This window comes from Melopsittacus undulatus, chromosome 11, assembly GCF_012275295.1.
Source record: "Melopsittacus undulatus isolate bMelUnd1 chromosome 11, bMelUnd1.mat.Z, whole genome shotgun sequence".
Lineage (NCBI taxonomy): Eukaryota > Metazoa > Chordata > Aves > Psittaciformes > Psittaculidae > Melopsittacus > Melopsittacus undulatus.
In genome coordinates, this window is record NC_047537.1 from 22,722,645 (window position 1) to 22,794,733 (window position 72,089).

General features: G+C 45.1%; 2 protein-coding genes across 3 annotated transcripts in view; both read left to right on the top strand.

Moving 5' to 3' along the window:
- The window catches only part of KCNJ16 (potassium inwardly rectifying channel subfamily J member 16), a 20,439-nt gene extending 8,958 nt beyond the window's left edge, over window positions 1–11,481 (top strand). For both annotated transcript variants that reach the window (XM_031046383.2, XM_031046384.2), the window contains one exon: window positions 7,724–11,481. In XM_031046383.2, the coding sequence (XP_030902243.2) occupies window positions 7,802–9,091 (1,290 nt within the window). In that variant the 5' untranslated portion in view covers window positions 7,724–7,801 and the 3' untranslated portion in view covers window positions 9,092–11,481. The remainder of the gene's footprint in view (window positions 1–7,723) is intronic.
- A 13,202-nt stretch (window positions 11,482–24,683) lies between these two features.
- Window positions 24,684–32,227, top strand: KCNJ2 (potassium inwardly rectifying channel subfamily J member 2). Its single transcript, XM_005146124.4, has 2 exons — window positions 24,684–24,827; window positions 29,877–32,227. Exon 2 carries the CDS (start codon window positions 30,093–30,095, stop codon window positions 31,374–31,376), a length of 1,284 nt encoding a protein of 427 aa, XP_005146181.1. The 5' UTR covers window positions 24,684–24,827; window positions 29,877–30,092; the 3' UTR covers window positions 31,377–32,227.
- The last annotated feature ends 39,862 nt before the right edge of the window (window positions 32,228–72,089 follow it).

Genomic DNA, 72,089 nt, shown 5'->3' on the forward strand with positions numbered 1-72,089 from the left:
GGAGTAACTGGAGTCAGGCTACATCTTAGGGAACCTTCTACTAGGATTGGAGAAAAAACAATGAAAAAATCAGAGATCCTCAGACTTCCTACTCACATCTATCTCCTCTCATCTGTTGAACAGAGCTTACTCATGCTGTTAACTTGGGATTCTGCTTTATTCTGTTCCTCACATGAAATACAATAGCAAGGCATCTGATCCAAACTCCACTGACACCAGCACAAGGCTTTCCATTGTGAAAGCTGCAGCCTGTTGAATTGGCAGGATTAAAACTCGCACAGGCAATACAAGGCGTTCTCTGCTCTTCACATGACCCTTTGCTTAAAACCACATAACCTTGTCTTCTCTCAGTTGTTTTGCTGCACACAAAGAGCTGTGGGACCAGGGAACACTGAAGCACATAGGACTGCAGGAGGTAACTGTAGTGCCACGAGCCCTGGACCTGTATCTCTCTTGTTGTACAGATGTACCTGAATAAAGAGCACAGCTGGAGAGACAGTGGCTCCGTGTTCTCATGTCTCAGTGCCCTTCCCTGGATCCTTGGTTTACAATGTTCTCCAGAAAACAGGAAAAAAAAGGAGTACGCTCTCTGCCTCAGGAAGTGGTGTAGCACAAGGTGACGTCAAGGAAACGGGCCCTGAGGCTGGAAGAACCCTTTTAGTATATCAGCTCCTGCCTGCCCCCAAAACCCTGTTATTAATAACCTGTTGTGTTTTGAGAAGAGATATAACAGCACTGAGTCGTGGCAAATTACAGAGCTGAGGGTGTTGGCTCTGTTACATGAAAGTGGTCAACATTATCTAATCTGATTCCATCATTGTTCATGACCTGCCACTTACCTATTGTTGAATACATTATGATATGACATCATGTCTATTAAGAGCTGCAACAAACTGTTCTACAGCTCCTTGCCAACAAGATCTGGTGGAAAAGTTCCTCGAGGAATTTCTCTGTGCCTCTGTAGGCTGAATGTAATCCATAAGGTTCAGTGTGTGGAGAAATCATACTGCACACATCTGCAGAGCCATTGACATTAACCTTCACTGTGCATCAGCGCAGACATCAGCGTGTGAGGAGAGGAGGAAATGAGAATTAGTGCTAACTCTTGCATTCAATTGCTTCACACCTAACTTGCATTAAAGCCTGGGGGGTTCTGTCTGCTGAAGTGGGGAATGGGTTTGCTACTGATTTCCAAAGGAAGAAGACTGGCTATAAATTAGATCATTTCTGCTGTTCCATGTCTGCATGTCAGGTAGATTTTCAGCTCTAGGATGTGTACTGGCTATACCACTGAGGCTACAGGGGCTTGAACAGGAATAGAGATTGTTTCAGCTCAATATCAGAATGCAAATGACTCAAAGCTGGTGGGAAGAGAACCAGAAGGGGGATTTTGAGGCTGGAAGAGAAGACAGTGGATCCAGCTACCCCATTGCAGGTGTGGGCTGTGCTGGGTCACCTTTGAGCCCCAGGGATCCCAGTTCTGCTCTATGGCAGGCTGCGATGGGCATCGTGCTGCTGAGTGCACGCTGTGTCCGGTCACCTCAGTACAGGAGCTTCTGAGAGCTGAGGGTTAAAAAGAGGAAAAGAGTCCTGAGACTCAACAGTTTTAGGTTTCACCCCTGCCAAATTGTCTGGGACAAAGAATGGCAGTGAGGCCCGAAATCAGGAGTTTCAAGTTGCCAGCACTTTCCATTTCTTATGGTATTTCAGTGTTTCCACTGCTTGTTCCTGGCTAAAGCCAGGCAGTGTATACAGTGGGAATAAATTACAATAGACATTTTCAGCTTTCTGCAGATCTGGGGAGTTGCTCAGAGTGGTAAAGCAGGGGGCTGGTTTGTTCTTAACCTGTCCTGTGGTCCTGAAGCAGGCAACAGCCTTCATCTGGGAGCACCTTCCAGAGTCTGTCTTCTCAAAGGGTCACTCTTCTTTCCTTTCTTTACTTGTTTTAAGGAGATCTGGTTTCACTTAGATGAATTAAATGTCAATGTATCTGTTCCTGTGAGTTGTTCCAGTGTAGACTACAGCACTATTGCATGACTTGAAAATCTGTGCAGAGGTCTGTTGCTCTGTGCTATTTCTGTCTATCTTTTAAAATGTGTAATGATCAAATGTTTCTTTATCGATACTTTAGGTCTTGCCTCTGTACAGAGGAATTGAATAAGAAGTCTATGAAATATCCCTTTCCTCCAGCTTTGAGCTTAGTGCATTCAAAGTTGCCTTTTAACTCTGTATTTGCAATCTGCTGCTGTGGTAAGACCTAGATACACAAAAGGATGGAGAAGAGTGTTACTTGTTAGGTGATGCTTGCAGAACGATGTGTCATGGGAACCCCTCTCCTCCACCCTTGCCTCTTAGAGATCTGGTTCTGGGTTCAGTTTGCATTGCCCCTTCCCTTGTGGAGATGCCCTTTAGTCATTTATGGGGATCTGAGCTGAGATGGGGAACATTAAATACAAACACCCCCCCACACTTGTAACATAAAGCTGTGCTTATCAGGCTCTCAGGCATGACCTGTTAGAGATGAAGAATATCAGACCCTTTCTGAAGCTGTGAACATCATTGTGCTCTTTGTTTTGCCAGAGCAGACAAGTGAAAATGTTCACACCATAAAGATAAGTCTATCTTGTGAGGAAAATCAGACTCACAAGCCAAGCAGGCAATAGGTCTACAAGCAGAAGCCCTGAAGCATACCCTATCACACACCTCCTTGGGCAGTCGTGTGGTGCCATGGTATGAGATATACCAGCGATGAATCATGATGTGTGCCAGCCCTGCTCTGAGGATTAGGGATTACATACTGGAAGCAGAAAAAGACTGTCTGGAAGTATTAGAAGTGAGGTCCCTTTGCAAAGAGTGAAAGGAGGAAGGAAAGAAAGAAGGAAGGAAGAGTCTCACTGCTGTCTTACAATAGATTTATTTAGGTTTTGTGGGTGGTGGTGTGTTGGTTTTCTTTAAAGGAACAAGTATTTGAGTGAATTCCAAAGCAGTTCAAAAGGTTTCAACTTGTCACATTTCTGGTCTGGGAGCTGAAAGTCTTCCAGGGTTACACAACAATGACTAAAACTGGAAACCTTTCAGACCATTTCCAAAGTGAAGCAGGAAACGGAGGTGATTGCTAAACTGACGCTAGAAAGAGAGCTCCACTGCCATGTGTGTGGGGTTAGAGTGAGAGTACCCAGCTTCACTTGGAGGTTTCGAGTTGTTTTCTTTTTGATTTCATCTCAGGACACAATTATTCTGGAACCGAGACCTTCACATTGTTTTGCTTAATGTTTTACAAACAGGCTGTTGACTGAAGTTGTCACTGAACAAAAATTCACCCCTGCTTGTTTACATAATGGGAAAATATAGTCATAAAATGGGTGTAGCAACAACTTGGTAGGTATTAAGTTAAGGTGCAATATGGGGATTATCCTCATAAAACACTGAGCCCTAAACTCAAACTGTCAAGATTAACTTGACAGTTACATTTAGGAAGTCTTTAAAAGGCTCAACTTGATGCTTAAGGATTTTAAGTTGCTGTTGTTCTGAGCAAGTTGATGGAAGTCAAGAGTTCCAGGTCTGGAACTCTTCTGGAAGAGGTTGTTCATGTGGAACAACCAGATGAAAATGACAAATACAATAAAAAGCCTTTGTGGTAGCTCTTCACTGGGTATAAGTAGGTGCTAGGTTTGTTCCTCTTTCTGCCACTGCACTGCTTTATGACCTTTGAAATACAGGAGTTTACTTACTCTTCTTCCATATCTAATTGGGGTGAAGATTTCAAAGGTACCAGTTTGGGGGGGGTCACTGTGCAGACCACGTGAGCACAGGTCTCTAGAGCATCTCCCTGAGCATGTTTCAGTATCCAGCACGGTGAAATCCTAGCCTTGGCTTCTCTGATTAGAATATGTGCTGATTTTGTGAACTCTGATATAGATATGTGCTTTAGAAAAACATCTGAACCCTCTCTGCCATTTAATCAAATGAAATCTTTGAGATTGCTCTATTTTCCTTCTATCCTGCCTAGCTTCACTGCTCCACTTCTACCTCTAATCAGTTCTTATTTGGGAAGGGAAATACATTTCTATAGTTATAAGAATGATTAGCAAAAGCACTGCAAACTTCAGCACGCTTCCTCCTCTGAGCAACAGAACAGTGTGCAAGAGGAGGCACATGATGTGTACAAACATGCCCAGAAAGAAAGAGCTAAAAAGCCCATGGAAAGTAAAAGTGAGACGCAAAAGGGCAAGGGTTTGTGTGTTAGTGTTAGAGGAAGGTGAACACGCTTCCTGGCAACATCTGAGAGTCATTTGCAGCAACCGATCCATGAGCTGTAGTGAGTAGAGAATGTTTTTCAGTCCTCCCCCACCCCCTTTGTTAATCTTTACCAGGTAGTAAGCCCTTTAATGTAATTCGTATGGTGTTCAGAGGGATGGGTGAAATGTTTCCATTCGAAAAAGAAGAGGTTTGCAGTGGCTCCCAGGTTTAAGTTCAGAAGTCTGGTTGTAAGTCTGTGGTCTTCTCCCCTTTAAAAGTTGGTAATAATAATAGTATAATCATAATAACAGTACTCTTCAGGCTGTTCTGCAAAAGTCAGCATGTCTCAGTAGCGAGAGTGATGAACTTCATGGCCTCAGTACCTCTTGCTTGGGATAGCAAAATCCTATTCCTGTTTGAAAGTGTCCCCATGAATGAAGGACAGCTTGTAACACAGATTTGCATAATTCAGAAACACTGAATTATGGGGTTTTTAGACTTTAATGTTCTGAGCAACATCAGACAATGTAAAAGAGTTATTAATTATGATGTATGAGTATTATTGTACTTGAGAGACTTTCAGAGAGAGCCTGGAAAGGTTCAGAGCTGGCTTACTTACCTTTAAGCACACCCAAAATACTGGGCAGCCTTTTTAGGTGGTTTTGAGTGGCTGAGGAGACTATTTCCTAAGACTTTAAAGTACATTTGGGATTTTAGGTCATCTGGGGCACGTCTCCACTGTGCAATGCCAAATAACTCTGAGCAATCCCATTTTCAACATGATGGAGAACGATTAACTCAGATCCTGAGAGTGGTATATGGCTGTTAGAGCAATATATGGCTGTTAGTGTTGATCTTCATGAATTCTTTTTTGCTCCATCCAGCTGCAGGGCTAGGTTATTTGGTCCTGGTTTAGGAAGTTCTGCATCACATCCCTTCCTTATTACGGACATTCTGATTGTTCTGCAAGATCCAGTCTAGCATCTTACTACATGGCTTCATTTATACCAGTCCAAAACTCATCATGAGCATCTATATATTACTACAACCTGTACTTAGGAGGAGCCCTAAGTAGAGTCAGAGGTCCTAGTGCAAGATGCCTCACAATGGAAGTCGTCTCCTATGTGTGACAGACTACTGTAAAGTCAGAGTGGACTTTGCCACACGACTGTGTGTGTGGCAGCACATGATTCCTCCCAGCACCAACAAAACCTAAAGTTGGTGCCAGAAAAACACCCTTTTTGAAACACGATGATTTGCTGATGGCAACAGCAGAGAGTGGAAGCAGCTCAGTAGTCCTTGATTCATGAACTGTTTAGTCCCTTTTAGAGTCCCAGGACATTTGTGAGTATTTTCAAGGAACTCTAGTTTGAACCAGTCAATAAGAAAACCAGTCTAAGGCCAAGTATGGTTTTTATTTAAGCTTATATTGACTCCTGATTACAATTTGTTTCATTTTCACACCTCATATTATGAGGCTCTTAAAAAAAATAACCCAATAGTTTCCAGTTTTTGTTTGTTGTGAAATATGACTTATAAAATGTTAGGTCAGGAGTCTTCAGTAGACTAAGGCTACACTGTTTGTTTAAAGCCATGAGTGAAGCAAATCATATGAATGTTTCCAAAGAGTCTCTTCCAAGAAGTATTTTTGGAAACATTAATGTTGTGTTTTTTAATGAAGGCCACATTCTGAGGCTACGCCACCATATGTCACATTCATTTCTGCCCTGGAAAAAAAAGAGAAAAGAAGACCAAAAAAAAGAAAAGAAAAAAGAAATGGAAACTATGTTTGGCTTTTAAGTGTTTTTGGAATAGTGTCTATGCATGCTTGTCATTGTTCCTTGGATAAGAGGAGAGTTCTCGGTCTGTTAATCTAGTCCATCCAATATATATTACACTCTATGGGCCTGACTCTCCTCTGCCTTGAAGTGTGTGCAGTCATTTCAACTCAGGCAAAGTGAATGAAGAGCTGAGGAAAAAGACTACCACTAGGAAAGTTTTTTTTCTTTCTAAATTCATTTTCCATGAATCCGTTGGCTTCGCTGGAAACCTACATCTGAACTTTTGTCAGCTGAACCCAGCTAGAAAACGGGAAAAGTACTTGTCATTTTTCCATTGCAAACTTGCAGTTCTTGGAAGAATCCTGACGGTTTCACCTCAAGAAAAAGAAAAAAACCCAAGGAATTTAGCTTATTTTCTACAGAGGTGTCAGTTAGAAGCATGGTGTTTGCAAAGATGTTGGGTTGTCCTGGCTGTGTCCCCTATCACTTCTGACTTGTCAGTGTTCCGTGTGCTAGCGGTTGGGATATGGTGGAATGAGCTGAAGACCTTCAGGAAAAGGCATTTGCCTTTTTCAGTGCTGTATCCTAGAAGTAATTCATGAGCATCCTGTAACTGATTATTTCAGCTGAGTCTTCCTTTTTTATTGGATTGCTGTAGATGAGGTCTCAGTTTCGAACATAAGTTCTTGTTATTAGTCACTAAACCTATAGCCTAGCACTTTGTACTGCTGAAAGTTCATCTGGTTGCAATCTGCAAACACATCCCTTCTTTCTCTGTTCCGACAGAGGAATCTCCTCATTCCCATCACTTCCCAAATTTGTGTCATCCACAGATTTTAACACACTGCATGTTCGTTTCAAACCCATGAATAAAAGTGTAAATGCTTTTAGGCAGCTAAATGGTTTTTGTTTGTTTGCTTTAATGAATGACTTGAAAGGATTTGCAGGACCTCAGAGGTGTTTCTTTCTCATTTCAAATGTAAATACTTTGCTACAAATGGAACAAATATGTCTTGTTGCTGACCCAGGAAAGCTCAATTCCACGACCAGCTTTTTCTGGGCAATATTGAAGCACAACCAACGATGAATGATGGAGTGTTTGATACATTTTCTGGTTGAAAAACATCAGCACTGGATGTGCCAGCCATGCTACTGAAGTCTTACATCTAAATGAGGGTGTTCTACAAGTTGTGAATGCTCCATCCCTGGCAGTATTCAAAGCCAGGTTGAACAGAGCCTTGGGTGACCTGGTTTAGTGTGAGGTGTCCCTGCCTATGGCAGGGGGGTTGGAACTGGATGAGTTTAAGGTCCTTTCCAACCCTAACTATTCTATGATTCTATGATTTAGCTAAGTTTAATAGGGTTCGTGCCATTCCTGTGGCTGTTCATGAAAACCCACCCAAATTTGAATGCTCACCAGAACATCAAAAGAGATGCTCGCAGTGAGTTCACCACAAAGGGTTTGATTTCTGTTTTCATCTCCATACTAGATGTTAGGTTTGATAGGGACATTTCTAGTTAGTTGAGTTTCTAGCTGCCTCGTATTTCCAGCCCTATGTTTTTGAGCTGAGTTGCGTAATGAAAGTCAGAGCCTTCAGAAAATTGCCTGTGATGGCCACAGAGTGAATGTTTATTCAGATTTGGTGTTACACAGTTCTGGCATGGGGAATTCAAACAAAAATGAACTTTTTCTTCTATTTCAGAGATCTCCAATGGGCAAAGAAAACGAATAGCCCCTGGGACGACAAGGCTGTTCTGCAAACTGGTGCCACGAGGCAGAGATGAGAAAGATGACTGAACAGCACAGTTGCTATAGGCCTGTAAACACACAGGAAAATAAGATCAGTTACCAAGGCACTTATCAAGAAAGCCCAGAAAAGGGGATGAAAAGATTGCAGAAGCGGTTTCTCCACAAGGATGGCAGCTGCAATGTGTACTTCAAACACATCTTTGGAGAATGGGAGAGCTACGTAGTGGACATATTTACCACACTGGTGGACATCAAGTGGCGCCACATGTTTGTGATATTCTCGTTGTCATATGTTCTGTCATGGTTGTTCTTTGGACTGGTCTTCTGGCTGATAGCAGTCCAACATGGAGATTTATTCAATGATGAAGAAATAACTCCCTGTGTTGCAAATGTCCATAGCTTCACAGGGGCATTCCTGTTCTCCCTTGAAACCCAAACAACCATCGGGTACGGTTACCGCTGTGTTACAGAAGAGTGCTCTGTCGCAATCCTCATGGTTATCCTGCAGTCAGTATTAAGCTGCATTATTGACACCTTCATAATCGGAGCAGCCTTGGCTAAAATGGCCACAGCTCGAAAAAGAGCTCAAACCATTCGTTTCAGCTACTATGCTGTTGTTGGTCTGAGAGATGATAAGTTTTGCCTCATGTGGCGCATTGGTGATTTCCGACCAAACCACATGGTTGAGGGCTCTGTACGAGCTCAGCTCCTGCGCTACAAGGAAGACAAGGAGGGGAGGATGACAATGGAATACAAGGACTTGAAGTTGCTAAATGACCAGATCATACTTGTTACACCAGTGACAGTCGTACATGAAATTGATAGCGAGAGCCCCTTGTATGGTCTAGATCGGAAAGCTCTGGCCAAAGACAACTTTGAAATCTTGGTCACATTTGTCTACACAGGTGATTCAACAGGAACTTCACATCAGTCAAGAAGCTCGTATGTCCCCCGAGAGATTCTTTGGGGCCATAGGTTTAATGATGTCTTACACGTAAAGAAAAAATACTACAAGGTGGATTGCTTACAGTTTGAGGAAACCACAGAGGTTTATGCTCCCCACTGCAGTGCCATGCAGCTGGATCGGAAAGAGCAAGAATGGAACCGAATTGGGAAGACACGAGAAAAAGAAGCAGAGACATCAGCACTGGAGATCAAGCCATTCAGTACCGACCGAAAGTCATTTAGTGCAGTTGCCCTCATCACCAGCTGTGAAGATCCAGAAGACCCAGTGACAACTGTCAGTCAGCCTTCTGGAGAAGTTTCGTATCAGAAAGCAACTGTGACCTTAAATAGGCTATCAATAGAGTCCCAAATCTAGCTTTTCATTGCAAGTAAAAGCACATCCAACAAATTCTCCCATCATAGCTTTTAGAATGTAAACAGTGAACTCATCTGCACAAGTATTTCGATTACAAACCTCACTGACAGCGTGCCCATGTTGTAATACACTGCTGAGCTGCTAAAAGGAGCTTCGTGCTGGTTGGCGTGGGTATCAGCAACAGATTAGCATTGGCACAAAACAGCTTACATTTGGGTTGACTAGACAGCTACTGCACTTGAGCAAACTTAGTGTAAACTTTATTACCCTGCAGGGACCAATGTTGGATGTACCCAGAGGCAGATAATGATCTAGGCAGGGAACTAAAACAATGTAGTGTGCCCTCTAGGTCAGGTTTTCAAAGCTGCCTCGTTTATTTGGAAAGCAGATTCCCAGTCCCTCTATGAGGCTCTGGAACTCCTCACCATCACAACATTGCACCTCTCCAGCAGTTCAAACAAAGCCCTCATCCCAGGGTTACACTGGTGAATCTATGGGGGTGTTCTTTGTAGGAGGGAGGGAACTGAACCCAGTATTACTGGGTAGCTTTGGAGACCTGCTTACACCCTGCCTAGTCCTATGGGAGCTACAGCGGGATCCTGCAGAGCTCTTCTCATTTCCTATGGTGAGCCATTCCTAGAAGTGCCTCTCCCTGGGCAGCCTGAGGTAGGTGGTCTGTGAGCTGCCTTGGGGCTGCATGCACACTTTGCTACCTGCCAAACTCACCCGCAGTGTTCAGAAAGCAAAGCAAATTGACATTGGAATCAGCAGAATCAGGTTGAGCCTCAGAGCAGGTGCTGGGTTTAGAGTGAGCTGTGCAATATTTTAAATCAAGTCTTTCATTTGAGAATGTCAGCCTTTGCTTTCCTCTCTTAGTATATTGTGCTTCTTTAAAAGGACAACGATCAATCTGGAGACCAAAGAGTGTGATTGTGTCAGAAGGAAATACTTTTATTCACCTGAAATAACGCTGTTAAAATGATCCTTCACAGACAATTCAACATATTCAGCTGTCATCTCAATAAGGCAAAAAGGAGAATGTTAACGTTTGGGAGTTGTCTGTGACACGGAAGGGCCACGCTCTGCACATCTCTGTGCTTACTCAATAAGCAGTATCTCATCGTGCTTTTTTTCCCCTTGATGATTATGGTTCATTTGCATTGTATGTAATTACCATGCTAATGTAAAAGCAATTATCTCTGAATTCATGGTTACCTAAACTGGGTTTTATCTCACCTGACCTCAGCCATCAAGGAATCAAGTGTTTGCCTCTGTGCTTACTGGAATTCTTTTTCTGTCTTCACAGGGGACTTTATCCCATTTCACTTTGGCTTTTTAGGGAGCTGAAGGCAACAGGATGTATTCATCCATCTCCGTTTATTGTTGAAGGAGATGAGATGACTGTTGTGGCAACGCTGCCTAACTTTAGGCTGCTAAAATTAGGTGTGACGTGTCACTCACATCATTCTGACTAATTAAAAGGTTTTATGAGCTCATCACGGTTAATGAAGAAAAATAGCATGCTGAATCTTTCTCCGCCTGAAATTTACTCCATATAGTAGTGATGCTGCATTATTTTCATGTATTTTGCATTTCTCTTTTGCTAGCACTTGATAGAAATGATACCTTTAGGTAAAACGAAGCCCATTACCAACCCTGGGGGGAGGTGGTTATTCTAGAACTCATTAGTTAGCCAGTTTTATATGCTGAATCATCAGCACCATCCATCTATAACTACAGCAGAAAACATCTTTCTGTATCCTGGATTTGAGCATTGGCGAGCATTGGGGAAATAGTCTAAGAAATGGCAAGGAATATAGGAAAATGTATAAGGGTCTCAGTCCTCACATGGTGTTGGAAAAGACACCATCCGGATTGTATAAAATAGAATATAACCTTGAAGCCACGTGAAGGAATCCGTCCACTCTCCTCATCCATGAAAGATCTTGGCTGGGGTACTTTATTTGATGTTGGGCACCACGCTTTGGCAAAGACATGGAACAATTGGAAGACAATCCAGAGATCTAGAAGATGTGAGTGAGGAATTGGGGAAATAACTTCAGGTGTTTGAGTCCAAAAAGGGGTTAGGAAACAAAGAAACAGTTCTCAAACATAGAAATTGCTATTTAAAAGAGAGGGACAGTCGGTTATTGTATGTGGTGGGTAGGACAGGGCTTAAACTGAACCCAAAGACATTGAAGTAAACTGGGAGCCTGCTGGAGAAGATGCCTTGTAGGAGTGATACAGGATCAGCTCTTTCCTTGAATTTCCCAACCCTGTTTTTCTGTGATCCTGATTATCAGAAAAAGGGAATGTATAGCATGAAATCTGCTTCACTGCTCACTTCACATTTATACATGTGTGAGTATGTACTTAGTTATAGAATCATAGAATCCCAGACTGGTTTGGGTTGAAGGGACCTTAAAGCTCCTCCAGCTCCAACCCCTGCCACAGGCAGGGACCCCTTCCACTGGAGCAGCTGCTCCAAGCCCCTGTGTCCAACCTGGCCTTGAGCACTGCCAGGGATGGGGCAGCCACAGCTGCTCTGGGCACCCTGTGCCAGCGCCTCAGCACCCTCACAGGGAACAGCTTCTGCCTTAGAGCTCAGCTCAGTCTCCCCTCTCTTGGGCAGGTTAAAGCCATTCCCCTTGTCCTGTCCCTACAGGCCCTTGTCCCAAGCCCCTCTCCAGGTTTCTTGTATGTAAAGCTACTCAGAGATGAAACACTACTGAGCTGTGTAATCAAAACCCAACCAGTATCACCAAAAGGTGCCCGTTTCAGGTGCTGTTTGTAAAAGCAGTTTCCCTCAAGCTGTGCATCTCAGCTACTTTCCCCTCTCCATTATGTACAGTGTGAGCCTCTTGCGGTGAAAGGAATTCCTTCCTTGGAATGACTTCCCTGTGAGTAGAAGTACCAGGAATCTGATTGAGGGTTTTGTCACATGCTTCTTGGTCTAGATAGATAGATATAAACACGTGAGCATGTAGAGTAATGTATGTGCTGGCGTGTAAGCCAACCGCTAACTGATGAGGGTCAGGAAGAAACTTCTCTCCTGGGCATGTTAATTCGTAACAGGCTACTATACAGTTACTCCTACTTTTATCTCCAGCATCTGATACCAGCCAGTGCTGGAGACAGGATACTGGTTGAACCACTGGTCTCAACTTGTCTGGCTTTTGCTCTGTTTGATATCTTAATTTCATTTATCACAGCCTGTAGAATGATGTAGAGTGAAGCATGCATTGCATTTCTATGAATAAAGACTCAGAAATAAAGAACATGCCTCTACCACACACCTTGTGAGAGCACATTGTACTTCCCTTCAGTGCTTGATGCACTGAGAGGTCATGGAAAGACTGATAAGGTGCAGAGCAGCCTTTTGACTGTAAAAGATGCCAAATCACAAGCAAACCCACCAGGCTGTACATACATTTAGTGGAAGCTTAGCATGAACTATGGATGGATAAGGCAAACAAAGCCCTGCTCACTGACATACACACACCTCTGCATCCAGACCTTGTGTTTTTAGCCTGCATCCTCCTCACCTGATGGAGGATCTTTGATACATGGACCAGATAGGAGTGGATGAAGGCATAGGAGGGATGCAGCCTGCTTCCATAGCTATCATTTCAGTGGGGTCCAGCTGTGTTCAGCAGATGTAGTTCTTACATCCTCCTTGCCTAGGAAGGAAACATGGAATGGTTTGGGTTGGAAGGGACCTTAAAGACCCTTTGGTTCCAACCCCTTCAGCTGGAAGTTGCTCTCCCTGTTCCCGTCTTTTCCACAAAATTGGAACAACAAAGAGAAAACCCAAACCACTTCACATTGGACTCCTGCTTCCTGATTATAGCCGCATCTTGGTTATTTTCTCTTGGAAAGCAGCACTATTGTTCTGGGTCAGGATTAGTTTATGTCAAAGGGAATATAAGAAGAGATTATTATGTGATTTTATTTTTCCAGCTTTGCCTCCCACCGTTCATTAGGGCAGTTGGCATTTCCTTCCCCGTTATCATGTGTCATTTAGCGCATACTTTGTGTGAAGTTGCTTTTTAGATGTGGGATATAACATCTATCAGGGAATCAGGGAATGGTTTGGGTTGAAGGGACCTTAAAGCTCCTCCAGCTCCAACCCCTTCCACAGGAGCAGCTGCTCCAAGCCCCTGTGTCCAACCTGGCCTTGAGCACTGCCAGGGATGGGGCAGCCACAGCTCCTCTGGGCACCCTGTGCCAGCGCCTCAGCACCCTCACAGTATCTAATCCAAATCCCTTTGTTTATCCCCTGCTCCTTACACCCTGTGCAGGACGCCTGCCTTCAGCTGCCTGCCTACCCTGCAGCATTATGGTGGCACAGTCACATTCCCATCAGGAAATAACAGGTACCTTCTAGGCTATCCTAAGTGTTTATGTGGGAAGAGAGAATTGCTTGTAAGCTTTATTTAGCTCTTAAATCCTTGCTGGTTTTGAGCTGGGAACCTGCAAACACAAGGAGTGGGTGTCTGTGGTGGGCCTCAGAGGCCCGTTTAGGGAAGCATCTGACAACAAATTCGCTTCCAAGCAGACAAGAGGAAGTGTGGCAGAAGTGAAACAAGGATGAAGCAAGGAGCAGCTACGGTTTATGTCTGGGCTGAAAAGCATGGGTTGGTGGATCGATGGCTTCCTGGGGCTTAATGTCATAACACAGGAGCTCCTGGAGTTTAAAGCTTTTCTTGGGGTCACTCCCCGTGGCTGAGGAGGTGATGGGGAATCAGATCATCAGGCAAAACCTACGGGATGGACAATTCCCCGTCATACCTTGCCCAAGCTGGACTTTATGCAGCTGTGCTGATGCCACCTGTCCGTTGATGCTGCTCCACAGCACAGTCCCACCTGCCACTACCACAAAGCCCATAGGGTCCCTACCATGGGGTGTCCCGGAGCTCCGGGTGTCTCCGTGCCCGCATCCCCACTCCCCCCCTCGCCGCAGGCACCCCCGAGCTCCGGCCGCCGGGAGCAGGCGCTACCGCAGCTCCGCAGGGCTCGCACTTGGGCGCCACCTGGCGGCGTCCGGTGGAGCAGCAGAGCCGCTGGGCTTGGGGGGGGCTGCCCGAGGGCACCGCGGAACGGGAGAGAGCCGTGAGCCGCAGGAGCTGCGTGTGCGCAGCCCTGGTCTGCTCCTCTGTCCCCTCCTCTGTTCCTCTGTGTCCCCCTCTGTTCCTCTGTCCCCTCTGTTCCTCTGTCCCCTCCTCTGTTCCTCTGTCCCCTCTGTTCCTCTGTCCCCTCCTCTGTTCCTCTGTCCCCTCCTCTGTTCCTCTGTCCCCTCTGTTCCTCTGTCCCCTCTGTTCCTCTTTCCCTCGCACTCCTCCAAGGGTCCCCTTTGCCACATCCAAATCCTACCGGTTTGGGAGGCTGCTTCCCCGATGGGTTCCCAGCCCATCCTACATGGCACGTCAGACAGCGGTGTTATAACCACAGCATGAACCCAGAACCCGTTACCAGCACATTCCCGGTGTTGCCTGACCATCCTCACAAACATGGCACCAGAGGTTAGGGCTTCCTATAGCTGCCTCCTCAAGCTTCAGGCTCAGAAAGATTTGGATCTGACATGCGCTGCCTCCACCTGATTTATTCTATATCATTCCTCTTTATATATAGAAGCAAAAGCTGAGAGGTTGCTTGATTTGCCAGCTTAGGTATATATAGCCAGTCAAAACTGGCCACGCTCCACTAGGAACCTTTCAAATAGGGCAATGATCTATTTGTGGCCAAAGATAGTTACTTCAGGCGGTATCAGTGACAAGAAGCAACAAGCTGCTTGTTTGTTTGGACCAGGGAACATGTGTGCGTGTGCAAAAGGCAACCCTCATGTTTATTATGTAAAACTACACACAGAAGGGCTCCAAAATAGAAATGCCTTAATAATTATCTCCTATTCAGTGCCATGTCCACTCCTGAATGCACATTTTCCATTGAGCAGCTTCGTGCGTTCTCTCACGCACGGGAGGAGCTCCAATGAAACATCTGCTGAACCATCTATAGCATCATCCCTCCTCACATCCTTTCTCCAGGCTCCCCTTCCCAGCGGCGTGTGTAGGAAGCTCCACAACTGTCAGGCAGCTGCTCTGCATTGACTACTGGGCATTGTATTCCTCGTGTTTCCCCATCTTTGATCACAGGGTGTCTCTCAGGCTTGCCTGACAGGGGAGGGACTATTCTGGGGCTGGTGTTCATTCGGCACGATCCCTGCTTGCTCCAGGTGCCAAAATGAGCTGATGGCCTCGATGTGACTGTAGCAGCAGAGAGGAGACTGTCCCAGAGCCTCCCCAGCACCACTGCTGCTGGGTGACAGGTCTCTATTGGGTGTCTCCAGCACTGATTTTGATTGATAAATGCTTTGCTATGGTAGCCATGCACTAAAAGGGGCATTAAAGATAGGAATTAGGCATCAATGGGTAGGTCTCTTTTCAGATGTCCAAGTGGGACTCAAACAAGACCCTTGGTGAGTACCCAATGGGAAACCTTCCTCACCCACCCAGCTCAAGGGCCTTACTCATGCGGAGTAAATGTGACCCCACCAATTTCAATGGGAGGGTTTGCAGAGTGACCTCAAGTAGGATGTGAGTCGGGAAACAGAATCTGGTGAGTCCTGTACTGCAGTTGTTGGGGTTACTCCCTGTATATGCTGATAAGAACCTCTTCTCTTCAGCAATTGCTTTTCCCATAGGCAAAACCTCCACCTTTCTTCAGTTCATTTGGAAGGGTACAGCAGGATGCTGCGCCTGAGCTGGCAACCACCCTGTTAGAGGACCTGTGATGGGTCTCTGGGCCTCCTTTCTCTTTCCTTCCCCTTTATCCTTCCTTTTGGAAGGAATAAAGAAAGGTAAACCCATCAAACCTAGTTCTTAGTCCCACAGAACACCAATCCCCCACCCTTCACACACCACCACACATCACCCATTCCCCAGCACCCTCCATCAAACCTATGGCTGCTACAGCAAACCAAACCCCACAGACCTCATTTGGTACCTTCTGTACCACAGAAACAACAGGATAACTTGGCAAACCTTACCCTGGCCTTAGCAATCCCTAAGGAGTAGGGTGCAAAGCTTTAGCAGGGAGATCACAGTGGAGTGGAAGCCTCCTATGTGTGTGTCTGCATGTGTGGAGGTGGGACTGAAATAGCTCCCATCACTTCCCTTACATTAGCGTTAATAGAAGGGGATGGATGGTGCCTGCCAATTCCAGCTCACGTTTCATCCCTCTGAAATATGTGCACTTTCACCAGCTGTATATTCAGCACAGGGTAATTACTATAGTGCTAATTTTACCTGGGATGATGAAAGCGCTGGAACAGCCGAACCATATAAAGGGAGGAGATGCATCCATCTGACCCAGTGTTCTGGGGCCTTTTTTGAGCAAAGGAAGTCATGCCTTTGACTTGTAGATTGGCTCCTGAGGGAGGCTTCTTCTTACCAGGGTTCACCGAAACACAGCTGAAGGCTGGGGAAGAATGAGGTCAAGGATATTTGTGCTCTGGAAAAATCAAAGCACTGAGCACTGAAGTGTTGCCTTCTAGTAAATTACCTTATAGAGATGAAATGACTCAAGCAAACAGATCTGCTTCTTCTCTTTCCTCTCCTGTGAGAGAAGCCACTTCCAGACACCAAAAGCACAAAGATGCTTTCTTTCTGGATCTTCCAAAAGGATTCAAAGTCAATTGACGTTTCTAATGAAGATTCAGAACAGACACTTACCCTTATCCAAACCAGTTCAGCTTGAAACCATTACAGTGAAGTATGGTCAGAGGAAAAGCAATTTGCCAGAGCTCAGAGAGTGTGAATAATGCAAAGCAAACAGCTCTCTGCAGCCTTCACTTGTGCTTTCAAGTGTGCTCACCTTAACTATGCCCCCATCCTAGCTTCACCCAGAGGTGCTGGGGACCAGTGTCACAGACTGGGGTTAATGGAAGAGGAGCTGTTGGTGATTTCTGACTTGTGTCAGCCTGAAGGATTGGTTTTGTTCTAACAGAAGACCCAGAAGTGATCGGCACCATCCATCAGGAAGGATTGAACAAAGCCAGCCTGTTGTGCTCTGCTCTGGTCTGTTCTGCAAAGGGGTTTTTAGGTCATCTTTGCTGTCACAGAGCACAAGCACCTTCCAGTCCTGCAGCAAGCAGCACACCAAGCCTCTGTTCATTCCCTTTATCTCTTTGTCTCTCGCTTGCTCTCACTCTTTACTCCTTGCCAGGTATGATCTCTGTCCTTTGTCAAACAGACCATGGGTGCTGCGTGTTCCCTCGCTGCAGCCTCAGTAGGCATTTGGCACCCAAGTGTGTACTTAAAGTGAAATATGTCCCAAAGCCCTGCTCTGGTTGCTGGTTCTCTGAGGAGGAACATGGACTTCTTATAACCAGTCTGTCTTCTTCATGAGCTATGGACCAGCAGCAAATCACTGCACAGCAACCACAGCATGCAGAGAACACTGACTGTGACCAGCCCAGCCTGCAGGACTGCCCTCTCCCACCAACCTGCTCCCTGTGTGTCCCTTCCAGCCCAAACCATTTCATGATCCTGGGATTTTATGACTTTCCATGCTGGTGTTTTAATACTTGATGGGAAATGGCTCAGTGGTTTCCCCTCCAGGCTCTGTCACAAGGTTGCTTAATAGGGCTTGGGCATTCACTCAAATATTATCAGAGGATCAAAGCCAACTTCTGAAGTATTAGGGAGATTACAAAGAAACTTGTGGCTTCTGAGGTGCAACATTCCTTAATGCAAAACAGGGAAAAGCCTCCTTCTGCAGCCATCCTTTCCCTCTATCCATGCATCTTGATTAGGCCAAAACAGAGCACAAGACGTGCAGTTTGGCCTGTACTTTAATGCAGGATGCCCAGGGTTGGGTGAGGAATCCATCTTCCCCTGTGCATCTGCATGAACGAAAGGCAGAATTCAGCCTGGAGGCACCAAGTGGCATCAGAGAAGCAAATAAGGAGCCCAAGATGGTGATAGCAGAAGAAAGGAAACTGTGGCATTTACTAGCTGAAGATTGTTTCCTCTCTGACGAAGCTTTCTCAAGTGACAGAGGTGTTTTGGTGCGTGGGCCTTGGAGGGCTGCTCCAAATAATCAGACCTACACAATCTCAGGAAGTGTAACCAACAGTTTGAACTGGGTTTGCTTGTACTCATCTGGTCAGTTTTAGTTCAGAGGCTAACACAGAAAGGTGCCAGCTAACGGCATTAGTCTGCCTCCTTCCCAGCCCACAGGGATTAGGAGCAGGGCTGGATGCCCTTTGTGCCAACCATCTCCTCCTCCCATTGCCTGGGCACCAGGGCTCTTGGCCTGGCTCTCTGTGCTCCAGCTTGGCTTCCTGGGAAGGGAAGTGCAGGCGTGGGGGAGAAGTGATGCAGTGATGGTTGTGAAAGGTCTTCCAGTCATGGGGGGGCTGCCCAACAGCAGCTCCATCAGCTCAGAGACCCTCTTTGGGTTGCAGACCTGGTGTGGGAGTCACTGTGGTCAATCCCTGATGACAGTGCAACACAAACACACGTCCCATCACCCAGTGTCCTACCAGGTCCACCAAGATAGGAGGTTACATCTGATGTGAATAAGCACAGTACTGGCTCCTCAGGAAACTTAAGGCTGTTTTCTACCATTGCTCCTCCTCCTGCAGTGGCCAATGATTTAAGTCTGGTTTTAGCAAAGTTGATTTGCTTTCCAGGAGAGAAAATAAACTCTGATATTGTCACTTATGCTGTGGCCACAGATTCCAGGCAGATCCTTAGGTTCTGGTGCAAACTGATGGAAAACACTGAGGACATTTGCATCTAAGCACATACACTAAAATAAGGAGTGTGAGAAAGTAAGAGCAGAGTAGTTTATGTGTTGTTAACACGAATCAGATGCTTTTGAGTTTATTAATGCTGTTTCCACTGGAGTGGATGCACTTGTAGGTGATAAGATGCAGTGATAACAAACGATCATCATCAGAAACGCAATAAGCACATTGCAAAGCAGGAAAACCACATAAGGTTTTAACAGAGGTTCCCTGAGTCACTTCTGGGTATGGTGTCGTGCTGTTGGAAGCAGGTTTCTCTGTGTAGCCACACAGTTCACATCATCTTTCCCTCAGGAGCTACCAAATGTCAGGTGAGAAAGTGAAGCTGCTCAGCTTGAATCACTTTGGGGTAACACAAACGGGTCAGGGGGAGAGCTGCAGAAAAGGCTTGTGCTTTGCATTGCTTTGGCTTAGAAAAGAAGAGAGGTTTCTAGCTCTTTCTATTGCAGCTGCCTTTTTATTCCTTCTCGCCATTCCCTTTCCCATTGGAAATTGCCCACGTTTCCACCTATGGTGCCACACACACCAAAGCACCCTCACACCTTGGCTAAGCACCATTTAGAAGGATCAAATCATCAACCCCCCCCCGAGGAAAGAGGCTGCGGTTTTGTTCCTGCCCAACCACTGCAGATGGGAGTCTGAAAGGTGGCTGAGCACCACAAGGGCTTTGAGCAAGTCAGATTTAGGGTGCCCTACCATAACCTGCTCCCTTGAGAGCCTTCCTGCTGACACACAGCATTGTACCCAACCTTGCAAGCCAGACAAACACAGATATACTCTTACCCTGCTCTGTTCAGCTGAGCGTGAGCCTATCCTGGCTTTGGAAGGCTGGTAACACTGCCAGCTGAAGCTGTGAGCAACAGAATGAAAGTGCAGTCACACCGTTTTGTATGGGGTAAGCTGCTGGCTCTTAACCCTTTTCCTTCCAGGAATTGTCAGGTTCCCCTGTCAGCTCCATAGGCATGTTCTCACCACTCTGGCAAGTTCTATTAACCATTAACTCCCTTTCCCTTGAGATATCTGAAGCATGGGAACCAGGGAAGATCATTAGATAACTTTGAGACTAATAGGAAAACATTAGCCTTATTAATAGGTAATTGCTTGATCGTTTTGTCACTTACACTAATGTCCTCCTCATTCATCTGAGCATAAGTTCCCCATTGCTGCCTTTGAGGACAAGTTGCCACTGCTGATTGATGGCCTGTGACCCCACATGGCCCAAGGATGTGCTGAGAGCTGAGATCACTTCTTACCAACAGATATCGATTGTATTGTGTTGGGTGTGAAAGTTAATGACCCTTTAAATGGGGCATCTTAATGTATTGAGAACGGAGCAACATGGAATACAGGGTTGGGAACAAGTTTTCTTTGGCACAGCTCCTTGGGTTGCTGTTGAATTGCAGGTTATGCACCATCGCTCTTTGCTATGGCTTATTGTTTGTAATGCATTATTTCAAGGGTTCTTCACCTTGCTTCCCACATCCACCATCTGCAGCAGCAAATACTGAAAGTGTATAGTTCTCTTCACCCCAAATACAGTCACTGGCTGCTGGTTTCACTTAGAATGAGCCTAAATAAGCCTGAAATCTGAAGCAAAGATTTTGGACACAAAGTACCTGGGAAAGAAAGAGAGAAAAAACCCCATGATTTGTGTGTGAGTTCCGCTCTCAGATACAGAAACCAATTTCCTATGTCATATTTCACCCCTTCTATCAACAAACACCTTATTATCCACTGTAACTGTGTCCCTGGCTGCACATCTGTGTATCCTATTAGCTTGCAACGTACAAAATAGATTTATTTGCTCTCTCACATCTTATCAAACCTGCAACCACTTCTCTGTGGGATTTTCATTGGATTTACCCAGTCCTCTATTACCAATGTGGCTTCAGTTCTCCTTGGAGATCCCAGCATTAGGCCTATAAAGACCCAGTTAATATCCAGACCCCAGGGATTTAGTGTGAATGGGGAAACCACCTTTTCCTGATGAATTTTTTCCAGTTGACTTAATGGCTAGAGAAGAAAGGCTGACTTATGCCAGTTTACATGCATGGAAATGGTGAGGCCGAAGTCAAAAGCCCAATGTGTTATTTATGGTGTTTCTTCCCATCTTGTGGAAACTGGCTGCTTTGATTCCACCAGACCGTGTTTTCTTTGCAAGTACAATACAATTAAGCTATTTTCAGCTGGCAATAAAATCCTTGAGAACCAAAGCAGATTTGGCCACTTTAAGAGATGAAGACTAATGCAATCGGATAATTAGGTCATTTCACCGCCAAGACTGGAAAAGCAATTCAATAACAGCTCCCATGCTGTAAGACAGGGGCTAAAGCCTCTGGTCCCAGCTGGCAAGGGCTGTGCCTGCAATACAGCTCTCAAATGGGCTCCCATAGGTATCTGCAGATCCCAGCAAGGCTGAGGGACAGGGTGGCCATGGTGAGGATTGAGAAATGGAAAACAGGATCATAGAATAGTTAGGGGTGGAAAGGACCTTAAGATCATTCAGTTCCAACCCCCTGCCATGGGCAGGGACACCTCACACTAAACTATGGCACCCAAGGCTTCATCCAACCTGGCCTTGAACACTGCCAGGGATGGAGCATTCACAACCTCCCTGGGCAGCCCATTCCAGTACCTCAGCACCCTTATGGTAAAGAATTTCTTCCTTATATCCAATCCAAACCTCCCCTGTTTCAGTTTTAACCCATTACCCCTTGTCCTATCACTACAGTCCCTAACGAAGAGTCCCTCCTTAGCATCCTTATAGGTCCCCTAAGGGACATAAAGCCCCTTCTTTCACTGGCAGGGCCTGGCTGATATTTGTCCAAGGAAAGCATCGTGCTTTGAGGCCAGCTCTTCTTACCTCCTACACTGGTGTGAAAGATGCTGTGAAAGATGGAGGCTTTGCCTTCCCAAAGCCCTGCTTATCCCTTGATGCTGTTTCTACTGCAGGCAGTGGATCTTGTTGGGAAAACTCAGCCTGCCCCCTTTTCACACGGCACCTCTAATGTTTCAGCTGGGAGGCTCTGTAGTGAGGCAGTGTGAGACGTATGGAGCTCAATGGGAAACCCATTCATGGGGAGAAGGAAAACCAACCCTCGCTGGCTCTCGAGGGTTAAGTTTTCAGCTGCCTCTCACCCTCTTTGTCCTGGATTGTTGCAACAGGAAAGGGTTTTTTAGAAACCTCTCTTGTAACTTCAACTTCCCTGTTTGGGGGCTTAGGAAGAACCTGCGGACGAGAGGCGGCTTTGTTAAGCTCTCGTGATCTGGGTAATAGATTAGAATCGATATTTCATTCTAAGAAGAGCTTTCTGGGCAGAGCTGGCCCAGGTTTGAGCAAGCTGTGAAACAGTCCTCATGTTTATGCTCTACCCTTCCTCACTGTGAAACGCTGCATGGCTTGAGCCCGGCTTTGTGCTGCTGTGAGTAAGTCTTACTCATATCTGCAGATCTGGGTCTTTGGGTCTAGTAGGTCTGTGGTTCTTCAGCTTCTTTTCTGCATGAGTAAAGGCTGAGTAAGAGTACAAGGTCGGGCTGTAATCTGTGACATCTTGTGGGTGCTGTGTTGAACCCACTCCCCAGCAAACTGTGTGCATTGTCAGTGCACCACCTCATAGCCATAGTGGATCACAGCTTTGTTTCACTTACATATGGGTGAGCTTCTCCGAGGTGGATCAAACTGCTGCTATTTTAGCAGTTCATAGGAAGCACAGAGACACTCAGAGGAACAAGGGATGTTTTTCTCTGACCCAGGTACATGAGCTGTGCAGCATTTGTGCCTACGGCTTTCAAATCCTCTGGGTTTAATGATCTTCATCTTACTCAATGAATAAAGTAATTGCATTCATTCCTTCCTATCGACTTTTCCCCAGCTTTGTCATTCATAAGGAACTTACCTGCATTAGCTGGTGCTTCTCACACTTTAAACCAAACAGAATCAACCCAGAGTAATTCATAAACAATGAAGTTGCCCAACATTGAGCCAGATTGCTCAATACAAACAGGCACTTGTCTTTCCTTCCCCTCTCCCCATCCTGCACTCATAACACTGGGGACTTCTGAAACCAGCTGCATTTGGCCATTGTATTTGTTGCTGCAACCGTGCAGTGCTTCCTCATTTGGAGTACAGGGAACTCGGCAAATTCTGCCAGTGACTGTAGTTGGTGGGAATTGTTCAACAGTGATATGAGGAGATCATCAAAGCCTCTTCTTTGGGAGAAAGCATCTGGCAAAACGTTGTCACTGGGTATTTAAAGACAGGAAAGGTCAGAGTTGTAAACTCATGAAGCAAAGGAGAAGGAGGATAGTTTAAGTAACTGCAAGTGATTTGAGGCACTGGCCTTGCTGTGGGGAGCAGAGAATCATATTTAGAGCTTGTTCTAGACATTATAAGGAGCTCCCCTTAGCTCAGCTCCACTTAGGAGCCTGCCCAACCCACTTGGACCAGTGCATCCCCCAGCAGCTCAGGGCAAAAGACCTGGTTACTGATGAACACCCTCATCTCCCAGTAGCATCCCTGCTTTCTGGGTGTCACAGAGGCTCCCTGAGTGCAGCTTCAGGAGCTCACACCCATTGCCAGAGCCTTGTGTGCTCTGCAGCCCTTACACTCAGCATCACCTTGGCCCTGGATCCCCCAGCCCATCACACAGGGCTCCTGATGCATTTCAGCTGTTAGCACTTGGGAACGTGGCTCTCTGCGGCAGTGGACACCTGCCTCGGAAACCAACACCCCTGCACTGTCCATCAGAGCCCGGCCTTGGCAAACCTCAGAGCGTGCTTACAAGGCCGGTTTTGTTCCTGCAAGGCTCCCAGCCAGGCATTTCATCCGTGTTTTCTTTGTTTTAGGCCACGTCCAACGCAGGGCGGACGAGCTGTTAAAACCCACTGTGATTTCGGCAGATCTCAGCAATGGCCAGGAGCCTGCTGATGGAGCTGCTACAGGTGAAACAAAGGACTGGATCCGATGTACTGCACACAGGCAAACGCTTCTCTCGCTCACAGCCTCGCTCCAAAAGGTCTTAGTGCAGGGATCAAAGCTCTTGTTTTGGAAGGTACGTTGGGTTTCGGTTCAAGAGAAGGATGTGAAGTATAGGAGCTGTGCTGCAGCTTGTGGGCTTGCTTTAGTGCGTGTTAGGGTCAGGCGTTTGTGCTGAGATGCTGCATCTTAGCACTTCACCGCAATGATGGAACAAAAGGAACAAAACTGTTCTCTCTCTGGTGTTTTCCCTTACTACACAGGGTCTCGGACATTAGCCTGGGACGCAGCTGCTGTGAGCAGACACCACAACCACACGGGACCTTCACAACTTCCCTTTGGAGTCCTGCACAAGCCTTTAATGGGGGACGGCTGAGGGAGGGGGGGAGACAAATACCCACGGCAGGTGCCTGGTGCCCACAGGCTCTGTTCTGTGACCTTTGGGGCTGCAACATCCCCCGGGGACCCCCTCCGGGACCCTACAACGCGGGGTCCCCCCAGGTTTTGGAGCCGCAGCCCCCGGAACCCTCTTTTACGGGGTCCGTTCACCCCGAGGACCCTCCGCTCCGGGGACCTGCTGCCGGGACCCGCAGCCCCAGGGACCCTCCGCTCCGGGGTCCGTCCGCTCCGGGGTCCGACCACCCCTGTGCCCCGCAGGGTCCCTCCTCCCATCCCCATCCCCGGCTCGGCCCGGCCTCCCTCCTGCCATTGGAGCGGGGCAGCCGGGGGGGCGGAGACGTCGGGGCCGCTATTAAACATCACATGGCAGCCGCAAAACCGGGCAGCGGCTTGCGCGGTGGCTCAGTTGTGAGCGGTGCGGCCGACGGGCACCGGGGCCGGGCTTGCGTGTCCCAAACCCCCCCCTCCATCCACACCCTTCCCCAGTCCAACCAGCGGCTGGAGCTTTACAACGCGTTCACTGCCTGCGCCTCCCTTACGGCCACCGGCAGGTAAGGAGCGCCTCGGGATGCGCTTTGCTCCCGGGAATGTTGGGGATGCGCCGGGAGCCGGCTCGGGGCTCGCTCCGTGCGGTGCAGATCCCGGGATGAAGCTTTCCTTGCCCGTGGTTGGTGTTGCACGCTCGGGTCTAACCGCTCGGAGGGGGAACTCCTGCGTTGCTCATGCACCGTCCACCAGCTATTCTCAGCGCCTAAAATAATTAGATAGGTATGTCGGGAGCACTCGAGCATCTGCTTGCAGCATCTGTTTGTGTTCATAACTTTCCATGCACCAGCTGCTTCCCACTCCCCCCCCGCCTCTCCCGAGATATTTTATCCTGGGGAAGGGTTGGAAGTTCGCATGACAGCAGGAGCAGCTCCGCTCCATCCCTTCCCATTCTTCTCGCCTGTTGTTTCCTGTACAAGTGAGAGGTCAGAAGTCTCAAGCTTTGGAGAGGAGATGCGTGTTTTTGAAAGGAGTGTCCGAAATGGTTGAGAGGGTTGGGAAATGAACCTGCACCTTCATTCATTGGCGTTGTGGGAACGGGAAGGGGGAATTTCTTTATTTTTAATGCTCCTGACAAATCAAGATAGGAAGAAATTAAACCCCTGCAGCTGGGGAGCCGGTGAGGAGGCTCTAGGTATTGTTTCCACTTTGTTCATGACAGCGAAAGGAAAAAATACTGATAAGGAACGGCAGATTTATTCGCTGGGGTTCAGTGACTGCTGTGTCATCTTCCGGGGGACGGGGCAAAGGGGATCCCCCCGGTGCTTGTGTCGGGACCTAGGTCCGTGTTCGGCACCCCTCGCTGCTTGTGCCAGGCTTCATCCCGGTGCGTGTGCGGGGTCCGGGTCTGAGCCGTTCCTCATCCCGGTGCGTGTGTGGGGTCCGGGGCTGAGCCGGTTCCTCAGTGCGTGTGCGGGGTCCGGGGCTGAGCCGTTCCCCATCCCGGTGCGTGTGTGGGATGCCCTCGGTGCTTGTGGCCGGTGCGGATCGGGTCCCTGTGCTCGGTCGGCCCCGGCTGCTTTCGCCTCCCCGCTCCGCCGGCAGCCGCACTTGTTCCGTGTTCCAGCCTTACCTTGACACTTGTTTGCTCTCCAGCCCGCAGCCGGTGCATCGCGCACCCCCCCTGGTGCCGGCTGCCGCCTCCGAGCTGTTGTCCCCAGCCACAAACACCCCCGAACGCAGATGCAAACGCGCTCGCCCGTTCCTCTCCCCTATTTCCTTGCACCCGTTTTCCTTCATTATCCGTTTGAGGGGGGGTTGATTTATTCCCCCCCCTCCCCCGATCCTTCTCCTGAAGGTATCTCACTGCTTTGTGTAACTTGAATCCTACCCGACCCCGTGGAGAAGCCCTTGGGAACGACTTTTAAGTAACGTGGGGGTCTGGAGAAGGGTTACAGGGAGCGGGGAATGTAAGAACGGGCTTTGCTGGGGCGAGGAGCTCCTTTGTTCCTTTGCAGAGGGGAAGGCGCTGGGCCAAGGTAGTGCTGGTGCTCCCTTAGCAACATGTGCCCCGTCGCTCCGCAGGGCTGAGACCGGCAGCCTGGGAATAACCGCTCCAAACCCTCATTAGTGCTTCTCTTTCTATCCCCGCGGCTCGTTTTGCACTTCGGAGGTTTTGCTCTTTATTAAACCCTCTGCACAAATTCCCTTCGAGCTGTTTGTTGCGGAGTTGGGATGTGGGATGTGTGCGGCTTTCCTGGGGGCAGGTCTTGAGGGGGATGCTTCCTAAGGGGAAAGTGAGGGTTCAGGCTCCTCCTCATCACTGCCACCAGCGCTGGTTCAGAAATGCTGTAGATGCAGCATGGTCCCATTTCTCTCTGCTCTCCTGAGCATCCCCTTGCAGTAGAGCAAGCCCAGGGCTCTCCCATCCCATCTCATCCCATCCTGGTAATGCTGCGTCAGTGCCTGTGCTCGTAATCCCAAGCTCTGGTCTTATATCCTCTTTCAGGAGGAAAGGTAGCCTGGATTAACAACAATAACAACACACCTCGTGATGACTAAACTTACAGCTGTGTGTGTGTGCGTGTCTGGCTGCGGTGCTGAGGGACAAATTGCACCAACATGTGGGTTGGTTGGTGGGTATGGGGTTGGCTTCGTTCTGGTGAGGATGCAGGGCTGGTCCTCTATTAACTTGGCATCTTGGGCGCCACCAACAGCTGATAACGGGTGGGAGGGGGGGCAGCAAACTTGTTTTGCCTTTGAGCTGCAGGTGGATTAGCAGAAGCACCATTAGATTTCCACACTGGTTTGCTTGTTTCTGGGGTTTTGAGGGGGGAACCTCTAACCAAAACCAATTGGGGAGGTCATGGTGAGCATTACAAGGTGTGAGCAAGAGCCAGTGGGGTTTACACAGCCTGTGGTGCTACAAGCAGGAGCATGGCCAGAGCTGGTCCCTGTACGCAGTGCTGGTTGTGCTCCCATCCTGGTATCCTCCCCACTCCAAGCACGCACAAGGAAAACAGGGGATTTGTGCTGTACAAGAAGACAACCACACTGCGGTGGAGCATGCCAGAGCTTTGTTGTATAATCCTCCAGCAGTCTGTAATGGTAACACCGGCTGCCCCAGGCACACCCCAGGTTATGCATTTATGGATGGGGAAAGCCAAATCAGTGCAGGTCTGCTCCCAGGGCAGTGAGGGAGGAGAAATGCTGGGCCAGGTACAAGAGGCAGAAGGTGCTCAGCCATTCACAGTAAGCATACAACAATGTACAGCACCTAATTTGGGCTCCAAACTCCAAAATGCAGGCAGCTCCGTGCAGGAAACTGCCGTTAGGATGTGTGGAATTCAAACAAATGTCCTCAGGTCAAGACTTGTGTGGGGGAAGCTGCATATTCAAACACTTGAGACTTTACAGCTTATCTTGCCCTCCACCACAAGTGTTCCTCTAACATCCAAGAGGGGAAAAACAACGATTTAAACTGCTTCCTATGCTGCATGTTTCCATCAGCTGGGAATCAAACAGACTTTGCAAGTGGAAGTTGAGCATGACTGTGATTATAGGATGTGGCTTATAAAAGTGATCGATTTGCAGACCAATGCAATGGGATTTCAAGAAGGTTTTCTGTGTGCAGTGTGTTAACAGTAATTTCACTTCCCCCCATGTTCAGGTTAAAGTATTTTTCAGCCAAAATAAATAATTTAAATGAACATTAAAAGAGTTCTTTTGTAATGTTGAGAACGATATCCTGATGGGAATGGGAAACATCCCGATCAGGAAGGTGCAAGGGGTGGACAAGTGAATCCTTAGTGGTGTAGGCAGGACAGTCAGACAGGTTTTAGGCAGCCCTGCTGGGAGCCTGCATGGCTGGGAGCTGCTCTCAGACCTGGCATTACCAAACCCACCAAAAGCTGCCAAAATGTCTTGTGTGGTGCTGAAGTCACAGATGACTAATGTGGGCACGTAGGCGTGGGGATGCATTCCTGTGCAGCATACAGAGAGAGGGGAAAGGAGAAGGTAAATGTAATCCTGAAGGAGATTCCAGAGGGAACAGCAGCCTGCATGCAACTGGGAGCGCGATGGTGTTTGTGTGTGTCACCTGCTCCTTTCCTAACAAGTGTCTGCTGAGCTAAAGCCCTTGTAATGTGGTTGGAGGCTGTGGGAGGGCTGAGGAGCTGTTGGAAATCCCTCAAGGTTTTGGAACACATCTGCAGAGCTGCCTTTGGGAAAGGAGATAAACTCTTATCTACCGCTGGTGTTAGATATGGATCCAAGGAATAGCCGCAGTGTCCTGCAACTGTTCTGTGGGCAGGGGTTGAGTGGCTGCAGTTTTGTTGGGTTTTGGACAAACTCATGGGTTTTGATGATTCTGATTTGTGAAGAACACTGTGATTTAATCCCCCTCTGCTGTACATGACATTGAATTCTTCCATAACAAACATTCCTCATCACTGGTTTCCTCATGGGGCGCATGCGTGGACGGAGCAGTTGCATTAAGGCATCTCTTCTCCTCTGCAGTATTTCAATTACATTTCCTGATATACAGTACATGACTTAATGGATGACGCACTTCTTAAAAGCTAAACCTGGGTCTAAGCCAGACCTCCCTGAAACAAGTTTGGTGGCTTCTACCCTCAGGAGGAAGATTTTGTAGCCTCTCTGTTCAGTCCTAATTGCTGATATTTAAGACCCACAGGACACTCAGCATCATTACCCATTGGAGATGGACCTGGCTGCCCCAGGCTCCTGATGGGAAGATGCTGTTACTCACTAACCAAAGGTGTTAGGAACACACTTGGCCAGTTGTCCTCCGTTGTGGCCTTTTGCTAGTTGTGTTAGCAGGAGCAGATGAGGGCTGTTAGGAGATTTAGTTTACTTTGTACAACTTAAGCCTAATGTAAGTGTAAAAAACATGCAATTCTTGACCATTTTCTGCAGTTAAAGAGGAACTAATGCCTTTTGCAGAGAGCACACAGCTCCTTTGGTTCTGCTTAACCAAAAAGCTAAGTTATGTGCAGTGTAATTTCATGGAGATCACTGACATCTGTGTTGTCCAAGTTTATTGCTTTACTCAGTACGCGGCACCTTCCCTTTTACATGGTCCCTTGTTTGCCATAGTTAAAACAGTCCAGGAGACACACTGTATGTCACTAAAACCTGCTCTGGTGTTTGTATTTGAACAGATGGATGTTGATGCTGATTGTTTGTTTCAAAATAAACAGAAAGTTGTAAATAGGAGGTAGGTTATTTGCATGTCCAGCTTTAAAGTGCACATTGCTCAGAGGCTTGTGACATGATTGAGCATCCTGGTCTAGTGCAAGGTGTCCCTACCCACAGCAGGGGGTTAGAACTGGATGAGCTTCAAGGTCCCTTCCAACCCAAACAAAGCTATGATTCTATGATCACTTCAGTGCTTTCATGTGGGAAGAGTGATGCCTTCTTTGTTGTAATGAAGTCACTCCTGTCAATACACTACCATGAATATGACATGTTCTAGAAAGTGCCGTCATTAAGAATAAGGAAACTTCCTGCAGGGCCACGGGAGTGATTTGAATTGTTTCTTTCAGGTTTGATTCCTTATCCTTTCTAACACAGCATTTCTCTCTCTCTTGCAGACCATGCCATCTCTATGACGGTTGCTTGTTAAGCAAACCCTGCATGCCAGAAGACTGTCCCTGGTGGATCCAAGGGCTTTTGGGGACTCCAGCCTCTCCCCAGTTTTTCCGTGTGTGTGTGTTCCTCTAGAACTTTCAAAACTGTTTCTCCAAAGGGTTCTGCAGAAACTTAGACTGTTTTCTAAAGCAGAAGCACCCGAGTCCACAGCAGTAGTGATGGGCAGCGTGCGAACCAACCGCTACAGCATCGTGTCTTCGGAGGAGGACGGCATGAAGCTGGCAACCATGGCCGTTGCCAACGGCTTTGGGAATGGCAAGAGTAAGGTACACACCAGACAGCAGTGCAGGAGCCGCTTTGTCAAGAAAGATGGGCACTGCAACGTCCAGTTCATTAACGTGGGGGAGAAGGGACAGCGATACCTGGCAGATATCTTCACCACTTGTGTGGACATCCGCTGGAGGTGGATGTTAGTTATCTTCTGCCTGACTTTCATCCTCTCCTGGCTTTTTTTTGGCTGTGTGTTTTGGTTGATTGCACTGTTGCATGGGGATCTGGAGAATCAAGAGAACAGCAAACCTTGCGTCTCTCAAGTGAGCAGCTTCACCGCAGCCTTTCTATTCTCCATTGAGACCCAGACCACGATTGGCTATGGCTTCAGGTGTGTCACAGACGAGTGCCCCATCGCAGTGTTCATGGTGGTTTTCCAGTCTATAGTAGGCTGCATCATTGATGCCTTCATCATTGGTGCTGTCATGGCAAAGATGGCTAAGCCAAAAAAGAGAAACGAAACTCTAGTCTTCAGCCACAATGCCGTGGTGGCCATGAGAGATGGGAAGCTGTGCCTGATGTGGCGTGTTGGAAACCTGAGGAAAAGCCACTTGGTGGAGGCACACGTGCGAGCACAGCTCCTCAAATCCAGGATCACATCAGAAGGGGAGTATATCCCCTTGGATCAAATAGACATCAATGTAGGCTTTGACAGCGGGATAGACCGCATATTCCTGGTCTCCCCGATTACAATAGTGCATGAAATAGATGAAGACAGTCCTTTGTATGACTTGAGCAAACAAGACATGGACAATGCTGACTTTGAAATTGTAGTAATATTAGAGGGCATGGTGGAAGCTACTGCCATGACTACCCAGTGCCGTAGCTCGTACCTGGCAAACGAAATCCTCTGGGGCCACCGCTACGAGCCCGTACTCTTTGAAGAGAAAAACTACTACAAAGTGGACTACTCGAGGTTCCACAAAACATACGAAGTGCCCAACACACCCATCTGCAGTGCCAGAGACTTAGCAGAAAAGAAGTACATCCTCTCTAACGCAAACTCCTTTTGCTACGAGAACGAAGTGGCCCTCACCAGCAAAGAGGAGGACGAGATTGACACTGGGGTGCCTGAGAGCATGAGCACAGACACCCACCCGGACATGGACCACCACAACCAAGCCGGGGTGCCTCTAGAGCCACGGCCGCTACGGCGAGAGTCGGAAATATGACTGATGGACTCTTCCTCTCTCTTTCGGTTGAAAGGAAAACCAATACACCTACCGGTCAAAGGCACGTTGACCTGAGAAGTTGGCCCAGAACAGTTTGCAGACAACGGTACTGTTGAAGAGCGGTGTGAAGGCAAGCAGACCTGAGAAACCCGGGCTGGTTTTAGGGCTGTCCTCAGAGGAGGGACGACGGGAGATGAACTCTAAACACAAAGCACTAAACATGTCTAAGTATGAACAGAAGGCACATATGTTGTAGAATAAATTATGTATATATTTTTTTACAAAACTTGAACTTGCAGGCAAGCTTTGGTTGGGTTATTATTATTATTTTTGTTTTCAACTTTTTCCAGAATGCTTCTCTCTAGGGAACAAGAATGTTTTTAATGGCATAACAAAGGCAAGAATCTGCCTTATTATTATTATTATAATTATTTTTAACGAGCTGCTGCTAACTACATGAACACAAATGGTTACTTTTTGTTGCAGTGTAGTTTTTTATTTCTCTTTTCTCTTGTGTAACTTAAAAACTCAAACCAGAATAAGTCAGTGTTGAACTTTTGGGGTTGAGAAGCTTCAGAGAGGCCGATGTTGCCAGAAAGTCTAAACTCCTTTTGAGGCCAGTAGGTTGAGAGCTCGAATCAATTTCTCTCTTTCCAATTACATAAGGGGCATTATGTAGTGTCAGGCCAATCAGTTGCCTCCAGCAAAATTGTGATTTTGGGGGGGGGAGAATTTAATTCTCTGTCTAAAGGAAATAAAATATATATATATACACATAGACAAAGTACTATGTTAAAACTACCTAAATGGATACCAAAGAAAATGCAGAGTTTTGCACAGTGGAGTTTATTTTACAAAAGAAAAAAAGAAAAAAAAAAAGGAAAAAAAAAGAAAAAAGAGGCTGCTTAAAAAAATAAATCAAACCTCAGTCACTTTTTTTTGTTTTATTTTTTTTCTCTTTTCTTTTATGACCTTTATTTTGCACCTTATTCAAAAGCTTAGGACTCGGATCTGAAGTGAGCTAGGACTCCTCCCCTTCCCCCCCTGCTCTTCTAGGGGGAAAGAATCCCTAAGGCAAAATGCAGTTGGGGGAAAGCAGACAAGAAGCCAGGTCTCCTCTTGAGCAGAAGGGCAAGTGTCCCAAACCAGTGCTGGACCTCAGCCTCCCCAAAACTGAGCCACCCTCTGCAGGCATCTGCCCTGAGCCCCTGGCTCCATTGTGTTACTGCTCAAACCATGCCAGGACCATGCAAAGCTGAGGTCCAGGCTTGAGGCACAGATGAGCTGTGTAGGGAAATCACCCCATGAAGAGGTTTCTGAAGAGGGTAATGGAAAGGAAAAGAGAAAACAACTTTTATAACACAGCACATGGGAATGGCACAGGGATCCTAGTTGTGTTCTGCAATAAATGCTTCTCTTCAGCAGGGCAGGGGTGTAAGAGGAAGGGTATTTTCCATCTCATTGAGAGAGGAAGGGAGATTTGGGTTGGATATAAGGAAGAAATTCTTTACTGTGAGGGTGGTGAGGCACTGGAACAGGCTGCCCAAGGAAGCTGTGAATGCCCCATCCCTGGCAGTGTTCAAGGCCGGGTTGAACGGAGCTTGGAGCAGCTGCTCTAGTGGAAAGTGTCCCTGCCCATGCTAGGGAACTGAATGAGCTTTAAGGTCCTTTCCAACCCAAACCATTCCATGATTTGGAGAGGATGAGACTACAAAGCAAGGTCCACCTCCTGCCCCCTCTCCCTAGTAAACAATGAGTGGTCAGTGGACAAGATACATCACCAAGCTCTGAGCACATGGTGTGACTTTGATTGAAGCTCTGGCTCTAGCTGTATTTTGGCTCCTTCACCCAGAAGGCTTTAAATTCTCTGTGCCTCTAAGATCAAGGAGATGTTGAACCTGTGCTTCATGCCGGCTCCCCATGGAGCGGATGGAGAGGGGTGGCGGTGGGGACGATAATCCTAGTCAACTCTTGCAGTATTGGATCACTGTATGCCATTAAAAAACAGCTTGTTCTAGGTCTAATGTCTTCTGCACATGGATATCTGTGAAGGCCTCTGGCCCCTTCCAGCCCTGCCTGAAAGAAATGCCTGCAATGAAATGGTTTCTGATGAGATGGTCTCTGCAGTTGGGTGGGTTCGAAACTGTGGAAATGCAACGTTATAAACATGGATTTGGCTACTAGAGAGGGCAGATGATTAAATGCAAGTACTAAGGCTGTTACTGGGGTGGGGGAATGTGAAAGGAGGGAAAAGCTGAATATATAAAGGTGATTGGATTGCAGTTTCTGGGTCAACAGTAGTGAAGACAACTGAGTGCTGCTAGTGCTGCTATTGTGATATTCTTGTAAAACCTAAACCAAAGAGTATTCAGTGACACAGAGAGTGCATGGAAACGCAATGGGGAAGGGATGGAAAAGGGAGGCTGACCAGGAGAAAAGGGTCCTATTCTCCAGATCAGCATCCCTTAGGTGCACAATACTCCCACTATATGATACTTGAGATATTGGAGGGATGGGAAATGCAGGATCCAACACGGTTCTTTAAAGCAAAAGAAATTCAGAGGAAAAAAAGGGAGTGAAAATCCCCTCCTCTTCCCGTTTGTGGGGCAGAGGTTTGGGGCTTGGGGGGGTTTTCTTCATTTTGTTTCGTTTTTTCAAGTCAGTTTTTCAGAACTATTTTTAAAATGTACATTTTATAAAGTTTATCAAGTATTTTCATATTTAAAGCCAAATGTAAATAGAAGTCTGTAAAGGAGGACAAGGAGAAGAAGAAAAAGAAGAGGCCACACAAAGTATAAATCCTGCTCGGCAGTCTCGGCTAGCTAGTACCTAGATGCTACCGGTTAGCATGAGTCTTAGCAAATACTTGCAAGCCTTATAGGATTCCTAATGCTATGGACTTCTCTTTATTTATTTTTTAAGCATGGACTTCATTTGAAAACCTGTTACTGGCATTTTTCAAGAGTTACCAGCTTTCCGAGTGCTCCACTTGTCAAGGGTGTGCATTGAGGTCAATCCACTGCACTCTCTGCCACCTTCTTTTTCTTCTCTTTCATAACCCTTTGTCTTTGCTGGTTGAATCTTAACATTGCAGAATTGCACTCAGCCTCTGGCTCCGGGAAGCTGCTAGAAAGAGACCTGCAATGTACACTCCATGGTACCCTTTCCCCTTTGTCCATCGGTTCTGTATTTCCCAACACCGGTAAGCCCGGTGTAGGACAGACTGTTGTAGCACAGTTCCACAGCAGCAAATTGGGTTAGTCCTTTAAAAGTACTGTTATTTGTAAGGACTACACAGTGACTGACAGCGTTTCTTCAGTTCCTGGGGAGCCTGGGCCAAGCTGATGCTTCATTAGGGGCCCTTCAAATGGACTGAACTCTACCCACAGACTCCAACCCGCATTGGTTCAGCCTCTTTATCAAGGATAAAGCTGGCTCAAGCGGCTCGCACAGAAGGTTTATGCTGTATTTCGCTTAGGGGCTGGGGGGAATATGTTATTTCTGCCCTTCCCTGAAAATACTTGAATGAGACACATTGTCTAAACCAAAATCCTGCATGCACTGCAGTGACAAAAGCATTTCCGAGGCAGGTGGGGATGGATCTCCTCCTTCCTCTGTCCCTTCCGTGCGAGGTGTCCTTGGTTAAGCAGCAAGGGTAGAAAGCATCACTTACTCACTGTGGTTAAGGATATTCTCTCCCAGCCATGATAAACTTCTGTGTTGTTAGCTCAGCACTCACTCTTCTCGGAAAAGACAAAGGGTCTGGATACTTCATTTGTTCTCTTAGGTCTTCTTTTTCATGATGGATTACAAGGTAAAACTGAGAAGTACTGTAATGTCTTTAAATTATGGCTGCTCACGACCATTGTACAGCAGAAGGGTGCTGCGTAGTTGCCATCCCACAGCCAATGAGAAACTGGTTTTTGTAATGACTTTTGGCCTGCAGCTATTGTAAGGTGAACAATCTAGGCATCTGACAGTTGTCCATTACTATTTTCCTGTTTGCAGCCTTTTTGTATCAAAGTCTTCCTAATGTACTGCACAAATTGTGGATTGTACAGATTTTTATATATTATGTCTTATTTTATTATTTCTAAATAAATAAAAAAAATGAGAATGAATTGATGTGTGCAGCCTGTGTGTAAATGAGGCAGGAGGAGGGTCTGGAGGTTGTTATACATTATAAAGCTGTGTTTATGGCTGGCTGATCACAGGCATTGTCCAACGTGCTTTGGGAACAGCCAGGTCCTTCTCTCCCTTGACAAAAGGCAGGAGGAAAGGTGATACCACCATTATACCACCATTATTCCCCAGATGGGAACACAAACCTAGTGCAGCATAAGGCAACTTGCAGAGAGGCAGAGGGGCTTTGTCAAGGTCCTACCTGGAGCTGCAGAGCTCAGATCATGAATTGCAAATTGTATGAAATGGGAAAACTCCAAGTCTGCATAAACTACAAAGAAGGGGAACGGAGGGGATGAAAGCACAGGGTATAAGCAAGTGCATTGAAATCCCTGTGTTTTATGTCTGCCTGGAACATCCCCTTATGGAAACGGTGCTCCTCAGCTCAGCTCAATTCCGAACACACTGGAGGTAATCTCCATACATGCCTCATCCATCTGGAGTCCTGAGCCTCATGTGGCAGCCGTGGAGCTGGGGTTTGTATGATGGGATGGGGAAGCACAACAGGGCCTGGAGTAACCAAGAAGGGCCTCAATGGCCTCATTTGGTGTGTTGGGAGGCTCCTTTCCCGTGTGTTTGTGTGTGGCCTTTAGGGCAGATACTGAGGTTGCCCAACCATGACTCAGCTTGAAACTGCTGATCTCACTGGAATGCAGCACCCTGCAGAGGCTGAGGATGACCAATAGAGCATTTCAGCGCAGCTGTGACCCTCTGATGAGTTCCCAAACCTTTAACCAGCCTGCAATGCTGTTAAATGATGCCTCGGATGGAGCCCTGACCCTCTCGTGAATGACTCCATTTATAAATCCAAATTTACTTTTCACATCTAATGGTCTCTTGGAAAAGCTTATCATAATAATAATAATTACAGGGCTGGATTTAGAGATACAGATTAGCTGTCACAGCCTGGATCTGCTTATTCTCCCTACTGCAAAGCACCCTCTGTGAGAGCCACTCACTGCTCCAAGCCTGGCTTTTGATGTTTGCTGCTAGGTCTCTGCATAGTGTGCCTGGCTCGCTCCGCTTGCCTAAATCATTAGCACCCTCTCCTGTCAGTGCCTTTCCCTTCTCTTGCTGGCCACTGGTCCGGTCAGGTGGAGTCAGCATAAATACAGCAACAAAACACAGACAGTATCCTCTGGTAACCAGCAAGGTAAAAGCTGAGACATCTTCCTTCCCACACTAGCTGATGCATCTAGCAAGCATCAAGCAAAGCCCCTCTGCCCTCCATCCCACTACAGCTGCAATGGCTTTCAATGGGAATTAGAGGATGAGTAAAAGCAGCTGAGTGGTTGTAGAGTCTGAGTTGAAAAGCCAAAGTTTCAGGGGAGGGAACAGGAATCAGTCTTTGTGATGGAGCAGCTCTATGGGAGCAATGCCTGCTGAGAGCAACAGCACTTTGCAACTGCTCACAGCTAACCCTGTATTTCTTCTATAGGAGAAAAATACTGTGGTTCTTCCAGGAGAAGGGGAAGGAATACTTCCCCAGGAGCACACACTGCTATGTGAGCACCAGCAACATCACAGGGACCATTCATCTCACAGCCAGCACAACCATCAGAGGTAGGAACAGCATCACCATCACACCGGGATGTGCAGCAGGTTGCCCTTGCTTCTGGCACTTCTCCAGGCGGCTCTGAAACCCATAGCTGAATCCTGCCATTCATCTTATGCCTTGGGTAGGCTTTATTTTATAAGCAGTTAACATTATTTCATAACCCTCTCTTTTCAGCTTGATGCATTGCCTCTGTTTTGTCCTCTCCTGCAGGTCACAGAGATGTTCTTGCTGGACTGCTGATGTCTGGGGACAGGATGGTAAAGTGAAAGCAATGAAAGCTATAGAAAGGTCAAGAATATAAAAATGAAATATGAGTCTTGAACAGAACATAGTTGGGTTTTTTTTCTCCTTCTAAAGTTTTCTCCGAAATACAGTCTTTAATCTGTAACATTTGCAGCTTGTTTGAATGTGCAAATCCAGGTGGTTACATGCAAAACAAGGTTTGGGTGGGCAGGATAGAAAGGGGCTACAAACACACCTGCTTCAGCAATATGTGCATTTGATAATATCCTTTATAATCTTCCCCAAACTTTTCCTTCCTTACTGCTTGAATTTCAGCCCACAGACACTGGAAACAGATTATGTTTAAGGAATCATCTACATTGAGTCTCATTTAGATGGCATGTGTGTTCAAATGTGAGATACCTGCAGAACAGAACCACCCTTGGAAGCTGTGCGAAAGGGAGTCATGAGCTGCAGCAGAGACTTCCTCTCCTTGTTGGATACCTTCCTTTTCCCACCTCCCAGTGGTAGCAGGTTCACTCCCATGTGAACCCTGCTTCCTCCTGATGCAAGAGGCACTCTGGCTCCCTGTGGAGACCTTCCCTATTGCCGCAGGCAGGAAACCAAAGGCTTTGCTTTCCAGCAGCATTTCACAAACTCCCTGTTTTCTTTTAAAGGCAAAATATCTGTGCATAAACTGGGTTTGATATGCAAATTAACTCATTAATGATTTTGCATTACATGGCATGCAAGGTGCCTTATGGCTATGCCTGTATTTCATCCAGGCTTGGAGCAGCAGAGCCATGGGGCTCGCTGTGCTGTCTGAGCCTCATCCAGCCTGCAGGTGCTGATGCTCAGTTGTCAGTGCAGAACAAACCAGAGCACTCAGGTAGTGACCTATGAAGTTTCTTCATTACTGGGCTTTGAGAGCAGTCTGGTTGCTGGTGTTGCTTGAGACTAATGAACTCCGAGGTGCTGTTTCCACTGAAATCATTACTGGAGTTCCATTTAATTGATGTATAATAGGCTGCTAAGAGGAAAGGATAGGTTCCTACAGTTTAATAGCACAGAACAGGGATGAATTTCACCCTGGGGCAAAGAGATTACCCAGAGAAATCACTGCTTTAGCTTGATTTTTGAAGTCTTGTAGTATTCTCGAGTGGTGCAGTGACTGTTAGCTCCCAGAAAGGTTGGAAATGATCATTTCCATCTTCACCCCTTTATTTCCATGTGAGTCCTTTGCATGCACACAGAGAATACAAGGCAAACACTTCTTTCTCTTTCCCATGTTGATACTTGCACTGGCTTCACTTGTGCTGGAAAGGCAGAAGCAGATCAAAAGTTGGTATTTTCTCTGTTTACACCTTAGGCAAGAGAGCTTTGGCTGTCTGGAGTTGACTCAGGATGTGTCTGTGATCTACAGATGGAAACAGGGAACTCCATTCTTTCTTCTCCAAGTGTCTGGCAAGAGATCTCTGGCCTCTAATAAGAAGCCCAGCAGCTAATTGAAGATGGGGGAAAAGTGCTTTAAAGGAAGAATAAAGGTATGGAGCTGCTCAAATGCTCACACTGTGTTTCAAAGCAAATGGAGAGCAAACATGCTCCATCTGCTCTTTGTGGCACACTGGTCTCCTTCAGGTGGAGCGACTCCATCTGCAGGGTTTAGGGTGGCTGTGACAGCAGTATCTAGGAAAGGAAAGCAATGAATTCAGTGAAGGAAGGCATAATGTCACCTGCAGTGTCATCTGCATCCTGCTTTGCAAAGGCTGTGATGGTGGTGATGGTGCACTTACAGATCCTGGTGTCCTCAGTCTCCCTTCTCCCATCTGTACCTGGCCACCCTGCAAACCTGATTCCATATGGGAAATTGCTCTCGGAGCACTGGTGGGAAGGGAGGCTGCAGGGCTGCTTCATGGTCACTCCTGTATGCAAAGCCAAAGGGATTAAAAGCAATTAGGGAAGCCCTGATTTATCCTAATTACAGCCAGGGCTGGAGCTGTGTTAGAGGCATTATCTCAGGTTTTCCAGTCTATCTCCCAGTGGGCTCAGGAGTTTATTTCCTCCCTTCTCTCTATGTCCCCCTTCTTTTCTCTCTCATCCCAGTGACACTCATCATCAGCTTTGACCCCGAGGACCCTTGTGGGTTTGGTACTTACCTTTATAGCTGCCACATTTCAATGCAGTTGGAGTGTCTTGGTGTTCTCAATACTTATAGCTCATTAACTCCCATGATGAGATCCTTGTGCAGTTCCTTAGGCTCAGTGTTTAATGAGGAGGGGGTGCCAGAGTGGCTGCGCCTGGCCCTTGGCGTGTTATCTGTCAGCTTCGCTATTGAATTAACTTGAGGTATGCATTGACTAAACATCTTTAGAGCCATTGGACAAACAGACTCTGCAAGATTCATAAATTAATGCAAATCGGCTTCAAATCTGTCAGACCAGCTCCCCCAGGAATCCCTGGACCTCAGCGTGTTGTGACAGCTCTTGTTTAAGCAAATCGGGATCTTTCACTGCGAATAATGAGAGCGCTTTCATCCTGAGTGTATTACCAGGGAGACTAAAGTGCCATTCTCCTTCTTAAAACTGTGGTCTCATCACATATAAATTAAACCACTGGGAGAGCAGGGCAAGAAAATGTGAGTAGCATTTGCATGTATTGTCCCTCCTTTTCACCTGCTGCAGGAATCGCATCACACGATACTGCTGTTACAGTAAATGATTCAACAGCCACAGCCTTTCATATTCTGGGGTTTCAGACTTGGTCTTGTGACAACATGTAAATTATGTGCCTGTATTTGAGCTGTAATTCATGATGTATTGTTTGAAAACCTTGTTCACACACTTCAGCTCCTGCAGGTTTCCTTCCATGGGTGTTTCCATGTCCTTGGAAAGACTGCTTCAGACAATGGTCATTGCTGGTGGCTCTTCAGGAGGAAGCTTCCCAACACACTTACAGGTATCTTTACTCCAGAGGCTCATGGAGGTTTGCTGACACCCAGCTCATTACCCACAGGAGCACATAAACCATGGCTGAGGTCTGCCTTTTGCTGCTGATCTGCTCTTCTGGGGCATGCACCTTCTGCTGCCAGGCTACAGATATACCACTTACTATTGCCACTGGTACTATAAGAGTCCATCGTGTGGTTGCTACTCACAGCACTACACTGTATTACTTGCACTGACGAATGCAAGCATGACCACTCAAATATATTACTGCCCCTAACACGTCTTCCTAACTAAACACGTTCAGCCCATTCCAATGTGGTAGATTTTGCTTCAGATAGGAGATGACCACATTCCTTCCTTGAAGTGTCTCTCCTCCAAGTATCAACAAATGTTAACAAATAGGCATAATATATGCCCTGGGGAGCAGAGAATGCTGCTTTTCTTTTTCTTGGCTGGCTTAATTCATGCTGGAGTTGTGTGACTTTTCATCTCTGCAGTTGGAGGAAAAGGCTAACTCCCAGTGTAAAAGTAGCATGATAAATGGTGGAAAAACAACTTGTTGGCTTTCCTATGAAACTCTCCTCTCCAGCTCCTCCTCTCGCTGTACTCCATCCAGCACCCCAGAATTCATTGCATCAGTGCATGTTATGGCACCTTTGGGATGTGTTAGTCATAAGAATGAAGCTACTGGTGCTTTGCAGGCATATTTTAGCTTTGGCTCTCGCATGAGTGCTCTGACACATCTGTGCTGTCTGCACGTCTGGGTAGCGTTTGCTTGCGGGTGCCTCCTGAGATTCCAGGCAGCTCACAGAAAGGAAACATCTAATTTGTATTGGTGAAGGTATGCGTGAGGTCCTTCTGTTCTTCTTTGGTCGTGGTGAGGGCTTTGGGGTATGGGGTTAACATGGGATGAAGGCAGGAGGGATGCTTCAAATGGGAGCTGTAATGTCCAGCTCCTGTTCCATCCTTTCTCTTCTGAACATGGCAGGGTGGACAGGAAGAGGGGAGACTCTTGTTCAGCTGATCTTGCTCGTGTGCCCCTATGTGCTGTTTTCTGCACTGGGAATACTGAACAAGGGGCCAGCTGCATTGCCCTGGCCCCTTGGCATGGTGCTCACTGTGTGCGGCTCCTTGTGATGCTCCATCCCCTGTGACCAACACGCATCAGGGACTGAGGAAGTACAGCCTCTGGGTATCAGGAGGACCCATGCTCACTGCCTCTGCCAAGCTGCTGCCACCATGGATGAAATTGCCCGTGTAATTCTGCCCCTTGTGCAGCAGATGTGAAATGGGCTTGATCTGAGCCTGTTTTCCTCATTTGAATTCATTCAGATCGCAGAATTAATCTGCAATTGTGTATAATTAACTTCTGCCAGGTGCTTTTGAGATGACAGCTGATAAGTCAGTGTTGTGCATTGTATTATGGACATTTCCTTCTGGATATGCCCTGTCGTGTCCTCCTGCTCTCAAATGCTGTAGTCTGGACTCATTTCTGTGATTTTGGTTTATATGCACAAAGGTGAGCTCAAACCTGACTCTCTGGCTTTCTGCTTTTGTATACAAGTGTAGAATTCCCAGTTTACTCCTGAAGGCTTAATACCAGTCCTGGTTTGGGAAATTTCTCTTATACTTTTTAGGCCAAATCTAAAGTGTCTAGCAAGGACTGGGCAAATACCAAGGCAGCTTATCAAGTGGAGTGTTACCCACCAGCAAATATACCAAGGTCAGTAAGACTTAGAATACTGAGGTGTTTTAAATCAAAGTCCCCAGGTATTGCACATATATTCAGTCTGTTACATGTATTTTTGGTCCCTGTGTGCTCTGAGTCGTTTGCTTGAGTTTTGCACGTAACCACTATCATTTTATGGGGAAGAAGAACCAGGCTTGGTCTAAAGGAAGATTGTTCTGACCTGTCCACTTTAAATGTTCCTGTATTTAAGAGGCTGTAGCACAGAGAACAACCTTTTTCACCTTCTTCTGCCTCAAAATGAATGACCAGCACAAGCAGGAGGAACAGAAATACAGTGAAACAGCAGAGTATTGTGGTCAGCAAAGGTTTTGTGAAATGAAATGCTGGTTTTGTTCTTCTCCTTAGGGAACAAGAAGAAAACTTCTCTTTGTCCATATCTCTTTCTGAAACCAGCTCCGTGACCGGCTGCAACCTGTAATAAAAATGCCATATACAAGGGAATATATTTACTATGGGGAAAGCAGAGAGGAATGATATGATCTGTTTGGGCTTTGAAGGTAAATGTTTAGACATTTTTTTCCTTTAAAATAAGCTGTGGTAGATGCTGGTTAGCTGACTGGGAAATGAAATCACAGAGGATTTATGCTGTTAATGACAGGCTATGATGTCAAAGACATTTGGCCTGTAGCCATAACCTTTTGTGTGGCTCTGGCTCATTCTTATAAATAAACAGGACTGCTGCCTGGGTTGGAGTCCCCATCACTTGGGAACACTGAGAACTGGGCTAAGGAGAACACTTGGAAATGTGGAGCAATAAAACAGTACAAAGAGGTTTTTTTCCCTTTAGTTCTATGCAGCAGGGCTGTGTTAACGTTGAAAGAAGCACCAGATTACTGAAATAACACCAAAACCAATCTCGCTTTCTGAAGCTCCACTGGGTTGCAGTGATTTACTACTAGTCAAAAGCCCCAGACACACCGTCAGCAGTGTACATCACTGTGATTAGTGTTCCTCTTGTCCCATTTGTGGTATAAATAAGCAGACTGGGCTGGCTTTTATAGTTGTGTTTGTGTGGCACCTGAGGTTTGCATCAGGTGGAAGCAGTGGGAATGTTCATGCTGCCCAAGGAGGGTGCAGGGGCTTGTCCACAGCACCCAGATAGGAGAGGAGCAAAGCCCAGGACACCCATTGCAGTAATCCCTGAAAGCAAGCTGCAGCTCTGACTGCAGAGAGACAGGGCAGCCCTGAAGTATATATAACTTTCATATGTACCATATCTGTCCCCTTGAGGAACTTACAGGCATAATTTTAATCCTATTTTGCCAGGAAATGGACAGGATTTGCTTGCAGCCGTATAATGTTTGATACATGGGAGGGCTTCATTCTGCTGTTATTGGTGTCATTTTTCACATAGACTGATTTTCCTTTGGTATTGGGCCCTCTGGGGCTGTGTTGCTGATGGTTCACAGATACCAGACTATGGCGAGGTGATGCTGTGTGACTGCACTGATTGAATGGTACCCACTTAAACCCCATAAGGACCAGGTCCTCTCTCTAACCTAACTACCAGCACCACATGGGTAAGTGTTACAGAGGAGCTTTCAAAGTGAAGCAAGGTCTGTGTCCTGCAGATCTCTGGTTCCTAAACCTCCAGTGTCTTCAGCAGCCCCATCTGTGCCATGCAGCATCAATCCAGCCCCGAAATTTGGATAATAATAGCTTGTGTTAAAGAAAGGCAGAGGTTTATGAACAATATATGGCTTACAGCATAGGTCAAAGTTCCTCTCTTAACATATATTATAACTTTGCCCAGAAGACTTAATTCCTGAGGGAGGGAATGTTTCTGCTTATGGGGTTTGAAAGTAAAGAGCAAAGTGTGTTCAGAGGGTATAAATACACCATTATATGGGATGCTTTGTTCAGGATTCTGCTACATTTTGAACACTGGTGATAATTAATGGCATGAGGTAATTAATGCCAGTGCTTTGCTGAGCACAGGTACTGTGCTGATGGCCAGGGCAAAAGGACCTGAGTCATTTCTGGGTCAGGCTCTTGCTTTTAAACCCCTGAGACTGAGGCAGACACAGTTGTGCCAAGGTCAGACCATGACATTACAGACTGAAACTCCAACTATCTGCAGCTGGAGAGAGGAAAGAGATGGAAAATGCCAAGGGGGAGGTACCGGGGGAGCAAGGTTTAGTGGACAGGGAAAGGCAGCTCCTCAGTCAGGGCAGGGGATGTGCAGAGAGAAGGATGGAAGAAAGGTGAGTGGGAATTGTATCTTCCAATAGATAATGAAAATGCAATGGGATGTCAGCTTGGAAATCATGCAGGGACTTCTGGTGGCTGTAACAGAAACGCCTTTGGATACACGGAGATGAGGGTAAAGCTTTGGGAGCAGTGGTTTGTCCACAGACTCAACAGGGAGGTTGGTGTTTATTGAATATCTATTAAGACTTTTGATAGCATGAAGACAACTCCCACACTGGTTCAGTGGCCATCAGACACCTCTGGGCACAAGGCATTGTGGATAGCTGCGGTCCCCAGGCTTGGCTACACTCAATTTGGGCTGCGATGACCATGAGCATCCTTCTCTGACAGCAGTGAGAGGAAATCCCATGGGCTGCAGCCCTGAGGAAGCATCAGAGAGGAGCCAATGCTGTTTGCTGCACGTTTGGATGCAGTGTGGCATTGCTCCAGAGGCAATATGATGTGATAGTTGGATTCTTCATTGTCATTGATTTGGGGGGATGTTTTAAACCTTATGTAATTTGAGGCTGTGAGACATTCTGAGAGAGAATAGTCACTTGTGAATGTAAGGCAGCACCATGTTATTTCCATTGCTTTATCCCATAGATTTGAAGGAGGATGGGGGGGGGGGGGAGGTATGTGTGGAATCCTGGTGGAGCAATCCTGTAGCATCAGCTGAAAACTGTGTACAAGCCTGAATTGTGAGCTTTCCAAATGAGAACATTCCCAATGGGTGCAGTGTGTTGCCTATAACTGAAATTCCCCTAATTCTATCCTTAATGGTTTTGATCCTTTAGACTTAAAGAAGCAGCAGTTCTGGTTTTTTGGGGCTTGGGAAATGATACAAGACCTTTACAGTCTCAAAATGGGTTTTTTTTCCTGAAGAAACAATGTACTTGCATACAAACACTTCTCATCAGTTGTCTGAAGTGTCCCTTTGGCTGAATAGTAAATCACTATAAAGTGCACCAAAAAGAAGAAAAGAAAGATTGGGACCTAAATGACTTTTGGAGCTGTCTAGTCTGGGGTTCTGTAAGGTAATTAAATCAAGGAGACTTTCTGATCTATAGAAGGGTCAATGGAACAGGGCAGTGCTTTGAACCATGGTCTCATTAAGATACAATTGCCTCCATCACTTCCCAGGTTGTTTATAACAGAGAGCTTATTCTTAAGCAGTCAATAACAGGAGCACATAAATCACAGCACAAAGCGTTACTGCTACTTTATGGACCAGATCCTCAGCTGGTATAAATCACTGCTGCATCAATGATGTCACCTCAGCCATGCTTTATTTAGACAACATCTGTCTCATACTATTCTCATTTCATTGGCTTTCATTGCATCACCAATTTCCAAGACCCTCCCCTACCCAACCACTGAGGCCACCCAGCTTTGCTACCCTTGGTCTCACCTCCACATCATGCCTGAACTGCATTGCATAGACAGCTGGGTAGCAAGCAAGTAATACTTCTCCAACCTAGAGCTCCTCTGATAAAACATTACCCCTAATAACTAATTAAACTTACAATAGATCCTTTCTGGTTTAGTGGCAGTGGTTACTGTGAGCAAATCTGCCAGGATGAGGTCATTTTTATATGTCCTAGCTGTATTTCATCAGGCTGATGTCAGGATGGATGTCACCATTGTCAATATGGTATTTGTGAAGCTGGAGATCAATATTAAATACCAGATTTAGGATCCATTGACAGAGTTGTAGCTCTGACTGTGTTCGACCTTCTTTGGCTGACAGGAAGCCAGAGGGGTTTTTCCATGTCATTCAGTTAAAGGAGTTTCCACTGCCTGGCTTTCTCCTCTCGCTACACCATTGAGTAGTGACAACGCTCATTTGGAATTAGGAAGAGAAAGGATCCCTCTGAGGAAAGAGTGAAAATTCATGAGAAATCTCCAGAGAAAAAAACATCAAACCAGGAAAGAGCCCAAATGTGAGGAAACAGCCAAGGAATAACATGAAAAATTGATGAGCAGAGCTGCAGATACTGGAAAATAACAAATGAGCAGAATCCACTTAATTAGGGATGATTGTAACACTCATTCCCTAGTTTAACAACACCGACTTCGATGCGTGGCTGGGATTTTGGCACTCAGATACTGGTGCATCAGTTCTCTGCTGTTCTCCTTACAACACACAGAAATTATGTATGTCCACTATTTTATAGTGTAAACTTACCAGCAATTTACTCCAAGCTGTTTCACAAATCAAAGCTGTCGCTACAGTGAGGATGAAATATTCATTGGATATCCACACTGTGCCCCTATTGCTTTCAGAGAGGGGATAAACATATGTGTTTAAGAACAAATACCCATATATTGGATTTAAATACCTTTATCTGGCAGAACAGGCATATACCCATGAAGAAAACATCAAAGGAGATATGATCTGCATGAGCTGGGTACCACGTAACAAGGCAAACATTTGCATCCCAGCTTCAGTCGGCAGCCCTGTAACCATTGCCTCCTTTCCCTCTGCCTGACTTCTCCTCCAGACCTCTGTCCATCTTCCTCACTTTTGCTGCCATGTAATAAAACCTCTGGAACCATAACCACTGATTTGTTTCTCTAAGCAGATTGAAGCCTTTAAGTTTTCCTGCTGACCATTTTAACCATATATATATATATGATCACGTATATACACACATATATTGTCTGTCTTAGTGTTCATCATCTGTAAATTCATCACCTTCACTAATCCATCTGGTTTACAGCTACTTGCTACTTTCACCATCTCTTGCAAGGGATTGGGCAGACTCAGACCCTCATGGGTGACAGCATTCCTTCCTGAACCCATGACAGTGCTTTCTTTTAACTTCCTCTGAGCCCATAGATCTTTCTTATGCTCCTAATCTTCCTGAACCCATAATTTCTTACCCAAAGCTGCTTAAGCAGTTGGGGAGTAACGTTCATTTCCAGGCAATACGTGCGCAAACTTGGACAGAGGCTGGTTTGCAAAAGGAGCTGCCTATAATCCAGAGTCAAATTAAACCTTAATCACTGTGTTCCAAAGGAAAGATTTGTCACTGCCCAGCAAACACGTATCTTAATAAAGACATTCATTCTTGCGGAGCACAAATCCATTCCTATCCAGTGGCTTAAAAGGAAGAGCATCTGCACACAGGAACTTTGGATTTTCCCCATCTGAAGCAGTATGTTGCTGTTAAGAAAGGCTTATATAGAAGCACTTTTAAAGGAGCATACATCATTATCACTGGCTGAATCACATTAGCATCAGCAGGCCATGAAGGGCTCGCTAAGGCTCTTGTATGCAAGGAGCTGCTGCCTGGGCTGCTGGCAGTCCAGGCACTGGGCAGGCAAAGGGCAGCTTCATCCCTGCTGTAGGAAAGGATCCGAGCTGCAGATGAATTAAAGGCTCCTTTTCTTGTGTGACAGTGGACCATGAGAGATCAGAACTCAACCTATGTCTCCTGAGCCGCCGCCTTGTGCACTAACCACAAGATACTGTTTGTCTTCTGCTTTTCTCAACTGCTCCTAATTGCACTTAGAAATGCTCTGGAAGCCAAAGCAAACAAGTGAGAGGTTTCCAGTGAGCTTTCAGTTTGTTACTAATCCTTCAAAGGCAGTTTTGTCCACAAGGCAATACAGAAAGTTAACGTGTTGCTGAGCCCCCTTCTCTGCTTTCCATGTTCAAAGCATCCTTTCCTATGAGTGACTTTGCATACAAGCTGACACCTCCCTTTTTGGACTGGACGTTTTCTTTCTCACATGATGGGAAAACCAAACCCCAAGCTGAATCAGAACACAGCCTGCACAGCTCATGTCATCTGGATTCATTTCAAAGGACAGGGATTTTGGTCACTCAGGACCTACCTCAGAACCGACTGGAAGTAATTTTGTGCATGGTTTTTTTTCCCCACTATACTACAAAGTATTAACTCATGAGCAGAGCATCCTGGGATAACAGCAAATCCCCACAGGCACTGGGTATTTGCTTTGTGCCTCAGATTTCTTATTCCTGATCTAATTTTAAACCGAATCCGTGGGGGTATAAAGAGGCACTTACTGGATTCTTCTATACTACTTTATTTTTACATGGCTATGAAAATTCCAGCACCTACTCATCCTGCACTGAGTCACTGGCATGTGCTTATCACAGGTGAATCTATTGAAGAAAATCATCCCTATTGACACCTTGCCTCTCTCCTTGGAGCCTATTCATGCATGACCTCATGGAGCTTCACAAGGGTTGGCTGAAGACTGGGCGCAGTGTCCATCTAATTAGCAGTATTATCTCACCTGGCATCATACTTTATGATCAGCAGACGTTATCTGGGAGATCTAATTCAAGGGAAACCTATGGGAATATTTCAATTCTGTTATTGACTTTTCTTTTCAAGCCTTGTAATTAATTCCTATTGCCTCAGGCAGGCTGTAGTAGCGGTGACAGATGAGCTGTGCTCCATCACAAGTGCAAGCTACAGCCCAAGCTGCTGTGCTCAGCTGGGCATCCAATCCCACTAGGGATGGTGACTACCTCCATTCCTGCTGTCTCTGATGCAACCATAGCAATGTAAAGGAAACACATGGTGGTATGGTTCCCAATGAGTATTAAACACTAAGGAAACTCCACTCCATGGCAGCATGGCACACTAGGAGAGACTCATTCACTTTTTCTTGCCCTGTCTTCAAGTTGCATAAATTCCTAGGAATAAAGCATCTCATGTCATTCTCCAAAGTTGAACACTACAGCATGAAAACCTATTTCCAGACTTTCAGGGAAAACACTGAGGAATTCATTGACTGAGACTATCTTCTAAGAAAGAAACTGTTTAACAGTGGTTTTGGGGCCAATAGTATAGCAAAAGTGGTTGGATTTCTGCTTGGCTTTGAAGCCAGGGAGTTCCTTTAAAAGACTGGAATTTAGACCAAGAAGTCCTTTGGGAAGAGACTAATGACATTGCTGGGTTCTTTAAAACGTGGGCCTCAGGGTTTGACACTTATTTGTTCAGTGGGTGTCAGTGTATTCCCCCAACTCAACCAAATACTGTAAGAGCAGATCATTATATGGAAGAAAGTTCATCTAAGACTGGCTTAGACACAAATGAACCTTCTAAGACAAACCCCAAAGACAGGCTGATACACATGAACATTTAAGCCCAACTTACTGACCATGTTTTACATCAGAAATAATGGCCTAGTGAAGTGCAAAGGTGACTCAGATACCAGCATGTGTAAACACTGCTGGTCTGCCTTGCACATCCAACTGAGCACATGTCCAAGCAAGCCTTAGGTACTAGGGTAGAGCTGGTCCTCAGCCAAAGCTTGGAGACACATAGATCAAGGTTTCAGACTCCCTCTATAAAGTTGTAGTAAGTTGGCAAACGGTGTTTTAGTGCTGGCCAATTCCTAGTTCTAATGACTTCTGTGGATGGATTGGGTATAGCTGCTATAAAATGAAGACTGACTGGCTCAGGTTTGTTTTTAAGGCCTAAACTAAGCAGATGATTCTTTTATCTGCCTACAGGCCAGTCCAGCCCACATGAACGAAAGGCTGTAGTACAGAGCTAACATTTCTTGGCCAGCATGGCACTGCTATTAGGGGAGATTTCCAGCAAGCTCTGTCACAAGTTGTGAGATATTTATCAGACGCAGTTTGAAATTTCATGACATTTAATTTTTTAAGACAGTAATTGCCTATTTCCTTACCAAAATTAGACACAGAAAATGTTTTCAAACGTCCTCTTTCCAGCAACCTCTACTGCAATTCGGTTTCTTTTCTTTGCAGCTAAAGCATTGACCCCTTATAACAGAAACCCAGTATGGTCTCATTCTGGTCATGAGAGCTCGTACCCGATGACCCCAGCTCAAATGCAGGCACAAGCAGTGCCAGGAGGGGAACACTGGGTCTCATAGGCTGCTGGAGGAACGAGGTGAGCATGCTTTCAAGAGTGACTAAGGCAGCTGCATGATATAAGTTTCACCTTATCAATCTCTCAAGGAGAAAACAACTTTGCTTGCCATTAAAGTCCTTCTGGAAGCTACAATACTTGTCCTTAGAAACTAGAGGGTGGAAATGGGTTTTCTGTAAAGTTTGTTCCACTTTGCCACTAAGATGCTGAAGAGAAGAAGGTGAAGAAAAGCTGGTTCAAACACGTATGTACATGTGTGTATATATATGTATATGTAATCATAATCTGAACACAACCTTCCCAAAGTGACATGCAAAACCATGCAGACCATCTGTTGTCTCTCAATCTACTCCATTAAAAGAGAGCAAGAGAGTAAGAACATGGACAGTCTGCAGGAGGTATGACTGTAGGAAAAAAGAAGAGATATATCATGCAATTGAATTGACTTGCCTGTGTTGCTTCCCACCTCCTTACCTTGTCTTGGTGTCAAGATACACTACAGAGCAGTTACCATCCACTGTAAATGGATGTGCAGGTCGGTTGCTGTACGGTGATGTCCAGATGTGCTTGACCCCATCTGCCTCCTTGAGGCTTCATCAGAAGCTCTTGACTATGACCACAAGCAGCCAGGTCACCAGTCACTGCCTCTGTCTGTGGTACAGACATGTCTTATGGGTAAAGATTCAACTAGCATCATTATCTTGATCAATTCGTGGTATTAAGCCAACCTCACTTCAATTATATCTACCTTCCACCCCTTTGTACTGCATGTCCCAGCTGTAAACATTAGTAAAATGCCTCAGTAGCTCTTAGAAATGATTGTACCACAGTTAATGAGAAATTCCAGAGTCCCACATAAAACCATGCTTGGAATGCAAACTGAAACTACCGGGCAAAGCAAATGAATTATCACTATTCTCACAAGTCCTTCCCGGAGCTCTCTGTGCTTCAGGGATCTTGTTGTACCTCCCGAGGTCTCTGAAGGACATGAAGTTATATGGCTCCAAGCACACATTGTGTGTGTATATATGTATATATAATATATATATATACATATATACACATATACACATATATATATATACATATATACACATATAACCTTCAAGTCCCTGCAGCATAAATGTGGGTAAACACCAGAAGAAAATTAATTGGCATAATGGCAGGACCTGCAAACCCAACTGATAGCAACACACAAAGGAACGCACCTTTTGTCTTCCTCTGAATGGGGTCCCAATCGCTCTCCAGAGGGGTTCTCAGAGGACCTGATGTCAGAGGAAAACATCTCTGCTACTGAAAACCCCTGGCCCTCAACACAACACAGCTCATTCAATGCTATTTCTGATGGGTGGTGGCTGAAACCAGGGGAATTTTGAGGAAACGAGGTGAAAATTACAGGGTGTAGCCATGTGATAACATCCCTGTGTGCTGCTGGGTCATCAGTACTCCACCCTTGAGCCCTGGCTTCTCCTTGAAACACTGCTCTCTTTCCTCTCACACCCCTGTACCCAACTCATCTCTTTCTCCTGGGCATTTTAAAGGCTTGATCTTCCCCTTTATGTCTTTTGTGGTTCCTCCAAGTTGGGAAAATTGTGGTTGTGACTGAATCTGCAATAAGGAAAATGATCATAAGGACCTCACAGCTTTGCTAAGGACACTGCACATGGGATGCACACAATTCTGGGGTCTCGCATCACATCTTGAGGGGTGTCCCCTTTGAGAGATGGCTGTGGCTGTTAGATATTGCTGCGTATTAGACTGTTGGACTGAGAAGCAGTTTCAGGCAGAGCAAAGGGAAAGAGTTGAGCAAAGACCCCACTGCTGACCACCTTCACCAGGAGCTTGGCTGCTGACTTCCCCTGCTCCTCTCTCCCTCCCATGAAGCCACAGATGGTTTCCAGGTCCCTAATCCACCAGCCAGCACATGTCTCACGGATGGGGTCCCACAGCAAGAGAAAGGGGCTCAGGTCATGGAGCACAGCATCTCCCATTACACAACCCAGACAGAGGCACACAGACACTGATAGGTGCCACATGCAGGCTCTGGGGATGGGTCCTTACCCTGTCACCAAAGGTACACAAGTCTCATGGTGGGAAAGTTGCATGTTGAGACCCCTGCCACCAATAAATCTGGTCTGAAATCTTGAGTCTGGGTTTACAGGAGCCAAATTACATTCAACCCCTAAAATCCCTGCAAAGGCTTTTAGTGTAGGAAAACATCCAGTGGCTGCAAGGGTTACATTACACCTTGTGACTGGGAAAGCATCCGGCAGCAGTCAGCTAGTCATACACACCATAGCATAATTACAGCTCCACAGCCCCACAGTGTGCTTTGGATTTGCTCCACAGACACTCGGTAATTACTACCCTATAGATCCAAAGCTTTTCAAGGATTTGTGGAGCTGGTATGTGGTACACCCCGTGGAAAAAACCAGCAGATAGGGCAGGATAGAACAGGTATGATTCTGTATATTAATCTCCATGGAAACCCTTGTGGGTAAACTGATGCAAGACCAAACAGAGCATCAACTGGCAACTGTGCCATAAGTGAGCACTTGCTGATCAGTGCTCATGCTTGGGCTAAAGGTTTCTTTGTCGGGTCAGCTAGGATGAGATCATGAGTGCTCTTTGGGGAATGCCTCATCATACCCACAGGAGTTCTGTGGGAAGAAAGAATGATCCCTCCTTAAGGAAAAGTGCTAAAAGGTTTTTACCAATTGCCTGCTGACAAACCAGTGGAACATATGAGTATTTGTCACTATCAAGACCAACAAAACCACAGTGGAGCTGGACTCAATTTGCCCTGTTGCCTTTTGAGCAATTCGGTGGTTTTCTTCCCTAAATCCTCCCCTCACTCATTTTCATTGTGACTTCCCAGCAGGCAGCAGAGACAAGGTACATGCTGAGTGATCATCCTGTTCGGTTTTCCACATCTGACACTCAATGAAAACATGTGGAGAGGAAAGAATGGTTTGCAATAAGTGATAACAGCTCTGCCTGTGGCTACCACGGGACAGCGCTCATATGAGGATGCTGGTGTTAACACACGTGGGATGTGTAATGGTGTGCACCAAGTTTGGTGGCAATGGACCACTGAAGGTTAAAGGGATGGATGGGGCACATAGAAAGTCAGTGGGAGAGCAGGAACTGAGCACATGCAAGGTCTTCCTGAGCCTGTCTTACTGCCTGGATGAGTCCTGGGGTGTTGTGGCATACCTGGGCCGAGTTTCAAGTCGACCTCAAGTGATTTATGGGCTGGATGGAGACCTATAAAACCTGCGGCAATTCTGCATGGGGGTTCTCTGTGAGACGCTGCAAAACTGTGAAGCTCCAGCTGAGCTTTGTCCTGATTTTTGTGAAACTGGGATAAATGTAAACCAAAAGCCTCAACCCAAACACTGCCAAATTAAGGGGAATGTGCCAAAACTGAAAGTATTTTTAAAGATCTTCCCCTCTTTTGTGGCTTCTGGGATGGGCATAAGGACACTGAGCAATAAACAAAGGAATACAGAGACAGTGTTTGGTGAACTCTGTGCATGACCTTTTCCACGAGGTGAAGTTATTGTATAAGACTTTGCTGTCTGAATGGGAAGGGAAGGAGCAGGACAACACAATAAACCATCTCTCAGCAAACCCTGAAGACTCAATTACAAGGCAATGGCCTAAATTCAAGGTCTCAGCCAAACTAAAACAGCTGCTGAGCCACAGTTGGGTGAAGGCATCAGGATGCCCTTTGCATTGGAAGGGCAGTCAGCAGTCCAGGGCTGTCCAGTAAAGGCAGTCTGTAGCAAAGCCCAAAACCCTTCGGCTCCATGTGTCTATCATCAGGGGATAAGTGAGCTGTAGGTAGAGGTACACAGTGATTTACTGCCCTTAAAATCTGTTTTCTCTTAAAAGTCCTTTTTTTTCCTTTTCTAAATAGAAAATTTCTTCTAAATAAATAGCACTTGGCTTAGACAAGGCCCTTTCTTTACTGTACACCAGTGACATTGCTCCCAGAAAGCACAGAACCACAGGCAGTGAAAATAGGTCAGGCCTGCTGAGGTAATGGGGATAATTACCCTTGCTCCCAGCCTGCAAGTAGGAAGATGGTGAGATTTCCCCCCTGTCCCAAAGCTCAGGTTGAGAAGCAGGGATGATGTGTGCTTGGGAAGCACTGGGGCAAATGCAAAGCATCAGCAGTTGGACCCTCTATAGCATGCAGCACTTGGGGGGAGAGGGAGGGAAGAAGGGAAGTCAATTAACTCTTCCTCATGAGAAGCAATGTTTGTCAATAGGAAACATGAAAAATCTCCAACCCTCAGCCCCAACCATCCTCATTCCACCCATCAGATAAGCTAATGGAGCATTAACACTTCTCCATTTCACCCTTCCTGCCCTGCCCTGCAATCTGCAAATGGAACAGAGCTCCTGCATCCCTTTGCTCTTGCAGAGCTGCCCATCCTACCCCACGTTTATCTGCTGGACACAGCACAGCACACACATCAGTTCCTGTTATTGAATCAACAAAAACAGTGATGGTGACAAATGACAGCAGCTTTCTCCATCCTGGGCTGCTGATGGTGATGTCCTCCCTGGGAGCAGGGTTTGGTGATGGGGCAAAGGGCTGATCCCGATGTTTCCCCCTTATCCAGCAGGGGTTTATAACCCACATCCTTTCCCATATGCTTGGCCAGGGCTGCTGAATGAGGTACAAAAGCAGCACTTTCTCTACAGGGATATTAACACAGCTCTTTCCCTGAGTGCCAACAGAGCCCAGTGAGTTCTCTTGTCCTTTCACTGGGAGCAAATATTGTGATCACATTACACCTACCCTACAGTCTTCACAGCTCTATAAACCTATCATAGCTTGAAGTCTGTGCATTCAAAAGGAGTAAGTCTGATTTGCACTGATTCATGCAAATTAAAGGTGAGAGGCAGAGTGTCACTTAGTCTCTGCCTAGCCTCTACCCTGCTCACAGCCCACTGAAGTCCAGGCTTTTAGCTTGGTGCAGCTCTAGAATGGCATCCAGCCTTGCTGGCAAGTGATGGAAAGGTCCACTGCATCCTGCAGTGATTCCATTTAGAGGATGGCATCACTTTGCTGTAAACGTCTTCACCTAATTTCTTGTTATAATTTGATAATCAGTAGCTGCAGCCATCAAAACAGAACAGGGTATTCCAGGAACAGCCTCTCCTGCTTCTTCTGTCCCTGTATACTCCAATACCTGTGCATTATTCCTCGCTTTACTTGCTTTGTGGTTTTTCTTTAATGCAAAATACGTTGGGTAGATGATGTATGTTGGGATGATTGTGCATTAGTGTCCCTAGTTATGAATCCTTCATATCACAAAGGGATGGGAACAAGCCCAGCATGGATGCTGCATAAGTCACTAGCACCGGGCACAGAGCTCCTTTACTGCAAAACACTCCATCTCCCCCCTTAGAAATACAAGGAATGTAAAGAAAAGGACCCAACTGTGGTTGAAAGCAAAGTGTTTTAAAAGACAGAGAGCTTTGTTCTTATCCTTACTGCTCCAGACACACACCAGAGTGAAAGGGAGTAGGGGATGGGGCCAAAATTAGTATTATTTTTGGAAGAAGATTGATCCTGGAAAGTAAATCCATTAAAGAGGAAGAGAAACAAGGGATTGTTAATGAGGGTCACTCTGAGGTCTGGCACACATGACCCGAAAAGCCCAAAAGCTTTGGATTCAATCACCCCAAACAATGAAGGAATTGACTGTGATTACGTAGTTACAAGAGTGCACAGGGTAAATAACAGTCGGAAATTGGATAAGGAAAGGTTGGGATATCCACAACCATGATGTACTCTGCCACGTTATGAGGGTTTGACAGCAGTCCTAAGTACTTTTAGGTGGGCCTTCAGCTAACGTCAGCCTGCCAAGGATATGACCATCCTTGGGAGTATGGGATTACTGTAAACTGCTGGGACTCTGTGGCTGGGCACGTACCTCCACTTTCTCACCACTTCCTTCCTTCACAGTAAATGGAACATTCAAATGAAATAAGTAAAAGTGGGTATCTGGGTAAGGCCAAATCCACATCCAGTTTCCCAAAGCCCTTTATTAGAAAGGGCCTTGGAACTGAGGGCAATTCCAACTCCTCCACCCTTTAGGTCATCAGGAATTTAAGGATGGGTGGGACATAAGGACCTGTGGTCTTATTCAGCTCTGCCCTCCTTCACCTGAGACTGGGTTATCTGCTCTGTTTTACTGTTGCTGTATAGTGACATAATAAACCAGTTATCAGAAACACCCTGGTCCTGGATGGAAGTTTCCCTTAGTTGAACCAAACTAACAAAGACCTGTAAAGGATAAATCTTGCTCTGTCTTCCCCTCTGCTTTGGAGATGTTACTGTACAGCCCTGGCTAGAGAGTGAGGAAAATCAGTTTGCTAATATACCCACTGAAGCAGCAATATATATATACCTGTATTAATAAGTCCAGAGTCCATCCCTGGAACAGCCACCGCATGAGAACAAATGACACAGCAACCTCCAATGATAGGCTCCTGTGGGGCTTATTTCCAGAATGGGCAACAAACCAATCTCCATAGAAATCCTTTACTGCACTTTCTCCCTTTTTACAAGGCCCCAAGGCTAATTAGTGCCTAGCAACACCTTGAGAAAGATGAAACTTCATTTAGGGTTCACTGCTTTGACACACAGTTAAAGGAGCAGAGCAACAGAAGTCTTTTCTGGTATCTTATATCCTACAGACACAGCCTACCTGTAAGATGAGAATGTGCTTAGCTTTAATTGGCTTTCTAGAACTTGCAGACACATCTAACAAGCATAAACCCTGCCTATCTTGGGTCTGATATCAGACTGCATCAGTCATTAGCTCTCAACTGCTTCTCCCTGTTTTGCTTTGCTGAAAGCCACTTGGAGTTGGAGGGATGTGGGAAAAAACCCATTTTGCTATGTACAAAACAGGTAGGATTTAAACTTCAGAAGAAGAGAGGGGAAGAGATAAAATACTAATAAAACTACAATTGATTTAAATTAAAGTAGTGTTTAATAATGATATTGTTCTAGGTAAGAATTTGCCTTAGAGGTAATCAGCAATACTCTTACTGACAGGATGAGTGGCAGTCTCTGTTTCACCTCCATATATCAAGCTTATTAATTTACATATCAACATACCTTTTTCTTCCTTAAGAAAGCCCAGCTGCTGGTTCCACTCACAGGGATGGCAGAGCCTGAATGGGGAGCATCAGATGGAACAAGGGAATGCAATGGACAATCCTGTAGTTTGGGTATCGCTTCCATACTGATGAACCCTCCCTGATGAACACAGTGCATCCTTAATCAAGGAATTCAGGTGGAGAAAGTTTGGGATGCAAGTGGGCTAATTGGGAGCTGGAGTAATGGATAACACAGCACAATGTTTCAGCCAGCTTTTAGACATAAACTGAGACTTTCTGCAATGGAAACTAACTCTCTTTTAACTAGTTCCCTATGTAAATTTGAAAGAAAATAAGTTGTCAGGATGGTGCAAAGCAATCCTCGGGGTCAGAAGCAAGGCTCCTGTAACAGTCCCTGTGTTCCAGATAAAGGGGAATTACCCCTAACCTGAAAATAAAACATTTCACAGTGAAGAATGCTTCAAATTCCCTGGAAGAAGTTTCTTTTTATCTTCTCTGGCACTAACTCTCAGCATTTGACAATCCCAGGCAATCTCAAGCACTGGGAAGTGCAGTGTTTCTGCATATGGAGTAGGCAAATGTTCAACATGAGAGAAAAATGCTTTTTCCCTTTCATCCCCCCTCAAACTTGTTTTTGTCATTACACTCAGCTGACAACGAGCTGCATTTTATTTACTTCCTACATTTAAGGAGAAAGACACACAACAACACAAACCATCTGATACAAGTGACATTTAACACTGTTCATCTGTAATGAAGATCTCCTGTGACTACTTTTCTCATTCTCCTTAACACAACTTCCTAATGCTAATTGTTTTCACACTTGGCTTATGTGTTTTTAATAGCATGTGTGCAGGCAACAAACAGCTAATAGTAACAATAGTCGTAAAACCACAGTCACCCGCACCACCAGAGTACTCAGTGTTGTACTTCCTAACCTAGGACTGTTTTCCAAACCTTAAATAACCAGCTGAACCGATTTGCAGACTAATTCACCTTCAATATGGATGAAGATTGTGAAGATCTTTGTTCTGGCTAATAATAGTTGTACTTTATCTTCCTTTGCCTTTTAACTAAATGCGCCCTAATTGCGTATTTACATTTGCTGGCATGTGCAAAACATTGTAAGTAGATGGGCAAAGCAGCTAATTAGTATTGTACATTCTGTGCTTGCATGGTACAGCAGCAAATGGTTCAGTGGGAGCAGGTTAGTAAGCACATAGTCAACATTATTCATGAATTCAAAAAGAGGAATCATCTGTCAGGACCCTGCATCAGTGCTTTGAAACTTGTATCCAATAGCATGGGATTTCTTATTGTTTTATGAAATCATCTGCAGGGTTTTGCTGATTAAGAACTTGGAAATATATGGGTCTGTGCTCTAGGTTGTACTTCTACCTAATGGCTGGTTTAGTGCTTCCTCTGTACCCATTCCCAACCAGAATCACAATTCTCCACTCAGACTGTCCGTGTTCTTGTTCCTCTTTCTCCTGTGGGAGTCATCATTTGTATCATCAACAAATGGGTAGCAAAAGAATCGACAAACAAATGTTCTGTATTGAAAATGAGTGAATTTCTTGTTTAAGTGTATTAGTGTGATTCCTGCATAAAAACCAGGGAACACACGTGGGCTTTAATGCGAGGCTTTTAAAATACTAGTTAGAAGCAGGCTAAGATCCACGGGTTCCTCTCCAGAGAGTACAGCAGATTGTTCACAATTATGCAGGAGTGTAATGGGGATTATAAGGAGCTATATTTCTTCTTAATGGGGATGAGGATAATGTAGTTTAAAGCCACAGACTGTACTTTGCTATGCTTTGACATGCAGACATCTGCCAGCTGGTTGTTTTAGCACGAAGGAAGCTGAGGAAGGCAAACATGAGAAGCGGTTGGGTCTGTACCAGAGATCTCCTAGGTTGTTAGTGCAGTTCTGCTGGTAGCAGTGGTGCTAGGATGTGTCATTGCTGGTTTGTTGACAACCATCGTGTCAGGTGTTGGTGTGTGCATTAAGCAAAGTGGTCCAGGATTCACTTCCAGAACAAGCCATTGACTTGTGCTCCTGAACAACACCAAGGCTAAAAGCATAACAAGGAGCGAGACAAGGGTCTGGCAACTCCACTAATATCTAATGCATGTGTTAATAACAATGTTAATAGCTCCTCTAATAATGTATTCTACTGGCCAATGAGCCAGTATATGGTTTTGCTCAGTTTTCTGTCTTTTCCTGCTTATAGAAGCAGTCCTGTACGAGATAAAAAGTGATGAACTTTACTATCAGTGACATGTTTGGGTTTTTTGCTTGATGGTGGACTTGAATTTAACCAATCTAAGTAGAAATCAAGAAGCACTACTTCCCAAGAAGTATTCTGATATTATTATAGAGCACATACATCCATATACATATGCATAATATAAGCATTTTTATTGCAAACTTATCTCCCCAAAGCATAGAACAGACTGGGGCACAAACTACCCACCCCAGTGGCCCAGAGGAAATAAGTAGAGCAGCTATTCCCCTTTCTATATACACTTAGCTGAGGTTCAGGCTGGTGACACAGATAACATGAGGCAGAGACCTGCTAGATGTGATCTTCCAGGCATCACTGGCAAAGGTTTTGCCAAATAAGTGTCTTTTAATATGGAGAGTGCACATATTTCTAGAGCAGAATTTCTGTCTCTGCATCAGCATAATGTGTTTACTGAGGATCACAGTTATAGTGCTACTAAACTTTAAATATATTGCATGGACTTGCAGGAGAAGGAATTACCTTATAAATGTCTTCATTTGTATACGTTGATCAATACTCAGTGTGTAAAACCCCAACCTTCTAAACAACCCAAATCAATACATGATGGTTTATAACAGTCACTACTATCATGACCGCTCTAATCAGCCCCTTTCCTGTCTTCATTGGGCATTTATAGCAAAGCACAAGTTTCCAGCAATCTTTCCCAGAAGAAACTACCATAATATTAGATGCAGTCTAAGTTACAAGGAAACATCAAAGTACTTCAGATTAGAAGTCTGGCAGGTGATGGGATGTTCAACTGAAACAGGTCAGGAGTCAGGCCTCATTTGAAACAGAGATTAAAGCTGAGATAAGGCTCAAGTTCAGAGGTTTGATGAACAGGTTTTTGTTGGTTTCTTTCCCCCATTTATGAGGTTTTTACACAAAGTGCAGTTAAGAGCCAAGTTAGGCATGTTTCCTGAAAAATAAAATAGCCATTAGCTGCAAGAACCCAAAGCCAATAAACGAATGTGCTGCCTTTCCAAGTTAATGCCTCTTCAATGCTCCCAAACCCAGACAGAAATAAAGCTTGAAAAGATAAGTTATCCCTTCAGCAAAATTATCTCCCCAGAACCTGGCAACTTTCATGGGCTATAAAATTCAATTAACATTTTTTGCTTTGTGTGTCACACTTCAATTAAGTAGAAAGCATATTCATCATATAGAACAGGACTGCGTTTAACATGAGATAATGTGCTGGATTTCAGGACTTCGCTACTTTGGTTGTGATTCAAACTCAGAATGGTCCGTGGCTTGTTTATGTCTTTGGAAATGGAAAGGATGGGAGTAATCCGTGGTGTGTATTTATCAATAGGAAGAATGACCAGAGCTGCACTCAATGAGCCTCTCCCTGCAAACTGCTGAATCCATGCTTGGCACTGAAAATGTTTTAGCAACAGGGTAAAAATGACAACTGGAGCTCTGAGAGGGCTTTAAAACCTTCACAGAATGGACTGTGAAGTGTTCTGTGCATAGGAAAAAGGTCAGGTTTTCAAGATGCAGAAGGACTTGTTTGGTAAAGCACGTGGCTGCCTCATGCTTGGGTACCAAACTCCCCAACAACTGCCCATCTTAAAATCCCAACAGTCACTGCCTTTGAAGATCCAGATGTGGACCAGCAGCCTTTTCCTTGCAAAGGGAGCAGAATGATGCCCTGGTGGGTTTGGCACTAGAGAAGTCAAGAGCTCTGTGTGTTCTTTTTGACTTTGCCATTAACAAATCATTCACACTTGTGTGCTTTGATTTCCCATCCCAATCAGGACCGACCCCACTCACATCACTCACAGAAGGGTTGGTGAAAATAAGAGGACCTTTAACAAAGAATGCTGTCGAAAAGTAAGCTCTTCCAGGCAAAAGAGCATCTCTTCATTCCATGCAGTGGCTGGTAGGGCCAGCTCCCCAGCAATAATGAAGGAATGCTACAGCACAAGCAATGCTCTGGGCAATGCCTCCTTCAATGATAAAGCTTAACAGCTTGTCCATCCATACAGATGAATGACATAGGTATGAAAATATTATATTAGTTACCTTTCCAAGATGTCCAGAGCTCAGCCTTGAGACTGCCAAGGTTTTACTGGAAACCTCATGAGAGCTACAATACCAACTGCTTCTGCCATTTCAGCACTTCCAGCTTGAGCTAAGAACTGGAACCTTAGCGCGTAATAGGAACAAAATTAACCAGATTTGTCAGAAACTTCAAAGAAGTTTGGCTTCATCAGGAATAAAGGATCCAAGACTGGCAAGATGTATGTATTTTTTCTCTCTCATTCAAATAGTTTCTTAATTACAAAACAAACAGAAGCAGAAAACAGAAAAAAACCCACCCTCTTTAACATGCCATATGGTCAGGAGTAGTTGGAAAGCAAGTTTCCTTCTCGTGTTTCAACCGAAAGTTATTATTTATTGGAGATGATTTAAACCCTAAAAACTTGAAAATATTAGCCTAGAAAACAATAGTGGTTACATGTGTCAACTCTTCAGAAGAGACCAAAAGTGAAGAAAATAATTCTTCAAGCAGAAAGCAAACGCTGTAGTAAATCACTGTACGTGCTACATAAATCAGCATGATACTGATAAAGCGTCTTTGGCTGCTTCGAGTCCCTTCTCAGAAGGTTTTGAAACGGGTGGTTACATCCCGTCTGTGATATGTAGTTGTGTAACTCATCAGGTGGGCCAAAAAAGTATCAATAAATAAATCTTTAAGAAACGTAAAATGGGATTTGGCTCGAAGGACCAAAGGACCTGTGCAAGAAATTTCCACATTAAAAAGACATTGCTCTTTCTGAATCCTGGGGCGAAGAAACGGCTTGAAATGAAACAGACAATTCCATAATTTTAGGGGGAAAATATTTATTATAAAAGAGACAAGTTCACCATAACATCCAGTCCAAGTTTAACTTAGCAAACATCTCAGTCCCCTGCTCAGCCCTGCTAGGAGTTGTAAGCTGGAGCACAATGAAGTCATGGCCTTAACCTGTCTGCCTAAGTGTTGTGATTACAGATTTTGTGATCCAAAGTTGTTTTTGCTTTTAATTCCTCCCCAGCACATCCAAAGGGTTAACTTTGAGCACGGGGCCTCTCTTTGCAAACAGCAATAGATAGCAGCACATCATTCGCTCCAACCTATTTGTACCTACAAGTGGAAAGACAGAGAGCAGTGGAGATGTTTTCCCTAAGATCAGAAAGGACTAACAAAAACAACCCCAAAAAGGCAGCTAGGTGCTCTGTGTTGGACCATCCTGATCAGAGATAAAGCAATAGGTCTGCAGCGGAGCTCTAGCATTAATTCAGCTCCTATTTCAGGTCCTTTCACACAGTAAGTCCATCAGGTATATCATGCACTTTATTAGCCTTTTATGGATGTACTACCTGTAGTTATTTTCTGAAGCATAAAATACCAGGGATGAGTTTAAAAGACGTCCACCTTGCTCTGTTAGGTTTTCAAATGCCACAGGTGAACCCCTTGGGCCTATCAGAAATGATTGACTTTTGTCCCTGATTTTAAAGGGGCAGTGCATTTCCTCTGGTCTATTCAACTAGTCTTCTATTTTAGGTGGTTTCAGAGCAAAAAGTTAGATTTTTATCCAGCCTGACTCCTTTGCAAAGGTTTTCCAAAGCGCGAAGAGCTGCTCAAAATATGGGAGCCAGTGCATCCTACAGAGAGTAAAAAGAGTTACCCCATGCTAGGTTTATTTCTGTTCCTAGTCCCATTGCTACATTAGAATCAAAAAAGCCACCCAAATAACAAAATAGCAGACAAACAGAAGAGAATAAAGAATCTGGAACAAGATTTACAGATACAAACACTGAATTTGCAACCAGGAGTAGTCTTCTATTAAAAGTTAGGTTGGTTTATTGGCCAATCAAGGTCACTACCCCTGTCACCAAAGGCAGAGTTTGCATGTTTCCCTACTCCCATCACGCTGTTGCATGGTGCAATGCTGTTTAACTGTTGATCAAACAAAGGAGTAATATGAAAACCAGTGCTTGGTAACAGCATATTACATGTGCATGAAAAATCTGTGCTGGCATGACTCTGTGTAGTGTTTTGCAGGTGAGGTCATTACAACAGCAGAGCACATTACAACAGCAGAGCACATTACAACAGCAGAGCACATTACAACAGCAGAATACATCTTTTGTTTTTTGACTCTTGGAAATACATCAAGTTTGGAATAGGGAAAGGGGAGAGATGGAGACCTTTGCTTCTTCTGAATATTGGTCTTTCTCACTTCATGTTTTTGATGCTACTGATGACCAGTGTTAAGTCACATCCCTTAGGCTTGGTATTACAGACCAAGACATCCAAGTAGTGACCCAGTGTGGGTAATCTTCTGTGATGGGAAGCCCAATGTGGCTACAAAGTCTCACTGAGAATTGTCCATTTTTGAGATTTGGATGAAAATTCAACCTTTAAGGCAGCAAGTAGTAAACAGCCATAGAAAATCATTTAACACAAGTTTTGCTAAGTGCAAATGGGTTTGTTCCTGTTTTATCCTATGAGAGATGATTACTATTAACAATGATCATTTTACATAATTGGCTGTAAAATTTTATGACCTCAATTAAAATGAGTTGTAGTTACAAGCACATGTTCAGCAATGCAACAAACCTCAGAGACTGAGACAGTCAATGGGGGAAAAGAACATTCCCACTATTTCTGCTCTTGCAGATTAGGACAATATTACTATAAAACCTGTCATTGCCTGAGTGTGCTGGGATGGCCACCTGCAGAGACAGAAAATGATGACTGAAGGTACTATATCCACCTTCCTGTGTCTATTTAGAAGGTTCATTTATACCACAGTGGTGACAAAAACAGTCTTTGTTGCATAACTCTGGAAAAAAGGCACCTGACAAACAGCCAAATCTTTGTATTTTATCTCCTTCTGAACTCGAGGTTGTGATTCTGCTTCTCTCAGCAATGAGAAATAGATCAAATCCTGATCAAAATTACCTTAAAAACTGGATTTGGGTCATTCAAAAGGGAAAATGGGTAAAAAGTCTGGATCCAACGTTCAACTTGCTTTGGTTGCTGTTTGGGTTCTGGGGCTTGGTTTCGGTCCATCTCAATAAACAGCTGACAAGCACAACCTGGTTAATTCATCATGCATCTGAAAATGGAATAAGGAAAAGAGCAGATCTATTTCTATTTCTTCAGAGGTTGCAAGTCTGAGATTAAGAAGAATAACATATCTAGAAGCTTACTTCAAAAATAACAGAAGGCTCATCATCTTTCTTTAATCCATACTCAAGAGAGAATACAAAGCTTTCAAGACAGTTCCAGAGTTTCTGTGAGCTCATGACCCTTGGTGTAATCTGTATTATATGTGAAATTGTTTTGCAGTGAACTAGGAAATTATCAGTATCCAGCATGTCACTGGGGACTCTTTCAAACTGTACAATTAGGATAATTTCACTTGTATTGGGCAGGGCAAGGATTCAAAAAGCAATTCAGAGGCAAAAGGGCAAGCAGCCAGACCATGCTATGTGGAGCTGAGTTATGTGCTTTGCATTTTAGTGCTCTTCCACGTAGAATCTGGCAGTCATGTATTCAGCAAATGCTGCTATTTGTTGTCTGAAACAGTACCAGTCTGCTCGAGCTCCATACAACTGAGTTAGGAATGGCTAGGGACAGTTTGCAGGAATACACTGCAGGATGTTATGGTTTGGAAGCTGTGAAGAGGCTCTCAAAAACTCAGTTGGTGCAAAGGGGCCCTTTCTAATGACAGCAAAGTGTGGAGACACTGCTCCCACTAGTGTAACAGTGGGAACAGGGGATGCTCTGCGACCAGGGCATCCACCCCTGCTTTGATCATCAGTATTCTTGCAGTAGTTGGACTGTTACTTTAACATCACTAAACACATTCTACAAAGAGTTTATCACAGTTCAATCCTATTACATTAATTCCTTTTTTTATAAAGAAAGGAATATTTGTAATGTAAAGAATAAATGTGCAGAATTCCCACAAGCAAAGATTCATGTTTTCGTGAGGATCCCATCAGTTCTGTGCATCATTTCCCCCCCCCCATAACATCTTCTCTGAGTTGTCTCCCTTCTTATGCTCCTTTCCTTAGTGCCTCCTGGCCCTTGGCAATGTGTTTGTTCAGCCACAAACCTCTCCCTCTCAGGGAATATTTGTCTTTTGCTTGTTACAAGGAAGAGCTGCAGCCTTAAAGGGAAGCTATGAACACATATTAACCCCTCAGGGATTGCACTGACTGCCTTGGTGACACAATTTGCTTTAGAATTACATTTCCTCTTGCATAGGACTCCCAGTGCCACAAAAGGAGTCCAGGATAAAGGAAATCCCATTTTATACCTTATTTCATATTGATAAAACCCTCTAAGCTAACCTTCCAACAACCATACAATGTGCATGGGAGGCAGCAACAGGCTCTCTTGTAACCTAGAAACTCAGATAAAGAAATCTGACCACAGACATAGTATAAGCCTGGATTCTCCTCCCATTTCCATGAGTATGAAGGTATGTTCTCCTTCTTTGACTGTATGCAAATACACTGGGGCAGAGAGATAATTTCTGAGGTCTCTCAGTAACAGTAGCCTGCTTTGTTGCATCAGTGTTAAGATGCTAAAAGGTTTTCATTCCTTTTTGTGGTCAACCTTTTTCCACCCTGCTGAAGTTGAGCAGTCCTTGAGGCTGCATCTGCCAAGCTGAGTTACTTGAGATGAACAGGACACAAACAGAAGGCAGGAAAGTTAAAAGACACAAGACACAACCAAATTGCCAAGTCTACCAAAGTCTCAAGTTCAGAAGTGACTTTGGTACTCAGGAGCCTAAATCCTTGTGAAGAAAGCATCATCTTAGTCTAACTACTTTTAGTGTAACCCTAACATTTCTGTATGCTTGTCCCTGCCAAATAAAAACTCATCTTTATGTTCTGTTTCTTGGTGTTTTGTCTGACTCTGGATGAACCTTTTGGGAAATGCAGAAAAATGCTGTTTAATCCTAAATACCTGAACCTAAGGATCCTTTTAAAAGTATTTGTTCTGTGTTTTTCCTCCATTTCAGGATACACTATACCCTGAACTGAACTGTACGATGCTGGGGAATTAACATTCAGGTATGAGTACAGGCGGGGACCTCATCACTCCTACTTCTTCTAACCTCATCTGTGATAGTTCCTCCCTGTGTTAACCTGGGATGAGTTTTCAGGTGTGACTGCTGGACCTGAGCAATCAGGCCAACAACCCCTTTGTACACTGCAGAGAAAAGAGCAACACAGAGCTTGCAAGGGTTTGCAAGATAACCAATGTTGAAGTGCTTTGAAGAGGATGGACATTGCATAAATGCCATCTGACAGTCGAGTCAACAGATTCCTACAAAGGACAAATGAAACCCAATTAACCCAGCAAGAAGTTAGCCCTTCCATTATGATAGCAGCTCTGCTCTGATAAAAGCAAGAATTCAAACAAGTTGATGATTTCATCTCCTTGGCACAGAGATGACTGCACAGCTGCACAGCTGAGATGCCACAATAAAAGCAAATGCTTACAAAAGGTTGTTCTTTATGTTTTTGGCTTGTAAATGTAAACTGACTGTACTATCTATACACGCCAGGAATGTCAACAGTGGCTCGAGTGTACATCTATCGCCCTCTAATCCAGCACAATACAAAATTACAACTAATAAATTCTCTCACTTTCAGAGCTCAAAGCAACAAAAGAATCTGTATTTGGACAGAGAAAGCTTTTATATTGGCTTGGACAACATACATGCAAAGGAGAACATACTTACTCTGCCAGAATAGGTGAACTGCATTAAACTTCCCCTCTCTCCTGTTGCGGTGCCTTAGAAGATGCTGAGTTTTCTGCCTCCAATCCTCCCAGATGGACTGTGGAAAGGAAAGAACAAATGGAAGCAGTGGTTTGTAGTGATTTAAAGTGATTTCAGTGCTGGAACCTGACAAATGGTCACGTTTTCTAGAAGAGAAAACCCTGTGAAACGTTTAGAGGGTACAAGTGCAGCTGTGCTGTGTACATTTGTGCTTCACACATTTGTCCGGGGAGCTCAAGTGCAAAGCAAGCTTGTCCTGCACTGCAGGTTGCTAGTGCTGTTAGTGCTGCACTGATGTCACAGGGGAATTCCCTCTGACACCTGAGAAAATGCATTGGAAGCAAAGGATTTGCAAAATACAGGGAAAACATGGAATCTGGGGGCAAAGAGATGAGACAGAGATTTTTTGTTGGACAAATTATCTCATAATGGCCATATATCAGTTATTCTACCACCTTTTCTTAAATAACTAATGTGCTACTCTTTATTCCACACATTAGATCACATCTTGACCCTTTAAACTATATCCTTCATTTGGACATCATCTAAGTACCTTTCTTTAATAATTCGAGTTTTCCACTGCCTTTGATGTTATAGAGCTGTATCTGATGCGCAAGAGCCCAGCCTGCCCTAGGGTTTGCAGGACACCTGCCCTTGCAGTATCTAGGTGATATATTTGCTTGGAACTATAACCTGCATCTTGATTTTCTTTCAAGTCTAAGAGTTTGGGTAAGGGAGAGAGAAAAAAGGAATAATCAGACCTGAAAAGTATTACTGTCAATTTGTAATATGAACCTGCAGTCGGTAAAATGATGACGACGATGTGAAATTGCAAGATGCTGGCTGACATTTCAGAGTACAAATATCCACAGCTTCATCCAGATTGCAAAATATTAATGATTTCAAATGGAAAAATCTAATGAGCTAAACACTGGCTTCTCCTTTCTATTTTAGGGACACCTAAAATATGCTTTTTGTTGTTTCCTAAGAGAAGCTAAGTGTGTTCTGGAAGTGAGATAACTCATGTTTAAACATGTGAAGTATTAGACCCAAACCCCAACCTCAACAGTATTCACACACAGTATCAGTTTCAAGGTGAAAATACAGATCATGACTCTCAGTGGCTTGAAACTGTCTTTTTAATTAAGAATCTGGATCCCAATGCTCAGAATCATAATACTTTGATACTTTCCTGACCCTCTAGATTATAAACCAGTACAAAGTAGTTTGAGATTTATACTACCTTTATCCTCAGTATTTCTGTTTTGCTTTCTGGTTCTTGAGACAACTGCTCTACAGTAAGAGTGGGGTTAACACCACCAAGTGCAATAATGACATTTCTAGAATCATAGAATGGTTTGGGTTGGAAAGGACCTTAAGATCATCTAATTCCAACCCCTCTGCCTTGGGGACACCTCCCAGTAAACCATATCACACAAGGCTCTGTCCAGCCTGGCCTTTAACACTGTCAGGGATGGAGCGTTTACCACTTCTTTGGACAACCTGTGCCAGTGTCTCAGCACCCTCACAGTAAAGGTAAAGGAGTTCTCAACTGCAACTTTTCTGGACTTCCTTGAGAAAATCACTAAATTCCATCATGTTTTCAAACAGCGAAGGCTGCATCTCCATCCTCCGCTATCCTATACATCCCACACAGCTACCAGACTGGTCTTGGAGTCTTAGCTTCGAAGGCAGAGCAGGCAATGTGCCAGGCTCCTGGTCAGGTGCAGTAATCCAATGAGTGTATGATGTTCAACTGCACACTCACAGATTAAACTGCAGCTGCTGCCCACAGTTAACCTGATCCGCTCACCGAGACATCATTAGAGAAAAATCAATTAGTTTTTCCATTCTCCCAAATGGTGCTGAAGTTGAATAGAAGGAGAAGAAAGAGAAAAGGGGGGAAAAAAGGACTTCTATTGTGTTGGAAAGATAAAACCAGGGGTATTGAGTGGCCAGGTTAAGGCAGGTCAGTTACAGCTAGAAAGAAAGAAGATACAAGTAGTTTGTATTACATTTTATATATGAACACGAGAACTGGTCAACCATGACACAAACCTGCTCAGCACTCAAGCACAACTTCCTTACTTTTTCACCAGCTACTTTTTCCATGTACTTCTGCTTTATGATCCTGGGTTGAGATTAGTTAAGGGTGAATGGAAAATGTTATATTAAAAACTCCAGGAAAGCCTGCCCTGCAAAACTTGACACTGAGGTTGAAACTCTTGAAGGTTCAGGGATTTGTTATAATTCATTCAAAAATCAGCTGTAAAATAAGCCTTTGGAAAATGGGATCTGTTACAGTAGGAATTCTTGTTTTAAAATCATGAGCCAGACATGGAAAAAACCAAAGGCGACGTGTAATTGAAACTCATTGCAGAGGGCAAAAGATAGAAACCCCATTAGGATGGCTTTTATGAGATGAAATGGAGCTGAGCACATTCCAGGTTTTAATGGAAATTAAAAAATAGCCTTTTTTTCAAGAATGGACATTTCAATTTGGGTGTATTAATTTTTAGAAATGTTGTAGCTGATGTTCACTACAAACAACTTTTATTTGGTTAAGAAGATTAAATGCTCAACTGGAAACACTATTGCTGCAGATTCTTGCTTTATGATGGGCAGGTTCTGATGATAACCCAGAATGGATCATCGCAGACTGAGCTGGCCAGAGGGAATGAATCCTATTCAAATATCCACACTGAAACTTTAATGAAGTGTTTGTTACCTTTTCTTATGGAAATGCCAGCTAAAAGCAAAATAAAACTAGATCATTTTAGGAGAAAATAACCTTAATACCTATAATTTCTCTAAAGCTGGTGCACTAGAACTTCAATGAATGAGATATTATCATGTACCCAGTTCTTTATAGAGGGGGAATAAACAAATGTATGAAGACAGGCTGAGAAAGTTGGGGCTGTTCAGCCTGGAGAAGAGAAGGCTGCGGGGAGACCTCATAGCAGCCTTCCAGTATCTGAAGGGGGCCAGTAGGGATGCTGGAGAGGGACTCTTCATTAGGGACTGCAGTGATAGGACAAGGGGTAACGGGTTGAAACTTAAACAGGGGAGGTTTAGATTGGATATAAGGAAGAAGTTCTTTACTGTAAGGGTGGTGAGGCACTGGAATGGGTTGTCCAAGGAAGTTGTGAATGCTCCATCCCTGGTGGTGTTCAAGGCCAGGTTGGATGAAGCCTTGGGTGATATGGTTTAGTGTGAGGTGTCCCTGCCCATGGCAGGGGGGTTGGAACTGGATGAGCTTAAGGTCCTTTCCAACCCTAACTATTCTATAGTTCTATGATTCTATGTCTCCTAGCCAGATCACAGTTATTCATTGAAAGTTTCAAGCATCAATCTATGCATTTACAGACTTAGGCAACTGGTAAAATGCCACTCACAGACAACTGAACTTCCTTTGAAAAACCCCAAACCACAGAAATCCAACCCAACCCAACCACCCATCGGGTGGTAGGATAAGAAAACTAGAAAGCTTTCTTCATGTGAAGCAAGTGATGGAACAGGATTGTGTGATCTCAGAGGGCTACAAGCAGCTCAGTACATGCTGGTGAGACTGCTCCCAGGTTGTACAGAAGCAAGAGAGGATGAATCATGGTAACTGAGCGGCATCTCTGGTGGTGTCAGCACCTAGCAGTGTCAGATCCTGGACACAGGAATCCTGCTCATGGGAATGTTATAGAGTCACAGTATGGTTTGGGTTAGAAGGGATCTTAAAGCTCATTCAGTTCCAACCCCCTGCCACAGGCATGGACACCATCCACTAGAGCAGGTTCCAAGCCCTGATCCAACTTGGCTTTGGACACTGTTGGTGGCTCAATGCTAAGACTGTGTTGCCACTTACTTCCCTGAAAGAGAAGGATGAGCTGCAGACCTAATAGAGCCAGAGGAAAGGAAGGGAAATGCTGCAAAACCTGTATTCAAACCCCACATACCTTACACAATATTTACTCTTTTTGAATAACAAGTAAAACTTATCAAAAGCCAAAAATTGTGATGAGAGGAAGGATCAGACTGAGGTGTGGGGAATCTGCCCCAGGTCTCCCTCCCATCCAAACAGCAGCACACCTCCATCTTTTAAGCTGAGACACAAGCAGGTACAAACCATACACTTAGTCAGAGATCATTATCAACCCTACCAGCTGCCATAATACACCTGAGTGATCACATCACTAGGTAATTAACTAAGTAATCAATCAATTAATTATAAGGGAAAGTTACTCCTGTAACACAAATCAGTTTTGGGGGATCTGGTTTCAGGAATAGTTACCAAAGGAACTAAAAGAACAGAGGCACCATTGTCTGCAGGAGAGACTCTTAATCTTAATTAACTTTCCTGAGTGTAGGTAGCACTCAAATGACCAAAGCCTGAATCACCAGTGGGTGTGAGTGAACGTAGTGCTGGTAAAGGTGAGGAGCCGCACTCCTTATTATAATGGTTAACAGCCTGGGTCTGGGTTTCAGCCATTAGCAAAATAATCCCAGAATAAACAGTTTTCATTATTTTTACTGATAAAAGATCTCTAAATAGCGTTTTCTTTCCCATTTCAACTTCTATGTATCCAGGTTCTTCTGGGACCTGAGCATCACATCCCACAAGGAGTGAGATGTATGCGATGGAGCAGTACTTCCACAAACTGTGCTATTCTGGAGAAAGGACACTAAATCAGGTTCACTAAATCAGAAGTTTTTCTTTGTGGAAGACTTTACGTGGTTCCCAATTTGTAGCTTAATAG

Bases quoted from the DNA above. Each gene is read 5' to 3' on its own strand.
- KCNJ2 (XM_005146124.4), top strand. From the start codon at position 30,093: ATGGGCAGCGTGCGAACCAACCGCTACAGCATCGTGTCTTCGGAGGAG.